General features: G+C 42.8%; 3 protein-coding genes across 4 annotated transcripts; all 3 read right to left on the reverse strand.

Moving 5' to 3' along the window:
• Window positions 1-25152: 25152 nt before the first annotated feature.
• LOC309707408 (uncharacterized protein) lies at window positions 25153-30086 on the reverse strand (the record flags this gene model as incomplete). Its single annotated transcript, XM_082534714.1, has 4 exons — window positions 25153-25358; window positions 27429-29217; window positions 29464-29715; window positions 29820-30086. The coding sequence occupies 4 exons, from the start codon at window positions 30084-30086 to the stop codon at window positions 25153-25155; spliced, it is 2514 nt and encodes an 837-aa protein (XP_082390840.1).
• A 4040-nt stretch (window positions 30087-34126) lies between these two features.
• LOC309707537 (uncharacterized protein) lies at window positions 34127-36200 on the reverse strand. Its single transcript, XM_082534907.1, has 5 exons — window positions 36006-36200; window positions 35823-35913; window positions 35291-35711; window positions 34823-34991; window positions 34127-34727 (listed from the first exon to the last, which is right to left on the reverse strand). The coding sequence occupies exons 1-5, from the start codon at window positions 36134-36136 to the stop codon at window positions 34466-34468; spliced, it is 1074 nt and encodes a 357-aa protein (XP_082391033.1). The 5' UTR covers window positions 36137-36200; the 3' UTR covers window positions 34127-34465.
• A 12025-nt stretch (window positions 36201-48225) lies between these two features.
• Window positions 48226-51805, reverse strand: LOC309707592 (uncharacterized protein). Of its 2 annotated transcripts, none has more exons than XM_082535013.1 (2): window positions 51545-51805; window positions 48226-51429 (listed from the first exon to the last, which is right to left on the reverse strand). In XM_082535013.1, the coding sequence occupies exon 2, from the start codon at window positions 50921-50923 to the stop codon at window positions 49652-49654; it is 1272 nt and encodes a 423-aa protein (XP_082391139.1). In that variant the 5' UTR covers window positions 50924-51429; window positions 51545-51805; the 3' UTR covers window positions 48226-49651. The 2 variants fall into 2 exon arrangements, with proteins under 2 accessions (XP_082391139.1, XP_082391138.1); XM_082535012.1 differs by having other exon boundaries at window positions 48226-51709; window positions 51761-51793.
• Window positions 51806-60948: the final 9143 nt, after the last annotated feature.

Raw genomic sequence — 60948 nt, forward strand, 5'->3', positions numbered from 1 at the left:
TAACCTCAATCTCACAGTGGACATTTTCCAAGTGCTTGTCCAGTCTTATACGGTTTTTAGCTTTACATACTGGACAGTCCAGCCTGCCCCTGTAACTGCATATCACATCCAGTTTGACAAATGTAACTACAACTACCACTTTAAATTGTTGCAATGTTTTGTCATATACTGTATGACAGTGACTTACATTGTAGAGCAGTAATTTAGCAGTAAATGTAATTCTTCTTTGTTTACAACATGGTGGTATTTTTTTAAATGCTGCCCAACTGCAACATATGGAATCAAGCATATTGGGCATTCTGTCATCTGACGTGGCATTTTTCCTGTAGAGAAGAATACACATCAGAACAGGTGAGTTATTTGTTGAATTGTTTATAATTTTTTGTCTGCAAATCTTCAAATTGAGGTGTACACTTTTCAGTACTTGACCAAATATTAAAGGAATTAAAAGAAAACCTTGACATAATAAAAAGTCTACCACTTTTAATAGGGGGATTAAAATAATTTGAAAGTCTTTTGTAAGTGTTTTTAAAGTTTTGATCAGGTATTATGTTTCTAAAGTTAGTATTTCCGCTAAAACAGTATTTCTGCAAAATCCTAGTATTTCTGCTATATTATAGGAATTGTACGCAATTATGGTATTTGTGCCAAAGCATACTGTTTCTGCCCAAACAGAGTATTTCTGCTATATTCTAGTATTTGTGCTAAATCTTAGTTTTTCTGCTATTTTATAGTATTTCTGCCAAATCATAGTATTTGTGTCAAAGCATAGTAATGTAACATAGCAGAAATACTATGCTTTGGAACAAATACTATGAGTTTGCAGAAATACTATGAAGTAGCAGAAATAGTATATGTATTCTTATCATGATATGTATACTAGTATGTATGTATGTATACTTATAAATTCATGATATAATTACAAAATAATTAAAAAAAATGTTTTACTGGGGAAATGTGTTGTTTAAAATTTTGGTGTTATGTATTTAATTCTTGGAACAGTTCTTGCTTTGGATACAAGACTGTGAAGAATTAGGGAATCATATTTAAGGACTGGAAGAATTGGAGATTTGGATGGATGAATAATTGATTTAAATTTGACTTATTTTGAAACAAATTTCCAAAAATGGATTCAGTTGGATTAATCACTGGAGAGCCCTTCAGCAAGACGAACTGTTGAAAAAAAGATGTTAGTGTTGTTAAAGATTTTAAAGAGTTGATGTCTCTATGCGCTGATTTCTGTATGTGTACTTATTTACTGTAGGGCGTTTGTTCCTTTTAAATTTGACAAAAATAATCTGCCTGGCAGGCAGCCAAAGCCTAAAAAACATTTTTCAATCAAAATGATATGCAGATAGTACGATTAAAATAAATTCAATAAATGCTCACAGACAATTACATAGATCTTAATGTGTGGTGCTACAAGGTATAAAAGTATGAACAAACATAGTATGTAGTATATACTATATAAAGTATAAAATTATAGTATAGTATAGTAAATGTTACAAAAGACATTAGGAATTGGGATCTTACAGTTGGAAGGAGTTAGTGAATTTTATCGCACCTTACCTCTATGTAATTCCACAGACTTCAACTGACAGCACTAACAGCTCTGCACATAACCTATGGGGAGCTTAGCCTTCAGACTGTCAAACCTATCATGCCATCTGCTTTTATCATGTGATTTCTTACCAATAGCGTATATCTGAACTTGGAATGGAGGATGATTCGTTTGGAATTTTAAATGTAATTAATGTAATTGACATGACAAACATCATTTGCATATCCTTCTTTGGGAATGTTCTTAGTGCGAAGTATCCCACATTTGGATTAATAAGTTATATGATAAAACAAGGTTCAACTTCAAACCTAGAATTTCTTTTTACCATTTATCGCTTTTGTAAATTGGCAAAGAATAAATAAATAAAATTCCTCTTCCACCCGTATCAATCACATATATATATATATATATATATATATATATATCACAGGGCAGTACCCTCCATGGAGAAGGAGGCTAGAGGGCAAGATCAAAGTAGCACGGAGGGAGGTTAGCCAACTAACGGAGTTGCAGAAAGGTGCGACAAATAAGGTGCCTAAGAAATACAGCAAGCTGTCTATACCTGAGGCCTTGGAAACTGCCAAGCAAAGACTCACAGCCTTGGCCAGCCGCTTGAGGAGGTACACCAGAGAGATAGAAGGCAGGAGAATAAACCAGCTGTTCTCCACAGAACCAGCAAAGGTGTACTCTCAGTGGCAAGGGAACAATAAGAGAACAGCACCACCAAGGCTGGAGACGGAGCAATACTGGAAGAGCATATGGGAGAAGGATGCAACCCATAACGGCAATGCTCAGTGGCTAGAGGATCTGAGGGCTGACCACAGCGACCTCCCTGAACAGGGTCCAGTAACCATCACAGTGGCAGATATCCAAGAAAGGGTCTCCAGTATGAAGAGTTGGACAGCACCAGGGCCCGACATGGTTCACGCCTACTGGCTGAAGAAGCTGACTGCACTCCACGAGCGTCTGGCAGCACAAATGAACCAGCTGCTAGTTAACGAGAGACACCCGGAATGGCTAACTGAAGGCCGGACGGTCCTGATCCCCAAGGACCCCAAGAAGGGACCGGTCCCCTCCAACTACCGACCAATAACCTGCCTCAGTACTACATGGAAGCTCCTGTCAGGCATCATATCAGCTAAGATGAACAGGCACATGGGTCAATACATGAGCGGGACACAGAAAGGAATTGGCAAGAATACCAGAGGCGCAAAACACCAGCTACTGGTAGACAGAACAATCAGCCGAGACTGCAAGACCAGACTGACCAACCTGTGCACTGCCTGGATTGATTACAAGAAGGCCTATGACTCAATGCCCCACAGCTGGATACTGGAATGCCTAGAATTGTACAAGATCAATGGGACCCTAAGAGCCTTCATCAGGAACTCAATGGGGATGTGGCGTACAACACTAGAGGCCAACTCCAAGCCCATAGCACAAGTCACCATCAAGTGCGGGATCTACCAAGGAGATGCTCTGTCCCCACTGCTGTTCTGCATAGGCCTGAACCCCCTCAGTGAGATCATTAACAAGACTGGCTACGGATACCGACTACAGAACGGAGCAGTTGTCAGCCACCTCCTGTACATGGATGACATCAAGCTGTATGCCAAGAGTGAACGAGACATCGATTCACTGATCCACACTACCAGGCTATACAGCAATGACATTGGAATGTCGTTCGGACTGGAGAAGTGTAGTCGGATGGTAACAAAGAGAGGGAAGGTAGTCAGAACTGAGGGGATTGAACTACCAGAAGGCAACATTGCAGACATAGAGGACAGTTACAAGTACTTGGGGATCCCACAGGCGAATGGGAACCATGAAGAGGCCGCTAGAAAAGCTGCAACCACCAAGTACCTGCAGAGGGTCAGGCAAGTCCTGAGGAGTCAGCTGAATGGTAAGAACAAGATCCGGGCCATCAACACGTACGCCCTGCCCGTGATCAGGTACCCTGCTGGGGTAATAGGCTGGCCAAAGGAGGAGATAGAAGCCACTGACATAAAGACAAGAAAGCTCCTTACCATGCATGGAGGGTTTCACCCCAAATCCAGCACCCTGAGGCTGTACGCTAAGCGGAAGGAAGGGGGCCGGGGACTGGTGAGTGTCAGCACCACAGTCCAGGATGAGACAACGAACATCCAAGAATACATTAGGAAGATGGCCCCAACTGACCGAGTGCTCAGTGAATACCTCAGGCAGCAGAAACCCAAGAAAGAGGAGGGAGACGAGGAACCATCATGGAAGGACAGGCCCCTGCACGGTATGTACCACCGGCAGATAGAGGAGGTGGCTGATATCCAGAAATCCTACCAGTGGCTGGACAAAGCTGGACTGAAAGACAGCACAGAGGCACTAATCATGGCAGCACAAGAACAAGCTCTGAGCACAAGATCCATAGAGGCTGGGGTCTATCACACCAGGCAAGACCCCAGGTGCAGGCTGTGTAAAGATGCCCCAGAGACAATCCAGCACATAACAGCAGGGTGCAAGATGCTAGCAGGCAAGGCATACATGGAACGCCATAACCATGTGCTAGCATCTTGCACCCTGCTGTTATGTGCTGGATTGTCTCAGGGGCATCTTTACACAGCCTGCACCTGGGGTCTTGCATGTTGTGATAGACCCCAGCCTCTATGGATCTTGTACTCAGATCTTGTTCTTGTGCTGCCATATTTACAGTGCTCCACCCCTCGGGTAGAAACAGGGATCTCAAGTTTCCTGGTCTTCAGTCAATTTTTTGGTCTTTGTCACACTGAACGGCAGAATCATCTGCCGTTCAGTGTGACAAAAGAGTGCACCACAGCCCGGCACGCCATCTCGTCATGCTCAATAATGCATTCAACCATCTTCTGAAGATGTCAGGTCTTAGTGCAGTGGCTGAAGTTTGAGGTGTAGAGAGTGAAGAGGAAAGGGGAGAGGACGGTCTCTTGTGATGCCCCTGTGTTACCCATCACCTTGTCAGACACCTTGTATTGAAGATGCATTCATTGTGGTCACTCTGTCAGGTAATCAACAATCCAGGACCATCAGTGGATCGACTAGGTCAAGCTGATTTAGGCAAATAATGGCTTGTGTTGTGGCTAAGACTAAATAAATTATATAAAATTATATACAGAGTCTTTGTAGTCCTACTATTCAGTGGTTTATGTAATTTTGTGAAAGAAATGTAGGTTACCTTGTAATGGATTCAGTTTGTATAATGATTACAGAGCTCTTCAGCAAAGAACAACTGTTTGAAAAATATTCTGTTGGTTGTTAAGGCAGTTATAGGGTTAATGTCTCTGTGTGTTGATATTTGTATGTGTATATACACGTTTAGGACTAAGTCCCTATTTAGTTTGACACTAATAATCATGGTGGCACGGTAGTTAGCACTGTTGCTGCACAGCAAGAATGTCCTGAGTTCAATTCCACCATCAGGCTGGGGTCTTTCTGTGTAGAGTTTGCATGTTTTCCCCGTGTTTGCATGGGTTCTCTCTCTGGTTACTCCGGCTTCCTCCCGCAATCCAAAAACATGCAGTTAGTGGGGATAGGTTAATTGGTCAATCTAAATTGCCCATAGGTGTGAATCTGTGAGTGAATGTGAGTGTGAATGGTTGTCTGTGTCTCTATGTGTTAGCCCTGCGACAGACTGGCGACCTGTCCAGAGTGTACCCTGCCTCTCCCCCTATAACAGCTGGGATAGGCTCCAGCACCCCCCGCGACCCTGGAAAGGATAAGTGGAAGCGAATGGATGGTCTAATAATCTGTCTGGCACCCTGACAAAGCCTAAAGAACATTTTTCACTCAAAATGAACTGAAGAAAGTACGATTAAATTAAAACTGCAAGCAGCGTTATGAGGGCCGTCGCACCCCATCGCGTCGAGCCACGCCCAACACCTAAAAACAGCATGTCCGATCTGATGTCACATTGATGGAATTCATGCATTTAACCACCTGCTAACATTTCATCTCATTCAATCATGATTATAGTCGTCCCACCAGGTGGCGCTCTAACCATTACTAACAAATGGCATAACAAACATTTCCGAGCTTGAGTCTCATCATACCTGCGACCTTTGGGAGAGATTGGACATTGTGTTTTGGAGTGACAGCAGATTACTGCTTTTTGGCGAGTGATTGAAACTCCACGTGCCGCTATGAACACCCCGTTTCCCTGAACGTAAAAAGCTTCGCAATTTGACATCACAAAGGTCTTTAGATTCCACAAACAGGAAATCGCGTCAATCTGATGAAATCCCTTGGAGGAGTTCGTCAAAGAACGGTGCCTGAAAAGAGGGGAAAATGTCACCAAAATTACACATTAATTTTAAAATTGCTGACTTCCTGTTGGATTTGGGATGTTGCTCCAGGAGACTTTTTTCATCTCCTATAAGCTTCCCAGGTTTCAGACTCATACATAAAACACAGAGCAGGGGCTGATGTTTTGAAATTTTGTAGGGGGTGCTGTAGAGCCATTTTGCGCTATTCAAGGAAAGTGACCACATAACAACAAAACCTTCATCACATTGAAGCTGTGGGCCAAATTTCAAGACTTTTTAAACTTTTCAAGGCCCTAAAAAGCCACTTCATTGTTCATGGTGAACCGCGTTGCCACCAGGGTGCGCCGTTCAGTTTAAACTCGCAATTTTCGCACTGAAGCATCATGATGGTAATATTCACTGCTTTTGAGGTGGCCACGATGAACCTGTGAAAATCAGTACAACAAAATTAAACCCATGACATTTCCTGTTGCCACTAGGTGGCGCTCTGCGTATTCCTGACAATGGGCACATCAATCTGTTCAGGGCGGGTCTGACATCATGCCTGTAAAGTCTGGTACTGATCAGACTGGATTTCATAGAGTTATACTATATTGTTTCTTCATGGCGAGACATAGAAATTCGCCATGCTGCTGGGGTCACACCCTTTCGCAAAAAGTCACAGTTTTCACTGTAACCCAAGGCCAACTCCTTAAGGCTTTCCTGGAGAAATTTGAGGTTTCAGATGTCACCCATCACAATACTGTACCCCAAAGTGTAAAACATGACATTTCCTGTTCCCACTAGGTGGCGCTGTCCCTGATTTCAAATTTGGCAGGTGAAATAAGTTCAGGGTAGGAGCCTTATCATATGTGTGCTCTTTCGTCCAGAGCAGACAATGTATGACAGAATGAGAGGCAATAAGATTTCATGGCGAAATTCGCCGTGGCGCCACGGGCTCACCGTATCATGAAAACTCAAAAGCTCCGCAATTTAACATAGCCCAGGTGTGTAGTTGACACTGACCAAAGATGAAGCTTATATAACCAAATCCCAAGGAGGAGTTTGAAAAAGTTCGAGGCATGGAAATGGCAAAATTAGAGCCAAAATGTCACCTTCACTTCTAAATTGCGGACTTCCTGTTGGGTTTGTGTCAATGGGCCCAATGACTTTTTTGTTTGTCTCGGCATGATACACATGTGTGCCAGATTTCATAAATGTAGCTCAAACGATGTGGTCATAGGGCTGCATTTAACAAGGCATAGGTGGCGCTCATATGTAAAACCATTAAAATACAAAATTTTTCACCAGACCTGGCACGCGTGCAAAATTTCATGAGTTTTTGAGCATGTTTAGGCCCTCAAAAAGGCCCTTGTTTTGCCTGAATAATAATAATAATAATAATAATAATAATAATAATAATAATAATAATAATAATAATAATAATAATAATAATAATCAGAAGCAGAAGAAGAAGAAGAAACGGAGCAGATACAATAGGGCCTTCGCACTCTCAGTGCTTGGGCCCTAATAAATTAACCCTTGTGTGGTGTTCATATTTTTGTTACTCAGCCAGTGTTCATGGGTCTGGTGGACCCGCTAGAGTTTTGGCTTTCCAAATTAACACTATCAAACAATTTTATGTTAAATTACTCAACAGATGTTTACTTCATCCCAATTACAAGCCATATGAACAGTAAACATGGTTAATTTTTTCCCTTTACCTTTGTTAGATCACATTTATGAATTAATATGTGTCTCATTTTTTTTGATTTTTTTTTATAAAACGTTATAAAAAAATAAATCAGTTATAATCAAGTGGAGTGAGTGGAAAGACAACACATTTACACGTGAAGCAATATGTTTCACAACTAAATGGGATCAGCTGTTCATCAATGGTGACATTAGGCCCAGGTTTGTAAAACAGGGGGAGGTGGCGCACACACTTATCCCACACTGTCCTGATGGCAGCTAGCTTGTCTCTCTGCCGTCGAGCTGGTCTGTCGTCTCGGTTATCAAAACGGATAATCCTGGAAATTTTGTGGAAGTTTTCCAGAGACATTGATGCACGGAAAGGTTCGTGCCGGTTTCTGCATCCCACAGGATTCTGTGGATTCCCCTTTGGACCTGAAAACTCCTGCAAGGATAAGAACCCCAAAGTAGGCCTGCAGATCAATTTGGTCCATCTCCTTCCACCTCTCTCCAAAAACACACCTTCCTTCTAGATTACTGCAATCCAGAATAATTTTCTGGATGGAATCTGGGATGAAAAGCTAAAATGAAGACTTGATGTCCTGCACATGAGTAACTGTCAGCCGTGTTGGCCCTGGCTTATCACAGTAACAGCTCTGCAGGGTGGCTCATTTCTTGGGCAAGAAGACAAATTCAATTTCACCAGTTATTGACATCCATATTTCTTCACTTGCTGTCTGGTGGGCTTGTTCTGGTCCTGGAGCTGGCAGCAGATGGGGTACTCGTCTTCGTTTTGTTACTAAATGGTGCTCAACCTCATCCTCTTCTTCAAAGTCACTGTCAGACTCTGAATTTTCAGAAATGTGAAATATTCTGAAACCTCTTTGTCAACATCATCCTCCGAAGCCCCTCTCTCTTCCAAAATCAATTGGATGGCCCTCGCAGCAGATAATCTTTTGCCATCTTGATCAGCTGTGATAAAGAACCACACTGGTAAAGTCTTTTTTATAGTATTATGCCCCTAATTTGCAGGTGGGACAGGGTATGAGAAAATAAAATTTGGATCCCTCAAGAAAGAGGGTAAAATGTGCGGGAATGTAAGAGCAGACGTGTTGATAGTTGAATTTTCAACAATGTTGCAACTTTGTGCGGGAACGGAAGAAAACACTATCAGCAGCACCAGAAAGGAGGAAGACAGAGTGTGGGAACACAGGACCTGCACTTTCAACACTTTTATTAGACCTGGGTCCAGTGGACCCGAACACCTTGTATGTAATGTAAATGTGTGGGGGGAGGTACAGTATGAGGTCATTGAAAATTAGTTCGGATTTATGTTCTTCACAGAAAATAAGCCAAAGCCAATGAATTTCAGGTTGAAAAAATAATTAATTGTTTAATTTTTCTTTTGAGAAAAACTGAAAACGGGTCTCACAGACCCGAACACCATACAAGGGTTAAATAAGTGCTCACAGAGAATTATATAGGTTTTAATATGTGGTGCTAACAAGATATAATTCTATATATAGATATAATAATTTCAGAGACTTGTCATGGCACACATGAAGAGCAACCTCCCCTGCTCACTTGACCTGCTGCAGTTTGCATACTGGCCAAACAGGTCGACCGAGGTTGCTATTTCCACTGCTTTCCACCTGTCCATTTCCCACCTGGACAAGAAAAACGCTTATGTCAGAATGTTCTTTAGTAGACTTTAGCTCAGCATTTAACGCAATATCCCCCTGAAAACTGTTTGACAAACTCAGCAAGTTGGGACTGAAAACCTCGCTTCAGAACTGGATATTAGACTTCCTGCCAGAGAGCCCTCAGTCCATCCGAATCAGCGACAACATCTCCAGCACCATCAGGCACAGGAGCTCCTCAGGGCTGCGTTCTTAGCCCTCTTTTGTTCACCCGTCTGACACATGACTCCACCGCCCTACATAGCTCTAACCACATCATCAAGTTCACTGACGACACAACCGTGGTTGGACTCATTAGCAGTGATGAGTCAGTGTACAGAGATGAGGTTCAGCAGTTGACGTTCTGGTGCAGGGAACCCAGGAGATGATCGTTGTCTTCAGGAAGACTCGCTCCACTCACACACCACTCAGCATCCACGGTTCCATAGTAGAGGAAGACTCCAAACACGCTCTGCTCGTTCGCTCCTTTCACATTTGTCTTCAGCACTCTCGCCCACTGCACTCCACGACACTGCCAGGGAAACTGATCCAGGAATAAGGACAGGTCCAGGAGTCTATGCACAGGAGAACTCCGGTTGGAAAAAACTAAGAAATCACACAAAAAACTGAGATTATCAGAGCTGTATTAACGAGGATAACTCAACGATCCAGCAAAGACGTCTTCTGAGCACTCAGCTAAAATAGCAGCCCAGGAGTACAGGTAATCAGGCAGATCCACAGCGGCCCTTTGGTGGCCCAGAGGTGCCAGAGGTTGTGTGTGTGTTTGTGTGTGTGTGTGTGTGTGTGTGTTTTATTTGTAATTATATGCATTTCTTGAAATGGAGCAGGAGCAAGACCACAACAAAGACTAAAGTGATTGCAGCAGCAGTGATGAGAATCATACACCAGGTCCATTTTATATATTATGGAAAAAATGGTGGATTAAGAAGAGAAAACACTGTATCCTGTAGAATACTCATCTTGTGTGCTCTGAAGCTGACCAAAGATTGCTTCATTTTGAGCAACACTCTGCCGCCGTATTTCTACTGCATGAAGAACAAATGACATCTTAGTTCAGACCACTGAATCTGAGATATCAAACTGATGTTGATCAGACACACTTGCACATACCTGACATTCTCAAAGTAGGAATAGGAACAAAGAAACCAATTTCCAAAGGAAGATGCATACAGATGAAATTATCATTAGTTTCTTTGAAGGATTAGTAATTTCTAAACTACAAGTGGAAGATCTAGGACTTAGAGTGAAAAAAATGGAAGAATTATTGATTTGGTTTCTAAAATTTGAAGCTGTAGGGATTAGGATTTCTTTTAAAAGCCAGGAGAATTAGTCATCTGGATAGAAGGAATGGCCATTATATTAATCAGTTACCCAGTCACACTTCTATGTCCTCTGCTGACATCACCCTCTAACACCATTGTCTATTAGCAAATCAGACAATCCATATTGGAGGCATCAGTGATTTAGAATGTATAATTGGAATGTCTAGGGACTGGAATAAAAATGATCAAAGGATTATCTGTCTGTGTTCTATAATTGGAAGGACGAGGGATTTTGATGCGATCGAAGCTCGAGTTGGTAGTTTGTCTTGTAATTGGAAGGTTGCTGGTTCGAGCCCCAGCTTATACAGTCTTGGTCATTGCGTCCTTGGGCAAGACACTTCACCTACCGCCTACTGGTGTTGGCCAGAAGGGTCGATGGCGCGATATTGGCAGCCTCGCTTCTGTCAGTCTGCCCCAGGGCAGCTGTGGCTACAACTGTAGCTGCTTCCACCAGTGTGTGAATGTGAGAGTGTCACGATCTGAGGGGACAGACCGTGCGGTGGTGTGTGTGGTGGACCAACTCCCTGTCGGCATTGTCAACACAATAGTTCATGGTAGGATTACACATAAGTCCATAGCTGAATTCAGAGTCACATAAAGAGGCAGACATGCTCATGGCTGGCCTAACAGTCTGCAACTGAGAAGCAGTATCATCAGAGCTCACATTCCTGTACATTTGGTCTTGATCACTGTCTGCAATTCCAACATCAGGGAATACAGTATTAGACTCCACTACAATCTGCACACGGGGGCAACACTCTGTCTCGGCTGTACGAGCTGGCTGCGGTAGAAAACAGTCTGAGGCGGAGAGAAAGCTCACGCGGCCCTTGGCCATCTTTGATGTTTCACAATCATTCCCAGGAGGCTCAAAAGCAGACTTTACAGTCGACGTGTGAACCCCTTTCACTGTCTCCTGAACCTTGGCTTCATGTGGTGCGGCTATGGGAGCAACACTAGAAAAAGTCCTGAATTCTACAGAGCCAAGAACATGGTCTGTGATTTCATTGTGCGCTTCTTCAAAACAGTTACACACAGTCCTTTCATTATCACAACACGACTCTGACTGGCCCTCAGTCTTAACCAGAGTTAGGTCGGCCACAGCATGGATGTCTATTAAATCATGATTAATGGTAGAGCAGTCTTTGGCACCAGTTTCTTCGTAGCTGGGCCCACAAAAGGGCACTCCACTATATCAGGCTCATGAGATGAAAAAGCACAGTCACTCACCTCCGTTATAAGAGGAGTCTGGGACAAAACTAGGACGGGTGCTGACTAGACAGCTGCTGCCCCCACCTGGGAATCAGATGCGGGTATAAGGTCGAGCAGTGTCACAGCCGCCTTGGAAGTGCACCCAGAGTCCTGAACATGCAATTCAAGGGGTGCTAGCAGAGGGGCAACAACAAAATTAGATCTTAACTCTTCAGAGACTTCAGCACAGTTCAAACAGTCTTTAGTTGCTCCTTGAGGAAAGCTAGACAGTCTCTCTTCAGACTTAGAAAATGGTTTAAGCAAAGTTTCAAACCTGGCATGAGGTGGCTTGGTAAGTGTTAAATTGTCTGAGGTAACAGGATTTAATTCTTGATCTCACACACACACACACACACACACACCTAGGACTGCTCGCTGATGATTTCAACACATTAAATTGAAATTCATATGATACAGAATACTTTGAGTCTAAACCTTTACTCCCAGCATCTTTCATTATTTCAGAAAAACCCACCGACTGCAGGTTCACTGTGTGAGACTTAACGTCCTCATCACTAGTTAACTCAGAAAAACCCTTTGATTTGGTAGGAAGACACAGTACAGAAGTACAACGGTTGGTGGCTGCAAATAATGGTGGGTTAGTTATCACAGTGTTGCACTTTACAGACAATCCGTCCTGTACTGCGCTAAAAACCCCTGAAGAGCTGGGTGCTAGGTTAGTGTCGGCGGATACAGACACATTTTCATCAACGGCAACATTAGAACTGTTGATCGTAGTACCAGATTCAGACATTGTCGGCTCAAAGCTTGCTGTACCAGGGTTAAACAACTCTAGAACAAGACACTTATTGTTTGCATCAGTACTACATTCAGGTTCAGAAGTCATGACGCCGAGGACACAGTCATCTTTATTGCTGTTATGATTGTTAACCAGTTCATGGATGCTGTAACCTGCCGAATCAGCCAGGTCACAGTCAGACAAGAAATTTTTATTCACAGCAGCCCCTGAAACACTCTCCTTTGACTTGAGGTCTTTGGCTATGGGGCTAGATACAACGTCAGAAACTGAGTCAGTGGTACTCACCACTGGATGGCTGATGGAAGTTAAAGCCTCAGATGGCATTAACTGAGGGACCTCCTTAGGCTGAGGCTCAGAGTGCCGGCGGCGAGAGTACTGCTTCTTTCTATCCATGGAAGCGGGCGGGGTGAGGGCAGGGCTGGACTGGGACAAAAAATCGGCCCGGGCATTTTGACTAGAGACCGGCCCACCAGGATAAAGATTGAAAATGTGACGTCATTCGGGGTAAACCGCAAAGGATTCTGGGAACTTGTGGCAAGAGGTACTAGCGCACGCAGGCTTTCAATTGAACTCAGTTACACAGCGATAAAAAGAAACCCAAAAAAATGGCAAGAAGCTGCTGTATTATTAACTGCAATAGCCGGTCGCATGACAGCCACGGAAGCCGACGGGTAAAGAGATCTTTTTTTTTTTTATCGGATTACGTCGTTGAAGAGAAATTTTTTAAGCCATGTTTCCGAAGTAAGAGCCGACGGATGGTCTGGATATACCAAATATAACGTCTCAGAACACTCCAGCTCACATGTTAGTCTGCTCCAAGCATTCCCACAAAGGTCAGAGTTTTGTAGTCGTTAATAGGTCATTTTTCATAACATAATTGGTGATATAGGTTACAAGCAAGTCTGGCGCTGAACAGAAATTGTCGCGCTATGCTCCTTTGTTTATTGTGCATAAATAGTGAATTGTCCTGACACAATATTGCGTTTCGCTTCTGTTATTACCATGGTACATTGACAAAAACATATACTTTTATTCACAGGAGAAAACAGTTGTTTTGTATCACTAATTGTCCAGTACGATTACAGCATACAATATTATTGTCACTGCTACATTTCTGTGATGCTACCAGAAATTATTTCCACTACTAATTAATTGCCGTTGAGCTCAAAGGTTATATTAATAAACAGTTAACGAATGTGTATTTATGAAGACGATTTGTGAGACTGGTAAACTTACCTTTGTTCGTACGATGGTCTTTCGTTCTACACGGTGCATTTCAAGGTCCTCTACCCATCCGTCGGTAAACTGTACCTGGGCTTGTTGCAGTGACCCGAAGTTACTAAACTTCACGAGTGTATGCACTCACTCCAAGAACCGTGTAATTATAAATCTGAGCGTGGTGAAAGTGAGCAGCACGCTGACGTCTTTTGTCCACTCTGTGTGCTCGTAAGGATCTAACCCTTTCACTCCTTTGATTTTTTTCCTCATATCTTTTCTTTGTCTTTTCGTCAAGTCTGTACGGACCGGCATTGTTCTCCTTTTGTTTTGTACATTCCAAAGAAAAAACAAGAAGGTATTGGAACCGGAGAATGAATGTTTTGCGGTGCTGCAAATGCTTGCATTTGATGCGGTACTTGGATTGTTTTGCCACTAGTTCCCGGCATGCAATGCGCGAAAATCACTTGATTGATAAACAAGGGGGAGGGTGCATCCGGCCTCCTCGGCTGTAATTGGTCCAGCCCAGAGTCGATCATGACCAATTGGCCAATCCGACACCTTTCATTATATATACCCTTCCTAAAAAAAAAAAGAAAATCCATCGGCCCATAAAAACAAAAAATCGCCAGCGGCCCACCGGGCATATGCTCGGTATGCCCGATGGCCATTCCAGCTATGGGTGAGGGGTAGAAGTCCCTGGCAGCTCCGGGGACCCCGAGAGCTCCTCGAGATCGACATCCAGGACCCCCACAGCATCCTCGTGATGCTCCGTGGAGGGCGAGACAGGACGTAGCAGTGCGCGACGGCGGCGTGAACGCCGCTTCCTCTTTGAAGCGGCTGTGGACAAAACTTGACTTTCCATGGCGACCGGCTCCTCGTCCTCCAACCACATCCGTGCTAGAAAGGCAGCAGGAGACGAGTAGTCCGATTGAGGCAGCGAGGGTGGGCGGCAGGTGCGAGGCGGGCCGGTTGGCGAGAGCTCCTCCTCGGGGATGAGCCAGGGCTTCCAACGGAGCTCGTCCTCGCAATACGCCCGTAATACCTGCTGCCGCTCCTCCTCACCGAAGTCAATAGCAGCTGGGATCTCCTTGAGCTGCGTAGTGCAGTCAGGCGGTGGCGAGGATGCGGAAGACAATGGAGCGTGAGCCGAGGGTGTGTCGGCGGTGAGCCTCACCGTACCGACTCTGACTGCTTCTGGCTCACGAGGCAGCGGGGAAATGGAGCTACAGCATGGCTCTGGCGAGGGCTCACGCACACAGGACAGCTGCTGTTGCAGGCGGAATTGGAGAGTGGAGACGAGAAAGTCAATGATGAGGGGATGCAGCTCCTCCCATAACCAGGGGAATACGGACACGCATACCCCTACTTGGCGGACTAACTCTTCCCGTTCCTCCTCTCTGGAACACTGCAGCCACTTGCCGCATAGCGACTACACTGTTCGAATGATCTCCTGCTCTTGTGTCGCTGGGTCCGGCATGGTTGCGTCGTACTGTCACGATCTGAGGGGACAGACCGTGCGGTGGTGTGTGTGGTGGACCCAGGTGCGAACACAACAGAGTAGACCGGAGTAAACCTAAACTGAAAGCGAGCCTTTATTGTGGCTGATGACAGGTCTCAACACAAAGCAGAAACACCGTGACTAAACTGAACCTAAACTAATCTGGGAAACAGATACTGATAAACTAAGGAGACTCAGAAAACCATGACGATGGTTTTCTGAGCCAGACTGGCCGGCCGTGAGGACATGGAGGGTGGGAACACAGACGACACAACACAGACTGTATGAAACACAGAGACTAAATACACATGAGGGATGATCAGGGGAAGTGGCCACACATGGGAGCACAGCTGACACACATGAACCTAACGACAGGACAGGAGAAGTGAAACTGAATACACTGACATTGAATACAGACTTTCAAAGTAAAACAGGAAACATGGAGACATGACATGAACTAAACATAACCACGCAGACATGACGCATGAACCAGGGAGACTTAGTACAGGGGGAGATGACATAAACAACTAAGGAACAAAGGACTAAACAGCAATCTCAAAATAAACTAGATGAGCTAAACTAGGGCACAAAAGAATACAAAAGATACATAAAACTCAAACACTGGTATGGGCAGAAATCTGTGCCATCAGAAACTGAATTTGAATAAGTTCAATTTGAATTTGAATTGCTCAGATTGAATCTGAATTGTAACTTGAATAAATGCTTTTGAAAACTGAATTTGAATTAGTCTAATTTGAAATTGAATTTATGGTTTGAAAATGAATTGATTTGCTTTGAAACTGCATTTTATCCTTTAAAAATTCAGCTCTCGAATAATTTCAGTTTCACTTCTCACCATTCAATTTCAGTTCCAAAATTCAGTTTTTTGAAACTTACATCCGGTTCCGGTTCAAGCGCAGATTAATAGAACTACGTTTTACTAGCGGACCGAAAGTGTTACTGACGGGAATCTACAGCATCTTGAGCTGAATTAAGACTTCAGAAGGCCCCTGGGCCTGCGGCTCGGTTCACTCTGGCACAGCTGGCTGCCGGCAGAGCCGGCGGGCACGCCGGTGCAGCCCCCTCTAGCTTCTGCTCGGTGGCTACTGGGTGACGCATCGTCTGGGGATCCCCAGCCCTTCCCATGAAGGTGGCACGGATGCCCCTCTGGTGGTCCTCCTTGGGCTCTCGCACTCTGGGGCCTCTGGTTGTCTGGGGCCTGGATCTCCTCCATGCCTGCTTCATGCCCTGGGGGACGGGGCTATGGCTCGCTACATCTTGCAGACCATTACATGTGGAAACCATTTGAATACAAGCGTGCTGATCCACACAGGTATGCACACGGGTGTTCACTGCTTGTAGACTTAAATTACACCTTTCTTGGCTGCTACTTCGAAGCACATTGTGCGCTGTCTGTCCTGCGTGCTGCACAACAACATTGAATATTTAGTATTTACTGCTGTTTACACTTAGCTAGATTAATGCAATGGTGTTGTGTTTAGTATGTTGCTCTGTTTTTTTGGGGTTTTTTGCTTGTTTTCTATTCTTCTCTCAGCAGGTGATCCAGGAGATTTTTATTTTTTTTCTCCCCCCCTTTCTCACTGTCCCTCTCCCCTTCTGTTTTTCCTTTCCTTCTTCTTTCTTTCTCCCTTTCCTAACCCTCACTCATGTCTGTCCCGTCTGTAACATCTGAAAATAAAATATAATAAATAATAAAAACAAAGATTGATCAAATGGACCAATACGGCAATGCCACGATGATCCATTTGGCAAAGTAAATCCATTGGGTATCCTTGTTGGTCTTCAGACAACAATTCTGACGGCTAAAGAACCAAATGGGACAGGCCACAAAAAAAAAAAAAAAAGACTTCAGAAGTCATTCGTCATGTCGAATGACCAGCGGATAAACTCTCAGGTTGGTAATAAATGTATTACATGTATAAGAACAAGCGTCATGTTAACAAATGATAGCCGTACGGTAACTGTTATGCTTATTGTAGCTGTTAGCTAAAAATGCAAATTTAGCGTAGTTTGCCTTGAATTCAGCTTTGACAAACAAATATGATCGACTGTTTCTAGTAGAATTCCAAAGTTGTCATCTTGGACCCTCTCAGAGTACCCCCTCTGTATGCTTGCAGAGACCCCTACAGTAGGGAAACATGCAAAACGGTGCCCAAACCTTTGTATTTTAGCTTTATTTATGTCTTACACAGCATCCCAACTCTTTAGATAACGTAATAACTTTAGCTAAAGTGAATAGTTAGTCTAATTCATCAAATCAAATCAAATCAAATCACTTTTTATTGTCACATCACATGTGCAGGCACACTGGCACAGCACATGCGAGTGAAATTCTTGTGTGCGAGCCCCACAAGCAACAGAGATGTGCAAACACAACAACACAAACGAGCAAAATACAAGAATGGCCAACCTGAAACTAATAAATATATGTACAATATATAATAGTGTATGCATTTCTGGATGTGTATACTAAATATTTTCCTACGTGTGTGTGTGTGTGTGTGTGTGTGTGTGTGTGTATACACATTTTTACAAATTAAATAGTAAAAAAAAAAAAAATAATAACAATAATAATAATAAAATATATAAAATATACAGAGTTGAATATGTGCAAAACAAGTGGCATTTATATACAGTGTGGAGTGCATAATGTTGAAGTTCCAGTAGTGAAGCTGAGGTGTCTATGACGTGTTCAGCAGTCTGATGGCCTGATGGAAAAAGCTGTCTCTCAGTCTGCTGGTACAGGACCGGATGCTGCAGAACCTCCTTCCTGATGGAAGCAGTCTGAACAGTTTATGGCTGGGGTGACTGGAGTCCTTGATGATTCTCCCCGCTTTCCTCAGGCAGCGCTTCCTGTAGATGTCTTGGAGGGAGGGAAGCTCACCTCCAATTATCCGTTCAGAGCACCGCACTACTCGCTGGAGAGCTTTGCAGTTGTAGGCGGTGCTGTTGCCATACCAGGTGGTGATGCATCCAGTGAGGATGCTCTCAATGGCACAGTGATAGAAGGTCCTGAGGATGCGGGGGCTCATGCCGAATCTTTTCAGTCTCCTGAGAAAGAAGAGGCGCTGCTGCGCCTTCTTCACTGTTTTGTTTGTGTGTACTGACCACGTAAGATCCTCAGCCAGATGTACTCCAAGGAACCGGAAGCTGCTCACTCTCTCCACAGCAGCGCCGTTGATGGTGATGGGGGTGTGTACTTCTCTGCACCTCCGGAAGTCCACTATCAACTCCTTTGTCTTTGCGACGTTGAGGGTGAGATGGTTGTCTTGACACCAGTGGGTCAGGGCGCTGACCTCTTCCCTGTAAGCCATCTCATCACCGTTGGTGATAAGACCCACCACTGTAGTGTCGTCCGCAAACTTCACAATGATGTTGGAGCTGTTAGTGGCTGTGCAGTCGTAGGTGTAGAGTGAGTACAGGAGAGGGCTCAGTACACACCCCTGTGGAGCACCAGTGTTCAGTGTGATGGGGGATGAGGTGATGCTGCCCAGTCTGACCACCTGGCGTCTGTCAGACAGGAAGCTAAGGATCCAGCTGCAGAGGGAGCTGCTCAGTCCTAGATCCTGCAGTTTCCTGTCCAGCTTCGAGGGAACGATGGTATTGAATGCTGAGCTGTAATCTACAAACAGCATTCTCACATACGTGTCTCTCTTCTCCAGGTGTGACAGGGCAGTGTGTAGTGTCAGGGCTATGGCATCATCAGTGGACCTGTTGTGGCGGTATGCAAACTGTAGAGGGTCCAGTGAGTCGGGTAGTGCAGAGCAGATGAAGTCCCTGACCAGCTTCTCGAAGCATTTGCTTACGATGGGGGTCAGGGCTACAGGTCGCCAGTCGTTCAATGAGGAGATGGTGGAGGATTTGGGTACAGGGACGATGGTGGCCATTTTGAAGCAGGCTGGGACTACAGACAGAGAGAGGGAAAGGTTGAAGATGTGCGTGAACACTCCAGCCAGCTGAGCCGCGCATGACTTGAGGACGCGGCCGGGAATCCCGTCCGGACCAGTAGCTTTGCGCGCGTTCACCTTCCTGAAGCACTTCCGCACATCCTCCTCAGACACCACGGTGCGCACACTGTCCGGTCTCATGGTGTTCGCTGCGTCGAATCTAGCGTAGAATACGTTTAGATCCTCACACAGAGAGGCCGTGGTCTGCGGTGTGCTGGTTTTCCCTCTAAAGTCTGTGATCGTGTTTAGTGTTTAGTCCCTGCCACATACTCCGAGGGTTGTCAAACTGTTGCTCCACCCTGTCCCTGTACTCACGTTTGGCTGCTTTGATCGTCTTCCGGAGTTGGTAATGTGCGTGTTTGTAGTCCGATGTGTTCGCGGAGGCAAAGGCGGTGTTCTGTGCCGCCAGTTCCGCGCGAACATCTCCGTTAATCCAGGGTTTTTGATTTGGGAAGGATTTAACTGTTCTGGATGGGACGACATCTTCCACGCATTTCCTGATAAATCCACAGACTGAGTCTGTGTATTCATCAATGTCTCTGGCGGCCACGTGAAACATTTCCCAGTCCGCGTGATCAAAACAGTCCCGCAGCGCAGACTCCGATTGGTCCGTCCAACAGTGCACCGCCCTCCGGGTTGGAGCTTCCTGTTTCAGCTTCTGCCTGTAGGCGGGCAGGAGCAGGATGGAGCAGTGATCTGATTGGCCGAATGGGGCGCGGGGGAGGGCTTTGTACGCATCCCGGAAAGAGGTGTAACAGTGGTCGAGTAGCCGGTTTCCACGTGTGTTAAAAAGGATGTGTTGATGGAGTTTTGGTGAGACTTTCTTCAGGTTTCCCTTATTAAAGTCTCCGGCTGTGATAAACGCTGCCTCTGGGTGTGCGGTTTCCTCGCTGCTGATCGCGCTGTACAGTTCCCTGAGTGCACGGTCAGTGTCGGCTTGTGGGGGAATGTAAACAGCCGTAATAATCACTGCTGTAAATTCCCTCGGTAGCCAGAATGGCCGGCACTTAATCATCAGGTACTCCAGGTCCGGTGAGCAGAAGGATTTGACCGGGTGCACGTTCGCATAATCACACCAGCTGTTGTTGATCATGAAACACACACCACCGCCTCTGCTTTTCCCAGTAAGATCCTGTGACCTGTCCGCGCGGTGCACAGAGAACCCCGGCAGTATTGTATTGCGGAGTCCGGTACTTTGTCCGATAGCCAGGTTTCTGTGAGGCAGATCACGCAGCAGTCCCGCATCTCTTGCTGGAATGAGATCCGTGCCCGAAGCTCGCACAGCTTGTTCTCCAGAGACTGCACATTAGCCAGTAATAAACTGGGTAACGGTGGTCTGTAAGTGCGCCGTCTCAGTCGAACCAGAACACCATATCTTCTGCCTCTGCGTCGGCGTTCGCGGCCTCCAGGGCCAGAGAACAAAGGCGTCTTAGGTGAGATGAATGGGGGGTCTGCAAACGGAGCGTCCGTGTTGCAAAACTTGAACTCCGGAAAGTTATAAGAAAGACCGTCTTTTATGTCCAGTAAGGTTTGTCGGTCGTACACAAGGAGACAAGTGCTGCTCGTGAAAAAATAAAGGAAAAGTAAAATTAAACACAGAAGAAAGCCGTTGCTTGGGGGAGCTCGCGACGAGGCTGCCATACTCGGCGCCATCTTGAAACTCAAGTGCAGCTTCATTAGTGCAGCATTAGTGCAGAAACTTCATTAGTGCAGCATTACTGGATCGCCTCTGTTTTAATCTGTTTTGTGAATCTTACTAGTTTAGTATAATTTTAATTCAGAATTACACCTTGTCAAAGAAATTAATAAACTTGTTTTAAATAAGGATTTTAATTTACAGTTAAAATGGGATTTTTAATTTCTTAGACTTAGAGAGTGTTTATGGTCATTGTGCCGTTACTTTCACAGCAAAATTGGGTACCTGGACCACAAGGTACAAAATGAAAGAAGGGAAAACAATATACAATGAATGAATGAATGAATGCTTTATGCTTTATTGGCCATATGCAGGTTGCCCCGCAGAGGAATAGGACCCCCCCCCCCCCCCCCCCCCCCCCGACTTACACACACAACAAAGGCATCACATGGGAATACAGTCGGAGATCGGCAGCGTTACAGAGAAAACACTGAAAAAGTACACAACAATGGGAAAAGTACAAGAGGAAAAAAAAGAGACCTCTTCTCACGCTGGGCACCTATGGGAGGACAGCATCAGTGTAAGTGTATGTGTGTGCATGTCCAGAGTCCAGCTGAGACAGTGTCCTTCGCCCTATCAGGCTAAGTAAACAGTCTGCCAGCCAACCCAGGTGGCCTTGCATGGGATGGGAAGAATAGTCATCACACAGTCGTTATCCAGGAGTTGTTTTGGTCGGCTCCAGCCTTGGGCCTGAGCAGCTGGCGCCGTGGTGTCCATATGTTGAATATTGTTGATTTCTCCTTTCTCCTAAATGTGGTTCATGTAATGTAGGTCTGTATTGAAAGATCAAGGGATTGGGATGAAAAAATGAAAGCATCAATCATTTGTATTGTATAACTGGAAGATTTAGGGAATATGATGAATAAAATGAAAGAGTTATTCATTTGGATTGATGGAATTCTGATTGAACCAGCATTCAAATAAACCCCTCTTCTCCATCTTCTCCAACTTCTGCTAAAAGGTAACAACAAGGACTCCTAATTCAAGCCTGTTTCCACCGCCACTCCTCCAAAGTTGGCTGTTGTGCTCAATGATTGTTCAGGCATTTAGACAAATGAATTCTGCTGTCTTTTATAGGATGATGGATCTTGGAAAATAGGAATAGCCATTAGGAATTTTATGTGTAACTAATACAATAAGATTTGCACAGCTACCATTAGGAATCTTTTAATTTGAAATTATACCTTGTAAATGAAATCAATAAACTTTGATTCTGTGCTATTAAATAAAGTGCTGTACAAATGTCCACATAAACAAAGGTGTTATCTATTACTATTATTATTATTAGCGGTAATAATAAAATATAATATTAATCAGGATCAGAGAATTTTACTACTGACTGAACCACCTATAAAAATGAATCCAATTGAGCCCCGTGTTGAAATTATTTTTAAAAACACATAAAATATAATCAAATACATAAAATATAAACAAATACATTAAATTAAGTTCAGATGTTTGGTGCACATAGAGTGGCATGTTTCTTAGTCATACCGGGTACATAAGCACAATGTTCAAAGCATTAGTCATTTATATTATAATACTGGAGTGTCTAGGGACAAAGATGAAAATTATGGAAGTTTAGCTATTTTTATTACATAATTGGGAGGACGAGGGATTGGGGTGATAAAAAATGAAAAAATAGGGATTTGTATAGACTTACCTTAAAACAAATCGTTGCCAGTTTGCTGTACTCTCATCACACTCTGACATCATTGCTCCTCCCACCCTAGTTAATGACGAGACAGGTCTTTCAGCCAATCAGACGATCTAGTTTGCAATCATTGTCTAGGGTAACAGTTCTTGGAATGTATTATTAAATTAAATAATAACAACAGAATCCAGTCTTTAAGGCTGGACCCAAACTATGCTGCAGGTCCCAAAGTCAAACGATTACTGTGGAATCACAAAAATTGTCTAAATTCTTTAATAAAATGATCAGCGTTGCTGCTCTACCAGGTGTAATAATTACGTTTAACATCCAGGCATCCATCTTTTTTTCCACTCGATAAAAGTTAACATGACAGTTCCCGGTGGTAAGGAACAAATGCAATCGCATGGCAGGATGCTGTAAATGGACCAAACTTCAGTCAGGAGAACAACTGAGAAAATCCATCCACAATATGAGGTTAGTCATTAATTAAGAACTTAATTTATCTCAAGGAAAATTCGTTTGTCAGACACATGCTCAATCATCAACCACTTAGATGTCTTTTTCTGTCTTCCATGATTGCTGTTAGGGGTGGATTTTGATTATCGATTTATCGATTAAAATAGATTCTAGCTTAGATAATGTTGTATTGATTTATTAAAATCCTGAATCGATTTTGAATCTAATTCACAGCTAAAACAGTGACTTAGAGCAGGTACGTGGATTCTGCACACATGCACCCGACAGATCAGAATCAGTGAGATGTCGCCTTTCTCACCTGACAACACGGACGCGCTCGGGGCTGAAAGCCGACAGTTCACTGATTCTGATGTTTCAGTGGGTCAGCGCTTTATGTTTACGCCCTTTTTGCGATAGATTCTGAAGCTGCAGGTTGTATCTCTCTAAACAATATTGACTGAACCAGCAGCAAAAGAAGATCCAAAATAAGCTTCACATTTCCCTTCACATAAACATCATCATAAATTTCATCTTACTTTTGGTGCTTTGCTTTCACCACAATAAAAATCACACTTCATGCAGAGCTATCTCTCTCTCTCTCTCTCTCTCTCTGTGTGTACTTCAAAAACAGTTTCTTGTCTAGAAATCTCAGTTTTCTGCATTATTTACTTGCTTATTACGCACAAGTCTACCATTGTTTACAACGCTGTCAGACGCTGGTTTTTTTTCGCTTTACTTACTTCCGAAAAGAGAGCCTAATTTTTGCTGTTCAATCAGCTACTGAACAAATGTAAACTTTTTAAAAATTGTGCAAAATTGCATAATGCTTGGTTTTGTCTCTAATAACACCTCAGTAACTTTGCTCTATTTCACTTCAGCAGCATCATGTTTATATGTTGATTAATTGTTTTCTTTCGTTTTTGATCTACTGCAGAATATATTTAAGGTCATCTGCTTTAAAATCCCTGGCCAGGAAAATGATCGTGATCAGAATTTTAATATTTCTGACTGTCTGAGGCAAAAAATTTAACTGAATCGAATCAATCGATTTGGGACATTGTGAATCGGAATCGAATTGATTCTAGAAATCCGTGATGATACCCAGCCCTAGTTTTTGTCCCACTTATCAGCTTTATCCCCTAGTCAAGTCCATGTCTGTTATGTTTCCTTTTTTACTTTGAAAGTCTGTGTCCTATGTCAATGTATCAAGTTTTGCTTCCCCGTTTATTAGGATCAGCTATGCCTCCCTCCCGTTTGCTATCCCTCGTACTGCACATTCTCCACAACATTCGCCTTCACCCCCTTCACTGCTCACCTGCTCTGCTTGGTGGAGGATGTGCAGCCCGGCCCGGCCTGAAGCTCTGTTAGCTGCCTGGCCAGCAGTTTGGTCATCAACTCTGCCACCAGCTCCATTTTCACCTCAACAATTACTTCAGTCATTAGCTCAGTCTCCTGTTCAGTCACCCTCAGTTCAGTCACGCTCAGCTCAGTCGCCCTTAGTTCAGTCTCCTATCCAAATTTCCTGTATTGCCACTATCCAAGTCTCCTGTGTTGCCGCTAGCTCAGCCATTAGCAGGGCCTGCACCTCAGCCATTAGTTCAACTTCCTGTTCAGTCCATCGCTCAGTCGCCCCTAGCTCAGTTATGTGCTCAGTTGCCTTTAGCTCAGCCATCAGTCCACTCATTGGTTCAGCCATCATCTTCAACTACTCATCTTAAGCAGGGAACACACTTCATAGAAACATTTAATGGTTCTCAAAAAGCTGGCCATGTTAGAGACAGTAACTCCCTCCAGGGCCTCCCAGAGGCTGAGTGCCAGCCACCAGCCGACTCAAGACCCTTGGAGGTTAAGACACCAGCGCCAACAACTACTTCACCTTCCGCCTCCGTCCTCTGCTGGGTTTGTTGGTGAACATTTTCAGCTCCCTGAGGACTGCATCCCGCTGTTGCTACCTGAGCCAAACCAATTTGCTGCTCAACTCCAGCCAGTGTAAGGAATACCAGAGGTCTCTGAGCCTACCGGTTCTGTTTTGTGCTTGCCAGAGGTCCCTGCATCAGCTGGTTTTGCTCTGTATCTGTCAGAGGTCCCTGCAACTGCTGGTTCCTCTCTTTGTCTGCCTGAGGTCCCTGTACTTACTGGGTCCATGTCTGTCTCCGCTGGAGGGTCGGAGGGTCCCATCCAGTCATCTGCCTCCACTGGAGAGTCCGAGGGATCACCTCAGCTGTCTTCTGCATCCGCTGGAAGGTCCCAGGAACCTTCTGTACAGCCGGCCTCCGGACCAGCTTTTCACACAGTGGGCCTCCTGAGCTGAACCTTTTTGGACTATTGTGCTCATGGCCTACGGGTCAACCCTTGAACCATCAGTGAACTGTTCCGTGAGCTCCTGCGTTTCTCGTGGACTTTCTGTTTTCACCTTTTGGGTCCTCAGTTATTCCTCTACACAGCTCACTCCGCTAGCCGTGAGAAGTTGTTGAAATACAGCAGGAGCAAAATAATCACATAGAGTGCAATGATCACAAAAAACAGCAATGAGGATTATCTACATGAACAATTTGTCCAAACATCCACGTCTGCACCTGAAAGTTATCAGTTTCTACGAATAAAATGTAAACATGATTGGATTTATTATAATGTATAAAATATCAGTGTATTAAGAAGAGAAACTGCTCTTACCTACAAAGTTCTTATACAGGATGTTCAGCTTGTTGGCTCTGGAGTTGACCAAAGGGTGCTTCATTGTGAGCTTTCTAGGGAGCTTGGAAGGAAAAATGCCTGGATTTCCTTATGTTGCTTGCCGATGTTTCACTTCTCTACCAAGAAGCTTCTTCAGTTCTAAGGTCAAACATATTGCTTACTGCACTGTAGAGGCTGGTGAGAGACAGTATTTCGTTTCAGGCTGGGTAACACCATACGAAATGACAATAAACCTCTTGAGTCTTGAAATGGTGGAGAATCCCAGATTTAATCCCTAAAGGAGTGACCCCCAGGGGGTCTACGATGACCTAAACTAGGATGACCTGAATTACTGAGAACCTTCACAGATTTATTTTGAACAACACTTCACATTTGCATTTCCACTAATTGGAGCACAAATAATTTTTAATATCTACAGCATCAGTTAAAACCAATAAATCTGAGAAGTCAAACGCATAAAGAATAAACAGTAAAACACACCTGCTATGATTGATGTTTTTATTCTGGTTTTTTTTTTTTTTTTTTTTTTTGGGGGGGGGGGGGGGGGGGTCGATTTCCAAAGACACACTGCATACAGAGAAAAGTAAAAAAAAAATCCCTTAATATCTTTGAATAATTGATTAAGATTTATTTTCTATGGTTTGCATTAGGAAATGGGATGGGAAAAAAATGAAACATTAGACATTTCTTTGCCAAAATTGGATTGAAAAAAACTGAATAATTAGTTATTTAGATAGAAGAAATTGTAATTGGGCTTACCATTAAACACATCACAATGTTGTTATTTGGAATCAGGTATAATTTGTGAGGACTTTTATTTGTGTTAATTCAGCTAATGTTATTAATAACATCTACATAGCATGCCTGTATAAAATATGAGTTATTTGGAATCACAGCTTGGAAATGAAATCCATGACTAATGATTGTAGAACAAAGACACGTCATTTTCAAATTGAACAGAATTTTTTTTATTGATTTTATTTTTCTCCATTTGGCATTGGTTATAAACAACATATGCATATCAAATTTTGTCTTTTTTTAAACAACTATTATTTTAGAAGTAAAAAAATAAAAACAATACTTAAACTTAACTAAAAAACTTGCATGATCAAAGTGAGTAAAATGTAAAGAAAAAAAACCCAGAGCAACTGTGTAAAATCAGTAACAAAAAAACTCACATGATCACAAAGGTCTTGAAAATTTAGTATAATTAAAAATTGCAACCAAAGAACTCTGAGATCAACAGGATCTAACATTCACATTCTCACTCTGGACATGACCTTGTCCTTGTGTTGTCATTGTGGTCTCATTCCTTCCTCTGTTGTTCCTTCTGATTTCAAATAATTTTTTTCTTCAGCTATGGTCTCCATCTGTGGTCCCTGTTCCTTTATGTCTGTGTCCTCTGTGCTGAGTGCTTTGTCTTTTTCTGTAGTCTCTGTCTGTGTTCTCATTCCTTCCTCTGTTGTTCCTTCTGATCTCAAATTATGTTTTTCTTCAGCTGTGGTCTCCATCTGTGGTCTCTGTTCCTTTATGTCTGTGTCCTCTGTGCTCAGTGCTTTGTCTTTGTCTGTAGTCTCTGTCTGTGGTCTCATTCCTTCCTCTGTTGTTCCTTCTGATCTCAAATAATTTTTTTCTTCAGCTGTGGTCTCCATCTGTGGTCCCTGTTCCTTTATGTCTGTGTCCTCTGTGCTGAGTGCTATGTCTTTTTCTGTACTCTCTGTATGTTGCCCATTTTTATCTTCAGCTATGTCAATTGTGCTCAATCCTTTGTTCTTTTCCTTATTTTTTCTTGTAATTTCTCTGACTCTTTGTATGACTTTTTGTCTTTTGCTGGTATCTTTAGGTGCCTCTTTAGTCTTGTGACTTCTGAGCATCTTTGGACTTAACAGCTGTTTTGCAGTCAGGCTCTTTGGTCTTTTTCTTTCTCGCTTGTTGCCCTTTTGCCTTGTTTCTTTGCTTTCATCACACTTCGCCAAAGAGCTTTTCTTCATTAGAGAACTTTTCCTCTTTTTTGGGTGTGCCACCAGAGACTCATAGCTAGTCCCAGGGCCATCTTCTTTTACTCTAACTGTGTCTTTGTTTTCAGTTGTTCCTTCTGTTCTCAAATTGTTTTTTTCTTTAACCCTGGTCTCCATCTGTGGTCCCTGTTCCTTTATGTCTTTGTCCTCTGTTCTCAGTGCTTTGTCTTTGTCTGTGGTCTCTGTTTGTGGTCTCATTCCTTCCTCTGTTGTTCCTTCTGATCTCAAATCATTTTTTTCTTCAGCTGTGGTCTCCATCTGTGGTCTCTGTTCCTTTATCCCTGTGTCCTCTGTGCTGAGTGCTTTGTCTTTATCTGTAGTTACTGTGTGTTGCCCATTGTCATTTGTGCTCAATCCTTTCTCTTTTTCTGTAGTCTCTCTCTGTGTTGTCATTCCTTCCTCTGTTGTAACTCCTGCTCTCAAAATGTTTTTTTCTTTGACCGCGGTCTCCATCTGTGGTCTCTGCTCCTTTATCCCTGTGTCCTCTGTGCTGAGTGCTTTGTCTTTTTCTGTAGTCTCTGTCTGTGTTCTCATTCCTTCCTCTGTTGTTCCTTCTGATCTCAAATTGCATTTTTCCTCGGTTGTTGTCTTTTTCTGTGGTCCATGTTTATCTCTGCCTATGTCCTCTGTGCTCATTCCTTTTATTTTTTCTGTAGTTTTTCTCACTACTCCACTGGAAACTTCTTGGTCTATGTCTGTTGTGTTCAACAAGGGACCATTTTCATCTTCAGCTTTGTCTTCTTCGTTATCTGTAGTCACTGTTTCCATACTGTTTTCATTTTCACTCAAACTTTCTGGCCTCAAGGCTTCATTGTCTTCATCTATTGTCTCTGTTTGTGTTTGGTTCACACCCTCAGTTGTTTCCTTTGGTCTAACAACTTTTTGTATTTGTGTTTGGATTGCATTTCTTTCTAAGATAATTTTAGGATATTCCCAACATTTGAACTTGTTTTTAAGAAACTGAGTATGACTATACAAGTCTCCTCTGTCCTTTGTGGCTTTTCCCTTTTCTTTAGCATTATCTTTACCTTTGGTGGATCCCAATGTACCTGCTGCTGTAAGGTCAATGTGTTCACGGTTATCATCATAATCTTCACTTTCACTACTCTCTGTAGTCACTTTTGCTCTTCCCCTGCCACTCTGTTTATGTCGGTGTTTTCCAGATGTGTCTGTGTCAATGGTGTTTGCGTGCTGTTTGGTCTTCTTTTTCACAATTTCTCCTCTTGTGGCATTTTGACTAGACTTTCTTTTCTTTGGTCCAGCATATCTTCTCTGCAACACATCTTCATTGTCTTCTGAGGTTGTAGATTCCTCAGAGTCTCTGGTTCTATTGTTCACAGCAAGTGCCTTTGCAGCATTGTTGCGGCACTTGAAGGCTTCGTCAAAGTTTAAATCTGCCTCATAAGGTCTCTCTGCAGTTGCGTCAGAATAGCACATCATCCGGTGGACTTGTACCTTGCTTTGGGTTCCCAAGGATCTCCCACTCTACAAATGTAAACATTAAATAATGTTATTAATTGCACTAACATTTGACATTTTCAAGGAGATTTGCAGAGCTAAGGACAGAACCACAAAAAGAAGTACAACAGAAGACAATATAAAGAAAAAGAAATGTCCTTTCAACATTATAACACTGGGAGTAAAACCAGGAAGGGTGACTGTTTTATATCATCACTCTAAAAAGATAGGAAGGTAAAAACACTGAATCACCATAAAGTGGAAACTACTCACAAAAGTGCTGATGCTGCTCCTAATCATAGAGAAGTTTGGTTTTCCTGGGATACCAAACTTCCTCCATGCATCTTGGAACGATGTCAGCATCTTAGCATAAGGCCCTCCATTGGTGTTGGCAAAAATCAATTGTGATGATACACCAGGGTATCTGTGGCGGTGGTACACAAAGCGGTGAAACCATATGTATTCGTCTTTCGTTAGGGGAACAAGTGCATGGCCAAATGTTTCCTTGGTCTTGTGCTCTTTTACCTGTAAAAGAATCAGCAACTAAATTACATTGCACACAGTCATTGATGTCGCTGGTAAGAAAATATCTTTAATCAGGGAGAGAAATAATTGCTTAATGATTTTACTCTGATTATCCGCCGGCCATCACCATCCGCTTCAGCAGTGCCAACTTCCTCAACTGTCATATTTGATATGACGCCTCTTCTGTGCCCAGTTGTGCAGATGACAAATCCAGCCAGAAGACCATAGAACCAGTCTAGGTTCTCAGTTGTGGGATTTTTCTCAAGCTCGACTATTGAGTAACATAGAGGTTGCACAGTAAGACACAAGGGATAGGGAAGCATATCCATTATATTCAGTGTTGGGGAGTAACGGAATACATGTACCGCCATTACGTATTTAGAATACAAAATATGAGTAACTGTATTCCGTTACAGTTACCGTTTAAAAAGGTGGTATTCAGAATACAGTTACTTTGTTGAAATAAATGGATTACACTGCAGTACTTTCCTGTTTCATTTTGTCGCGGGTCAGGACTGTTTGGGTTTTGTTTGACAGCTACGTTCTGTTGTTCCAGGCGGCAGCGTTACGGTTGCCATGGTTACAGGGCGACGCTCTCTCTCTCTCTCTGCGACTGTGTGTTTCCTGGGTGAGAGAGCGCCTTTTTGTTGTTGTTGTTGTGCTAAGCTAACAGGCAGAATGCTACAAGCATAGCTCTAAAGAATGTAGCATCATGGGCAGTGTAGTCCGTGTTGCAGGGAGAATGGACTGCCATACACGTTATGGGTCTGTGAGCGCGAGGAGGGAGAAAAAGGGGAGTGGAAAGGTACGTGTTGTCGTCGAGGAAAAACAGGAGCTGGAAGCATGTAAATATAATAATAACCACTTCAGCCAAGAAGAGTGCCTGACGAGCCCAGTTGTAAGTAAGCTAATAAGACTCGACTGTACACCGTGTTCGTGTTTTCCTCCGAAAACAATAAGTTCCGTTGGAGCAGCCTTTCAACGCCTCTCTCTGTCTCTCGCAAGAAAAGTTGACCCACACAACAAAGTAAAGCTATTTTTCGGCTACGAGCCGACAGGGACCCCGCCGTATTAGTCAGAGGTCCCTTTACTACAGTTCGGAGTCGCGGACCTTCAGTAATAGTAATAAATCACACAGCAATAGTACATTCACGTTGTTGTAAAAAGCATGATAATATATTAAGTAATCCAAAGTATTCAGAATACGTTACTGTCATTGAGTAACGTAACGGAATACGTTACAGAATACATTTTGGGGCATGTATTCTGTATTCTGTAACGGAATACATTTGAAAAGTAACCTTCCCAACACTGATTATATTGCTATATACTCCCCCTAATATAATCCTATATAAACATCACAAATGCTACTGTTTGTATATGTATTATATATTTGAAGAAAAATCAAAAAGTCCAACAAGTGATTATAAATGAGCAGTCTGTTATAATTGAAAGCAAAAAGTTCTGTCATATATTTCTGTAAATCTGAGATTCTGAACTATATATACATACAGATTACAGCTGGTAAGTAAATATTATATAATTTCTCATTAGCAGAGATATTATTGGGGTTATTAGAGTTGTCCTTATGGAGAAATGAACTACACACTTACCAAGTGCTTCAGGGATGTGTGTGGTGGCCTTCTTGAGAAAATCAGTGATGTGGACAGGATCTACAAGCATTTCTAAAAGACACAGAATGTTTTTATGTTCCTGCAGCTCCAGTCATGCTCATTCATGCTGCACGCAATGATGTAAATATAAAACAGGTTGTATTTCAGACCTAATACAGATTTTATGATATATTGAATTGAAATTGCTAATTCAAGCAACCAATGATTTATGAAGAAACATCCTGAAAAACAACAGGGGTGCACAAAAACAACAGGTTGTAGTTTAGACCTAATTTTTTTCAAAAAATTATTTTGTAAGGAAGAAGAACTGGCGACCAGAGCTCACAGTATATGAAAATGAATTGGATTGCCATTTTGAACTTAAATCTTACTTTCCAATCCAGAATACTAACCCTTTCAATTTATTTATCCTACTTCCTAAACTTTCCAAGTTTACCAAGCTTAGTACTGAATATAACACATTCATGTGAAAAATTAATTCTTCGATCTTAAATATGATCAACCTATCTCTAATAATCGGCTATGTACCACAGGCCTTCAAGCTGGCTGTAGTTAAACCTTTACTCAAAAAGCCATCTCTAGACCCAGCAGTATTAGCTAATTATAGGCCAATCTCCAACCTTCCTTTCATATCAAAAATCCTTGAAAAAGTAGTTGTCAAACAGCTAACAGATCATCTGCAGAGGAATGGTTTATTTGAAGAGTTTCAGTCAGGTTTCAGAGCTCAGCACAGCACAGAAACAGCTTTAGTGAAGGTTACAAATGATCTTCTTATGGCCTCTGACAGTGGACTCATCTCTGTGCTTGTCCTGCTAGACCTCAGTGCAGCGTTCGATACTGTCGACCATAATATCCTATTAGAGCGATTAGAACATGCTGTAGGTATTACAGGTACTGCGCTGCAGTGGTTTGTATCATATCTATCTAATAGACTCCAATTTGGGCATGTAAATGGAGAGTCCTCTTCACACACTGAGGTTAATTATGGAGTTCCACAGGGTTCAGTGCTAGGACCAATTCTGTTTACATTATACATGCTTCCCTTGGGCAGTATCATTAGAAGACATAGCATACATTTTCACTGCTATGCTGATGGCACCCAGCTATATCTGTCCATGAAGCCAGATGACACACACCAATTAGTTAAACTGCAGGAATGTCTTAAAGACATAAAGACCTGGATGGCCGCTAACTTTCTGCTTCTTAATTCAGATCAAACTGAGGTTATTGTACTCGGCCCTGAAAATCTTAGAAATATGGTATCTAACCAGATTCTTACTCTGGATGGCATTACCTTGGCCTCCAGTAACGCTGTGAGGAACCTTGGAGTAATTTTTGACCAGGACATGTCCTTCAACGCATATATTAAACAAATATGTAAGACTGCTTTCTTCCATTTGCGCAACATCTCTAAAATTAGAAATATCCTGTCTCAAAGTGACGCTGAAAAACTAGTTCATGCATTTATTACTTCCAGGCTGGACTACTGTAATTCATTATTATCAGAATGTCCAAAAAACTCGCTGAAAAGCCTTCAACTAATCCAAAATGCTGCAGCAAGAGTCCTGACAGGGACTAGAAAGAGAGAGCATATTTCTCCTGTTTTGGCTTCCCTTCATTGGCTTCCTGTTAAATCCAGAATTGAATTCAAAATCCTGCTCCTCACATACAAGGTCTTAAATAATCAGGCCCCATCTTATCTTAATGACCTTGTAGTACCATATCACCCTATTAGAGCGCTTCGCTCTCGCTCTGCAGGCCTACTTGTTGTTCCTAGAGTATTTAAAAGTAGAATGGGAGGCAGAGCCTTCAGTTTTCAGGCCCCTCTTCTGTGGAACCAGCTTCCAATTTGGATTCGGGAGACAGACACTATCTCTACTTTTAAGATTAGGCTTAAAACTTTCCTTTTTGCTAAAGCATATAGTTAGGGCTGGACCAGGTGACCCTGAATCCTCCCTTAGTTATGCTGCAATAGATGTAGGGTGCCGGGGGATTCCCATGATGCATTGAGTTTTTCCTTTCCAGTCACCTTTCTCACTCACTATGTATTAATAGACCTCTCTGCATTGAATCATATCTGTTATTAACCTCTGTCTCTCTTCCACAGCATGTCTTTATCCTGTCTTCCTTCTCTCACCCCAACCAGTCGCAGCAGATGGCCGCCCCTCCCTGAGCCTGGTTCTGCCGGAGGTTTCTTCCTGTTAAAAGGGAGTTTTTCCTTCCCACTGTCGCCAAAGTGCTTGATCATAGGGGGTCATATGATTGTTCGGTTTTTCTCTGTATCTATGAAGCGCCTTGAGGCGACTTTTGTTGTGATTTGGCGCTATATAAATAAAATTGAATTGAATTGAATTGAAAAAAGGAAATATCAATATCCTAAATTTTGATAGTCTCATTTCCGTGACCATTTTTGTCTTTGTGTTTTTTGACAGTATAGTTCATTTTATCAGTAGGTATCTTTAATTTGATTACTAGTTTGCTTATTGTTTAGATATTTTATGTTTTTTCTTTCTGCATTTGTATGTTTAGTTATGTGTTGCCACTGGTTAGTTACTGGTCACGTTTCCTGTTTTTGGTGCCAATTTTATGTTGTTTAGTTTAATTCATTTACCCCCTGATCAATTTTGTTTTCTAGATCTGTGGTAGATTCTCTCTGCTTTATTTTTGTCCTCCTGAACTTTGTATATGAATTAGTATCCATGGTGTGCCTCTGTTTCCTTGTGGTGACATACTGTTTTCCCATGTAGAAAGTAGATAAAAAGAAAGTAAACAGAAACTAGAAAATGAAGCCTAACAGCTCTGCATTTCCTAGTTTCTGTTTACTTTCTGTTTTGTACATTGTATACAGTGGTACTTCTGAAATATCATTGTGTTTGTCCGCTATATGATATGTTGAACTGAAATTGCTAATCCAAGCAACCAATGATTAATAAAGAAAAACCATGAAAGTTATCAGGGTTCCACAAACTTTTGCATGCCACTGTGTAAATACAGCACAGAAAATATATACTTGTATACAATTTATACTTTAGATTATAACATTTTGAGTCCTCCTTCCTCACTACATCACAGTAATGACATTGTGACATTTATAAATAATGTATTTGTTACACATGCTAGGTAACGACAGTGATGAATAAGTAGTAAAGTTGGATCTTACGTGATTTTTTGATCCTGATGGCTTGCCTGTGGGTGTGTAACTCCCTTCTGCTCTTCTTCATTTCCAACTGAAGTGCAAATAAAGTCCCCTTTAAAGCCTTACGGGAGGCTCTGACCTCTGGCAGTTGTGCATCAATTAGAAATTTCAAGAACGCCCTCACATTTCCAATCCGAATCCTTTTGGTTGTCACGGCATGTTTATTCAGATAAGTTGTCCATCTAAAAAAGGCCCACAAACAAACACAAATCAGTAATCACTTTAGTATTATTGAGATTACTGGACTAATATATCACAGATATTTGTAAAAATGTACTCAGTCAGTCTTTCTCTGTTGTCCATAAATGCAAACGTCATTGCAGGGACTTGATTGTGAGACATGAAATATGCCCAGGCACGGACATGATGGACCCGTTGTTTGGCGTTGTCGACATCCTTTTTACTTGTTCCACAAATGTGCTGAAACCAAGCATTCAGGACTTTCTCTGTTTAAAATAAAGTGTAGTAACAACATAGCAATTAGGAGTGTCATGACAAATTGATGAAGTACAGAAAACATTCTTCTAATTGAATTGGTTGACAATGATATTTGGAAGATATTGCTAATTAGCAGGATTTAACTTCCTTGATAGAATTCAATTAAATTCCATTCAAGTCACAACAACATTTGCCTCAAGGCACTTTATACTTTAAGATAGAGCCTACAATAATAAATAGAACAACCAGTTATCCAAATTCACATTACACTACACAACAAAAAACACTTTTGTTAAATAATTCATACCAAATTTAGGAAGCCGGGCTGTTGGGTCAGGTTTATGTCTTTCAAATTTCTGGCGCTTTGGGGGGTTGAGGGGTTTGAGGCCAGGTTTATCCTTAGAGGATTTCAGTCTTTTCAGTTTACTTTTCAGTTGTTGTAGTTTCAAATGCAGTTCTTTGCAATTTTTGCAAGTCTGATGTTGGACTTGAGCATCATCTGACTGATTGACAGGGGAATGGACTGAGCTGTCTTCTCTAATCTCTGCAGATTCTTCACTGGTATCACTGCTATCACTTTGCTCCTCTTGATCACTGCTTTCAGTCAGCTGCTCTATGTCCAGTGAGGTCACCATTGGAGGCTGTGGATTTGAACGTCTGAGAGCTTTGAGGGCTTTCAGATTAGCCAATCGTTTCGCTGTCCTCATTACTTTCTTCTGATCTGATTTCTGAAAGGGTATAAACAATAGAACAGCAATGTTTGAGAAAGTTAGTGAAACATGTCACATAAGAATGCATTCTAATTTAACAACAAAATGTAAGCTATACAAAACACTAACCTCAATCTCACAGTGGACATTTTCCAAGTGCTTGTCCAGTCTTATACGGTTTTTAACTTTACATACTGGACAGTCCAGCCTGCCCCTGTAACTGCATATCACATCCAGTTTGACAAATGTAACTACAACTACCACTTTAAATTGTTGCAATGTTTTTTCATATACTGTATGACAGTGACTTACACTGTAGAGCAGTAATTTAGCAGTAAATGTAATTCTTCTTTGTTTACAACATGGTGGTATTTTTTTAAATGCTGCCCAACTGCAACATATGGAATCAAGCATATTGGGCATTCTGTCATCTGACGTGGCATTTTTCCTGTAGAGAAGAATACACATCAGAACAGGTGAATAATTTTTTGCCAACAAGTCTTCAAATTGAGGAGCATATGTCCCAATACTTGAAAAATAAGAAGAGAAATATAAGAAAACCTTGATATATATATAAAAAGCCTACCACTTTGAATTGGAATCAGGACTTTGGTGGCATTTTAATGGCAGTTTGAAGGAAGAACTCCTTTTTAACATGGACGGTTATTTAAGATTTGGAAGCATCGCAAATTTGTGTTGTTAAAGAATTTCAAGGGTCAATGTCTCTATGCGCTGATTTCTGTATGTGTACTTATTTACTGTAGGGCTATGTTCCTTTTTGATTTGACACATAATCTGTCTAGCAGGCAGATGAAGCCTAAAAACATTTTTCACTCGAAATAATACGCAGATAGTACGATTAAAATAAATTCAATGGGCGCTCACAGACAATTACATAGGTCTTAATGTGTGGTGCTACAAGGTATAAAAGTATGAACAAAATAAAAACATTTTGTTACTCACTTGTTTCTTGACTGTGACAATATGTCACCATTCACGTAGGAATTAAGAAAGGAAACCTAAAAAAATGAAAAAACGAAATAAGAATAATGGGAAACAGGGAAATTAAAATCTTTTAAACATTAGTGATTTATATTTAATAGTTGGAATTTTACTATTTAAATGTTACAAAAGAGATTAGGGATTGGGATCTTACAGTTGGAAGGATTTAGTGAATTTTATCCCAACTTACCTCTATGTAATTCCACAATCTTCAACTGAAACATTAACAGCTCTGCATATAACCTACGGGGATCTTAGCATTCAGATCTTCCAACCCATCATGCCCTCTGCTTTTATCATGTGATCTCTTACCAATAGTGTATATCAGAACTTGGAATGGAGGATTACTCGTTTGGAACTTTAAATGTAACTTAACTAACATAATTTGCATATCTTCCTTTGGAGATGTTGTTAGTGCGAAGTATCACTCATTTGAATTTATTACTTATGTTATAAAACAAGTTTACATTTTGAACCTAGAATGTCTTTTTAGCATAAATCACATTTGAAATTGGCAAAAAAACAAAAAACAAAACAAAACACAATTCCCCTCTCGCCCATAAGGGCGTTTGGTCTTACTTATAATATAAGTATTATATTATAAAATGAGGTTTAAACTTGAACCTAGAATTCCTTTTTAGCATATATTGCATTTGTAATTTGGCAAAAAAAACCACCCAAAAAACAACAATTCCCCTCTCACTCAGGGCACTCTGTCCATCAAGCTCAGGTCTGCTACAAGAAGCCTGGGAGCTTGAGGGCCCTGTGCAGTATTCAATTCATTTTAGGTCAATTTTATTTATGTCGTGCCAAATCACGACAACGGTCACCTCAAGGTGCTTTATATTGTAAGATAGACCCTACAATAATACATACAAAAGATGATTGAGATACAAAAGTATCTTAGTTGTTCCTAGGACTGTGCCCTCTGTATTTCTCAAGCTTCTTGTGTTCCTTCTTCCTGATGTTGCTGTCATTCGGAAATGCTACGTCTAACACTACAGCCATCTTCTTCTGTGATTTCCACAGAAGAAAGAAAACAGTAGAAGTCCAGTTGGTTATCCATCAACATTTTTTCTGTCTGCATCTAGAAGTCCCACAAGATTTTAGTTCGGTCATTCTCCACGACCCTAGTGGGCGTCTCCCATTTTGACTTCCAGGCCATATTGGCACAGATGTTCCTGTGTACTATTCCAGCCACTTGGTTATGATGTTCCATGTATGCTCTACTTGCTAGCATCTTGCACCCTGCTGTTATGTGCTGGATTGTCTCAGGGGCATCTTTACACAGACTTCACATGGGGTTTTGTCTGGTGTGATAGACCCCAGCCTCTATGGACCCTGTTCTCAGAGCTTGTGCCTGTGCTGCCATGATTAGGGTTTTGTTAGCAGCTGGATAGCGTATGTATGTATATGATTAATTTGTAGTTGACAATACTTTGGGTGTCAGTAGGACTACCAAGACACTGTATAAGTAAGTATATCATTTTATCTACTTTATTTAGACTTACCCACAACACTGGTCGTAATTGTTGTATTGTTCATAATGTTTGCACTCCGTGCTGATTGTCCCTTGGTTGAGAGCATGCCTGGATCTAAACCTAGTCAAGCTGGTCATGTCAGTACAGACCACAAGTGTCATGGAGGAGTTTGCTGATATGTTCAAGGGCATATTCCCAGGAGAATGCGACTTACACATTGACCCAGACGCCATGCCCGTCGTGTGTCTCAATCCAGAGAAATGTGTCATAGGTGCCACAGAAGTGAGTTACTTTGGACACAAACTCACCCGGGAGGGCATCCAGCCAGACCCAAAGAAACTACAGGCCATCAAAGACATGCCGCCTCCTGAGAATAAGAATGAGCTAGAGACAATGCTTGGAATACTCTCTTTGCAAGCTCCTTTGACTTGGAATGGCGAACTACCTGTCCAGATTCGCACTGCGACTATCAGAAGTGAACGCACCGCTGCGTCAGCTGCTCAAGCAAGACTTGGAGTTCGTCTGGGATCAGAATCACGACAGAGTCTTCCAGCAAATGAAGCATCTCATAACCAGAGAACCAGGCCCCATACTGGCATACTACGACACGACCAAGGAGCTACACCTACAGGTAGATGCATCCAAGTATGGTTTGGGAGCTGTGTTGATGCAGGACGGACACCCAACCGCATATGCTTCAAAGACACTGACCCCAACAGTGGTTAACTATGCACAGATCGAAAAAGAAGCGTTTTCACACCTACATATTGAATTGAATTGAAGTGAATTGGAAGAATTAGAGATTTGGATGGATGAATAATTGATTTATATTTCACTTATTTTTAAACAAGTTTCTAAAAATGGATTGAGCCCTTCAGCAAAGAAGAACTGTTGAAAAAGATGTTAGTGTTAAAGAATTTCAAGGGTCAATGTCTCTATGCGCTGATTTCTGTATGTGTACTTATTTACTGTAGGGCTATGTTCCTTTTTGATTTGACACATAATCTGTCTAGCAGGCAGATGAAGCCTAAAAACATTTTTCACTCGAAATGATACGCAGATAGTACGATTAAAATAAATTCAATGGGCGCTCACAGACAATTACATAGGTCTTAATGTGTGGTGCTACAAGGTATAAAAGTATGAACAAAATAAAAACATTTTGTTACTCACTTGTTTCTTGACTGTGACAATATGTCACCATTCACGTAGGAATTAAGAAAGGAAACCTAAAAAAATGAAAAAACGAAATAAGAATAATGGGAAACAGGGAAATTAAAATCTTTTAAACATTAGTGATTTATATTTAATAGTTGGAATTTTACTATTTAAATGTTACAAAAGAGATTAGGGATTGGGATCTTACAGTTGGAAGGATTTAGTGAATTTTATCCCAACTTACCTCTATGTAATTCCACAATCTTCAACTGAAACACTAACAGCTCTGCATATAACCTACGGGGATCTTAGCATTCAGATCTTCCAACCCATCATGCCCTCTGCTTTTATCATGTGATCTCTTACCAATAGTGTATATCAGAACTTGGAATGGAGGATTACTCGTTTGGAACTTTAAATGTAACTTAACTAACATAATTTGCATATCTTCCTTTGGAGATGTTGTTAGTGCGAAGTATCACTCATTTGAATTTATTACTTATGTTATAAAACAAGTTTACATTTTGAACCTAGAATGTCTTTTTAGCATAAATCACATTTGAAATTGGCAAAAAAACAAAAAACAAAAACAAAACACAATTCCCCTCTCGCCCATAAGGGCGTTTGGTCTTACTTATAATATAAGTATTATATTATAAAATGAGGTTTAAACTTGAACCTAGAATTCCTTTTTAGCATATATTGCATTTGTAATTTGGCAAAAAAAAACACCCAAAAAACAACAATTCCCCTCTCACTCAGGGCGCTCTGTCCATCAAGCTCAGGTCTGCTACAAGAAGCCTGGGAGCTTGAGGGCCCTGTGCAGTATTCAATTCATTTTAGGTCAATTTTATTTATGTCGTGCCAAATCACGACAACGGTCACCTCAAGGTGCTTTATATTGTAAGATAGACCCTACAATAATACATACAAAAGATGATTGAGATACAAAAGTATCTTAGTTGTTCCTAGGACTGTGCCCTCTGTATTTCTCAAGCTTCTTGTGTTCCTTCTTCCTGATGTTGCTGTCATTCGGAAATGCTACGTCTAACACTACAGCCATCTTCTTCTGTGATTTCCACAGAAGAAAGAAAACAGTAGAAGTCCAGTTGGTTATCCATCAACATTTTTTCTGTCTGCATCTAGAAGTCCCACAAGATTTTAGTTCGGTCATTCTCCACGACCCTAGTGGGCGTCTCCCATTTTGACTTCCAGGCCATATTGGCACAGATGTTCCTGTGTACTATTCCAGCCACTTGGTTATGATGTTCCATGTATGCTCTACTTGCTAGCATCTTGCACCCTGCTGTTATGTGCTGGATTGTCTCAGGGGCATCTTTACACAGACTTCACATGGGGTTTTGTCTGGTGTGATAGACCCCAGCCTCTATGGACCCTGTTCTCAGAGCTTGTGCCTGTGCTGCCATGATTAGGGTTTTGTTAGCAGCTGGATAGCGTATGTATGTATATGATTAATTTGTAGTTGACAATACTTTGGGTGTCAGTAGGACTACCAAGACACTGTATAAGTAAGTATATAATTTTATCTACTTTATTTAGACTTACCCACAACACTGGTCGTAATTGTTGTATTGTTCATAATGTTTGCACTCCGTGCTGATTGTCCCTTGGTTGAGAGCATGCCTGGATCTAAACCTAGTCAAGCTGGTCATGTCAGTACAGACCACAAGTGTCATGGAGGAGTTTGCTGATATGTTCAAGGGCATATTCCCAGGAGAATGCGACTTACACATTGACCCAGACGCCATGCCCGTCGTGTGTCTCAATCCAGAGAAATGTGTCATAGGTGCCACAGAAGTGAGTTACTTTGGACACAAACTCACCCGGGAGGGCATCCAGCCAGACCCAAAGAAACTACAGGCCATCAAAGACATGCCGGCTCCTGAGAATAAGAATGAGCTAGAGACAATGCTTGGAATACTCTCTTTGCAAGCTCCTTTGACTTGGAATGGCGAACTACCTGTCCAGATTCGCACTGCGACTATCAGAAGTGAACGCACCGCTGCGTCAGCTGCTCAAGCAAGACTTGGAGTTCGTCTGGGATCAGAATCACGACAGAGTCTTCCAGCAAATGAAGCATCTCATAACCAGAGAACCAGGCCCCATACTGGCATACTACGACACGACCAAGGAGCTACACCTACAGGTAGATGCATCCAAGTATGGTTTGGGAGCTGTGTTGATGCAGGACGGACACCCAACCGCATATGCTTCAAAGACACTGACCCCAACAGTGGTTAACTATGCACAGATCGAAAAAGAAGCGTTTTCACACCTACATATTGAATTGAATTGAAGTGAATTGGAAGAATTAGAGATTTGGATGGATGAATAATTGATTTATATTTCACTTATTTTTAAACAAGTTTCTAAAAATGGATTGAGCCCTTCAGCAAAGAAGAACTGTTGAAAAAGATGTTAGTGTTAAAGAATTTCAAGGGTCAATGTCTCTATGCGCTGATTTCTGTATGTGTACTTATTTACTGTAGGGCTATGTTCCTTTTTGATTTGACACATAATCTGTCTAGCAGGCAGATGAAGCCTAAAAACATTTTTCACTCGAAATGATACGCAGATAGTACGATTAAAATAAATTCAATGGGCGCTCACAGACAATTACATAGGTCTTAATGTGTGGTGCTACAAGGTATAAAAGTATGAACAAAATAAAAACATTTTGTTACTCACTTGTTTCTTGACTGTGACAATATGTCACCATTCACGTAGGAATTAAGAAAGGAAACCTAAAAAAATGAAAAAACGAAATAAGAATAATGGGAAACAGGGAAATTAAAATCTTTTAAACATTAGTGATTTATATTTAATAGTTGGAATTTTACTATTTAAATGTTACAAAAGAGATTAGGGATTGGGATCTTACAGTTGGAAGGATTTAGTGAATTTTATCCCAACTTACCTCTATGTAATTCCACAATCTTCAACTGAAACACTAACAGCTCTGCATATAACCTACGGGGATCTTAGCATTCAGATCTTCCAACCCATCATGCCCTCTGCTTTTATCATGTGATCTCTTACCAATAGTGTATATCTGAACTTGGAATGGAGGATTACTCGTTTGGAACTTTAAATGTAACTTAACTAACATAATTTGCATATCTTCCTTTGGAGATGTTGTTAGTGCGAAGTATCACTCATTTGAATTTATTACTTATGTTATAAAACAAGTTTAAATTTTGAACCTAGAATGTCTTTTTAGCATAAATCACATTTGAAATTGGCAAAAAAACAAAAAACAAAACACAATTCCCCTCTCGCCCATAAGGGCGCTCTATCCTACAAGCTCAAATCTGCTACCAGAGGCCTGGGAGCTTGAGGGCCATGCGCAGTATCTTGGCTGTTCCTAGGATGGTGCACTTCTGTACAGAGATCATAGATGATGTTCCTGGGATCTGCTGGAGCCACTCGCCTAGCTTGAGAGTCAGCACACCTAGTGCTCCGATTACCAATAGGACCACTGTTACCTTCACCCACCATTCTTCTCGATCTCTTCTCTGAGACTTCTGTATTTCTCAAGTTTCTTTCTTCCTGATTTTGCTGTCATTTGGAAATGCTATGTCTGTCACCACAGCTGTCTTCTTCTTTTATTCCATCACCACTATGTCTGGTTGGTAAGCCATCACCATTTTGTCCGTCTACATCTGGAAGTCCCACAAGATTTTAGTTCGGTCATTCTCCACGACCCCAGTCGGCGTCTCCCAATTTGACTTCCAGGCCGTATTCAGCACAGATGTTTCTGTATAGTTTCCCAGCCAATTGTTTATGGCGTTCCAAGTATGCCCTGCCTGCTAGTAGGAGTGGGTTTTGATTATTGATTTATTGATTAAAATCAATTAAAATTAAAATGTTTGTATGTGTGCGTGTGTGTGTGTGTGTGTGTGTGTATATATATATATATATATATATATATATATATATATATATATATATATGTGCGTGTGTGTGTGTGTGTGTGTGTGTGTGTGTGTGTGTGTGTGAACCGTTCGATACAGTGCTTTCGGTTCGGTACGCATATGTATCAAACAATACAACATTTTTTATTTATTTTATCAACCTTTCATCTGACGATGCTGTCTGTGTTGAGCGCTCAGTGGATCTGCGTTCGACTACTCCGCCTAGGCTGCACTGTTGAGTGCAGATCCACTGAGCGCAGCGCAAGCTAGCAAGACAGAAGCTAAACTCATTGCAACATGGCAACTGCCTCAACGCTACCCGAAATTGAACCTCCGCCATCCTCATTCAGATCTGGTGTTTGGAACTATCTTGGTTTTCATGTGAAGTATGACCCTGATGGTAAGCGCATCATGGAAAAAAGTAAAACAGTATGTCGGATGTGCCACGCAATGCTCAATTTGTGGGAACTAGTGCGTTAGCGCAGTTAGCTCGTTAACGTCCAGCCCCAAGCACGGGCAATCTTGTTAACAGAGATTTGCCACGTTATGGCGTTAATGTCATTTTAACGTGATTAAGACTCGACTGTACACAGTGTTTGTGTTTTCCTCCAAAAACAATAAGTTCCGTTGGAGCAGTCTTTCAACGCCTCTCTCTGTGTCTCGCAAACAAAGTTGACCCACACAACAAAGTAAAGCTATTTTTTAGCTACGAGCCGACACAGAACCCACCGTATTAGTCAGAGGTCCCTTTACTATGGTTCGGAGCCGCGGACCTTCAGTAACAGTAATAAATCACACAGCAATAGTACATTCACGTTGTTGTAAACAGCATGATAATATATTAAGTAATCCAAAGTATTCAGAATACGTTACTCTCATTGAGTAACGTAACGGAATACGTTACAGAATACATTTTGGGGCATGTATTCTGTATTCTGTAATGGAATACATTTTAAAAGTAACCTTCCCAACACTGGTTTTGTGTTAATTCTGATTTTGGTATTAGTTCTTAGGGTTTGGTTCTTGTGGTTAGTGTTTGAGTGTTTTTATCAGCCCTACCTGTGTCGGTCCTCTATGTTCATTCACTATGTTCCTCTGCGTCTCTCTGTCCAGCCTTCCTCATCTCCCATCTCTGAGTTTCTCCCACTGACCTTATGTTCCAGGTTTGTTTGTCCTCCCTGTTTTTTTCATGTGTGTAATTGCCCTTAGCTGTATCTCCCAGCTGTTCCTTGTTCTCCTTGTGTATTTATTGTTTGTTTTACCTCCGTTTCTTGTTGCGTCAACCCCTCACAGTGTGTGTTTTCTCCCCCCTCCTAGTTCCCTGTGTTCCCAGTGTAGCTCCCTCGTGTCCTTGGTTTTTGATTTGAGTTTCTTGTTTATGGCTCCTTGTTTTAGTTCAGTACGTGTGTTTTTTCAGGCAATAAAGCTGAGTTCATCCCTCCTCGTGTATGAGTCCTGTGTTTGGGTTCTATTTCCTGTCAGCCACACAGTGAAACATTACAAATTTGGTGCAGTATCAACAGTTGTGATATTCAAACATTATGTAATGGAAAGAATTGCACCAAAATGAGTCAAAATGTGATGGGCCAAAATTATAATGTACTCACATGTATATATAGTGTAATTGCAGACTTACTAATCATTTTAGGTCTTTTAGACAGCAAGTCACATTTTAATCACACAGAACACGGAACTTTATTCAAAACAAATTATGTTTTTTCTTTCACAATGTGGATTTCCAAATGAGTCACATTTCACACTAATGTGATTCCTAAAGGATGATATGCAAATTAGTAGATTTGATTACACAGTTACTTTAATGACACATACAATTCCTCAGAAGTCATCCTCAATTCCAAGTCACAGTGTCTTATAACAGACAGCGGAAATCGATCATCTGATTTGCTAGTAGATAGTGATGTCAGCCAAAGTCTGGAGAAGTATAATTTGTTAAGTGGTGAGTCCAGTCAGCATTCTATTTATTATAATTACTAATTCTTGTGTTTTTTGTTTCATTTTTTTAATCCCAATCAGTAGGGCTTCCAGTTTAGACATATAAATCAACAATTCTTCCAATTTTTTGACTGAAATCTTTAGAGCTTCCACTTATAGAATAAAATTCACTACTTCTTCCAAGATAGTAATAATTATTTCCTCTGCATGCAGCTTATCTTTGGAACTGGTCTCTGTCACAAGCAGAACAATAAGGACGAACAATGTCAGGTATGTACAAGTGTTGGTTCTACATATGTTTGATTTCCTCAGATTCAGTGGTCCCAAATGATATTCCAACGTTTTTATTTAAAAATTCATTGTGCTTCATGCAGTGGAAATACATTTTCAAAATGCTGACAATGAAGCACGCATTGGTCTGAGCCTACAAGATGAGAATCCTATAGGAGAACTTTGCAGGCAAGAGCAGTTTGTATTTGTTATACAGAGATACTTACCACAATAAAAGAATGCATCAACTAACACGTACATCTTATCCTCATAAACGCTTTAGGTGTTCGTGTGGGCAAAGAATGGATCCATTGACCTGTTGGATACACTTACGTCTGCTGCTGCGATCACTTTATTCTCTGCAGTGGTCTTGCTCCTGTTCCACTTCAACAAATACATCCAATTAAACAAATGCACATTAAAAGGAAGTTCAATAAAGTTTATTTCACTTTAAAAACGTTTGTATTCATTCTTGCACTGGGTTAATGGGGGATAGCAAAGTCCAGTTTGTGTAACATTAAGATTTACGTCATTTTTTTTGTAGCTTTTTACTCATATTTAGCTGTTGGAGTACTTAATGCCAGACTGGCGACCTGTCCATGACAGCTGGGATAGGCTCCAGCGCCCCCCGTGACCCTGAAAAGGATAAGCGAAAGCGAATGGATGGATGGACTACTTAATGCTGACAGGGGTCATTCAGATTCATATTTATGATTAATAATCTTTATCGGTTGTGTGAGTAAGGAGAAAAAAAATGCCCTATTCAATTATTCAATTATCTGTTCCTAATTTATATATATTACTACTACCACTATTACTAATAACAGCAACTTAGATAATAAGCTTTTGTTTATGTGGACATTCATACAACACTTTGTTCAATACTACAGAGTCAAAGTTAGATTTTCTTTTATTTTTTTACAACGTATACTTTCAAATTTAAAAAAAAAATAAATCCTAATGGTAGTTGTGCAAATCTTGTTAATTAAGTTAGTTGTATTAGTTATACATAATATGTCTAGTAGGGTCTCCCATAGCAAATTTGTCCTGGGTGAGGGACCAGACAAAGAGCAATTCAGAAGAAACTTATTAGAATATCACTGAGGGAACAGTTTCCCCTTCCCAGGAGAGGGTTATTGGGGTCCCGGCCTGGAGCCAGGCTCGGGAAGGTGCCCAAAGGTGAGCGTCTGGTGGCCGGCTGTTAGTCCATGGGGCCCGGCTGAGCATAGCCTGAAAAGATGATATGGGCCCCTCCTCTCGCAGGCCCACCACCCGCAGGAGGCATCATAGGAGTCGCGTGCATGTGTACCGTGTACCAAGCGGCAGCCAAGAGTGGAAGCCCTGGCAGACTGATCCCAAGACTGTCAATTGGGACATGGAATGTCACCTCTCTGGCAGGGAAGGAGCCTCATTTAGTGCGTGAGGTTGAGAGGTATCGGCTAAATATAGTTGGGCTCACCTCAATGCAGGGCTTGGGCTCTGGAAACAGTCTCCTGAAGAGGGCCTGGACTCTGTCTCAGTCCAGAGTTGCCTCTGTAAGAAACGGCGGGCTGGGGTGGGTTTTCTAATGTCCCCTCGGCTTGCTGTCTGTACATACCCGACAATGTCACCTTGGACATCACACTGCCAACATTTACACAATATGCGGCCTGTCCCACCAGGGAGGAGAGAATCTTAGATCTGCTCTACACTAATGCCAAGGATGCATACAGCTTCTCTTCTCTCTCCACACTGGTGGTAGGGCTGGGCCATATCATACCATTCATGGTAATACCGGTATAATGTTGGGCAACGATAAGAAAATGAAATATAAAATAGAATATGGGTGAAACACGGATGCGCAGTGCCTTTGTTTTCATATGCACATGACGGAAAAAGCATGGCGGAGACGGAGAATGAGAAGGGGGAAAGCGGATCGTTGAATGAAACGGATGAACCAGAACTGGTTTGTAAAAATGCTGCAACTTCAGTGGTGTGGAACTGGTTTAGCTTTTGTCCGTCAGATACACAAAAAAAGCACTATTTTTGGTAGTCATGCTAGCGGGCTGTCGTTATTACCGTGTTGTTTGGAAAATACGACGCACTTAGAATGAATCCTTTAAGTTTTTTTGAAAATTGACAGAGCCCCTTATAATCCCGTGTGCCTTATGTATGAATTCTGGTTGTGTTTACTGAACTCGAAATGAATTTATGTACACGGTGCTCAAAAATCTGTCAAATGTTCAGTACGACTTTGCTAAGCTACAAACCCGCACCGCTTGGTGGACTGTCGAAGCATTACGGAGCCTCACGGAGTGATACGTACTGTGCTTCAACATAATATTACCATATTGTGTGTGTATAACCTCTTTTTAAGTATTGTGGATGTTATACATGGTAATGCTGAGGATATGTCGGCCAATTTCCACTGGAAATGCCTTTTGGCATCAGTTGCTTGTTTAAGTGAAAATACATGTTTTCATACATTTTTAAAATATAAAACATCAATATATGTTTTTTCTAATAAAGTTGTTGAGTTATAAAGTATTTTGTCTATTGTCATTATATCATCAGTTATATCGTTAGGGTGAGAAGGGTCAGCTGAGATCCGAGCTGCATGCATCAGTGTCCTGGAGGTGTACAGGTCCTGCAGAGATGGGAGTCTGCAGCCAATCACCTTGTCAGCAGAGCGCACAACATGCTGCAGTCTCTGTTTGTCCCTGATAGTGGCTCCAGCGTACCACACAGTGATGGAGGAGGTGAGGATGGACTCGATGATTGCAGTGTAGAATTGCATCATCGTCCGTGTTGGCAGGTTGAATTTCTTCAGCTGCCTCAGGAAGTACATCCTCTGCTGGGCTTTCTTAATGACGGAAGTGATGGTGGGCTCCCACTTCAGTTCCTGGGTGATGGTGGTACCCAGGAAGCGGAATGAGTCCACAGAGGTGATGGGGGTGTCAGACAGGATGATGGGGAGGAGTGGAGCTGTGTGCTTCCTGAAGTCCACAATAATCTCCACTGTCTTCTGGGCATTCAGCACCAGGTTGTTGTGGCTGCACCAGGACACCAGACGTTCAACCTCCCTCCTGTAGGCAGACTCATCCCCGTCCGAGATGAGTCCAATAACGGTGGTGTCATCTGCAAACTTGATTAGCTTGACAGACTGGTGGGTGGAGGTGCAGCAGTTGGTGTACAGGGAGAAGAGCAGAGGAGAAAAAACACAGCCCTGAGGGGAGCCGGTGCTGATGGTCCGGGAGTCCGAGACATTCTTTCCCAGCCTCACATGCTGCTTCCTGTCCGTCAGGAAGTCAGTGATCCACCGGCAGATGGGATCAGGCACATTCATCTGGGAAAGCTTGCCTCGGAGATGGTCTGGAAGGATGGTGTTGAAGGCAGAGCTTTAGTCCACAAACAGGATCCTGGCGTAGGTTCCTGGGGAGTCCAGATGCTGCAGGATAAAGTGTAGGGCCATGTTGATTGCGTCATCTACAGACCTGTTGGCTCTGTATGCAAACTGCAGGGGATCCAGGAGGGGGGCCGTGAGGGTCTTGAGATAGGAGAGAACCAGGCGCTCAAATGACTTCATGACCACAGATGTCAGAGCCACGGGTCTGTAGTCATTTAGTCCAGTGATCCTAGGTTTCTTGGGGACAGGGATTATGGTAGAGGACTTGAAGCAGGCCGGCACATGATATGCCTGCAGTGAGGAGTTGAAAATGCCAGAAAACACTGGGGCCAGCTTGTTTGCACAGTGTCTGAGGGTGGCAGGAGACACACCGTCTGGGCCGGGAGCTTTTCGAGCATTCAGACTCATAAACTGCTTCCTCACATCTGCTTCATGAATATGAAGAGTTGTGGTGGGAGGAGGTGGTGTGAAATCCTCTTTTGTGTGGGGTGAGGAGGGGGGTGTTGTAGGTGAAGTGTTGGCTCTGTGGAGGGGGGAGAGGTGGGGGAATGAGTGTCCAAAGTGTCTCTATTGTTGGGGCCGTTGGAGGTGTGAAGGCTGCCTGATGGCTCGTCAAAACGGCAGTAAAAGTCGTTAAGGGTGTTGGCCAAGAGTAAGTCGTCAGTGGAGTGGGGGGTTTTAGGCTTGTAGTTTGTGATATTCCTAAAACCTTTCCACACAGAGGCCGAGTCATTCTCTGAGATCTGCTGCTGCATCTTCTCAGAGTGCTGGTGTTTAGTCCACTTCTTTAGTGAACCTGTACTTGGCCTCTCTGTAGCAGTCCCTGTCTCCGCTTCTGAACGCCTTTCTCTTTTCCAGCCACAGCTTTTTGAGTTTAGGAGTAAACCAGGGTTTGTCATTGTTATAACTCACCCTGGTGCGTGATGGCACAATGCTGTCCTCACAGAAGTGGATATAGGAGGTGACAGTGTCCGTAAACTCGTCCAAGCTGTTAGAAGCAGCCTTCATTGTGTCCCAGTCTGTATACTCCAAACACGTGCGAAGCTCCTCCACAGCCTCGTTGCTCCACAGTTTTTTGGTCCTCACGACAGGTTTGGAGAGCTTCAGCCTCTGTCTGTACGCGGGGATCAGGTGGATCATAATGTCGTCAGAAAGTCCGAGTGAAGCGCGGGGCACCGCACGATAGGCCCCGCTGATCGTGCTGTAACAGTGGTCTAATGTCCTCTCCTCTCTGGTCGGGCATTTAATATACTGCTTGTATTTGGGAAGCTCATGGCTCAGATTGGCTTTGTTAAAGTCCCCAAGAGCAATGATGAGAGAGTCCGGGAATGTCCGCTCCATGTGCAGTATCTGCTCCGCGAGTGCGCACTGAGATGCCTGCGCATCCACATCTGGCGGGATGTAAACAGCGGCCAGGATGAATGAAGCAAACTCCCGTGGAGAATAAAACGGTTTGCAGTGAATAAAAAGGTATTCCAGAGAGGAAGAGCAGTGCTGAGCAATCACTGTTACGTCTGTGCACCAGCCACTATTAATGTAGAAGCAGACACCTCCACCTTTGGTCTTACCAGAGAGAGAGGCCTGCCGGTCCGTGCGCAGCAGATGAAAGCTCTCCAGCTTTAGCGCGCAGTCCGGGATGTCCTCACAAAGCCACGTCTCCGTAAAACATAAGACACAGGAGGAGGCAAAGTCTCTGTTCATGCTTCTCATCAGGGCCAGTTCGTCTAACTTATTCCTGAGTGAGCGTACATTGGAAAGGAAGATCCCAGGAAGAGCAGTTCGCAGTCCACGTCTCCTCAGACGCACAAGTGCGCCGGCTCGCTTACCTCTCTTTCGGCGTCTCACTTTCCTGATCAGAGTCTGCAGTAAATCTGCCGCAGATGCGACAAATATTGGAAGTAAATCCACAGGTGTTGTAGTCCTGTGGTTAAGAAGCTCTTCTCTGGTGTAAGAATATCCAGAGGAGTGCCCACACACAGAAGTTATGCACAAAAACAAGACAGAAGTAACGCACCGAAGCACCAGGGCATCCATACGCGGCGCCATCTTGGATCTTACATGGAGTAACAACAACAGGCGATGTGGCCGTCACACACGTTTGAGCCGGTGGCGGTGCTGCAGGCGACAGCATGGGAGCTGCAGATGGTGGCTGAAAGGACTCACCAGAGTTATCAGCGGACACAAGGTGCTGAAGCAGTTCCTCAGATCCTTCAGCAGGGACTGAAGATGTATGGAGCATCTCCTCAGGTCCCCCAGAAGAGGCAGAAGATAGCTGAACATAGGACCCTCCAGCAGAGGCAGATGGCTGAACGGGCCCCTGGGACCCTCTAACAGGTACAGAAGATGGCTGAATGGGCCCTTTGGACCATCCAGCGGGAACAGGAGACAGTTGAACAGGCCCCTCAGATCATTCAGCAGAGGCAGATGGCTAAATGGGCCCCTCAGACCCTCTAGCAGGTACAGAAGATGGCTAAACGGGCCCTTTGGACCATCCAGCGGGAACAGAAGATGGCTGAATGGGCCCCTCAGACCCTTCAGTGGAGCCAGAAGACCTTTTGTACCAGTAGACAAAAGGAAGTGTTAGCCATGCTCTCCAGAGCCCCCAACAGACAGAAGGAAGTGCTTGCCAGGCTCTCCTGGGAGCCACGGAGTGCTGGATTAGCTCACCTGAGTCACCAGCAGGAGCAGATGCAGGGCCAGTAGGTGTGGGGACCCCTGGCTGTATAGCTAGCTGAATTGATGGTTGAGTGGATGACTGAACTGATGACTGTACTGACTGTTGAGTTAATACCTAAACTAATGATTGAACCATAAGCTGCTTTAATGATTGAACTGCACACTGGGGATGTAGCTGAACCACAGACAACAGAGTAGGTAACTGACCTGCAGGCTGCGCTAAAGTGCTAAGAGCAGGAGACTGGGCTGGCACTGGAACACGAGCCCAAGCTGGTGACTGAACTGCAGACAGCTGAGCAGCAGGTGAGTGAGCTGAAGACTGAACCGACGGCAACACTGGAGACTGAACCGATGAAAATACAGACAGCAGGGCTGCACACTGGGGAGATGATGGAGGCTGAAGTAGGAGCTGAGTAGGATCACACATTGACAAATGACCAGGCTCAACGAAAAAAGGTTTTAGTGAAATCAGCTCACTGTTCAGAGTGAGCAGATGCAGGTGGACAGCAGTCCCTTAAATCTTTAAAGCCAGAGCTGACAGTCTCAGGTATGGTTTCAGAAAAGGGAGTCTCTGTGATCATAGGTAAAAATCAGGGAGCCACCGTTATTACCATTAGGCATACGAAAAACAGCCCCAGAATAAACAGTCCGAATTTCTGAAAAAACAGAAAAAGTATCTCTTTCACTCACCACATCTTGCTGCTCTGAAGTCCCAAAACCCTGCTGTGGAGAGACGTGCTGGCAGCGCGGCTCTGCTTTCTTCTCGGAGGTGGCTCCGACGGGCCAGGCATCTCCACGTCCAGCTGGTCCGTACTTCCACAGCTGCGGCGACAGAGGTGTGGAGTTGTTATAGAGGACCCAAAATGCAGGCACGGCTTAGATACAAGGGAGTTTTATTCAGGTTAGGTGCAAACAGAGGTGGAGAGGGCATAAACAGAAACTAAGGATAACATACTGAGAAAATTAATAAAACTGAAAACCTGAAAACTTAAAACGTATGGCAGAAACACAAGAAGACTCGGGGAGACAACACAGACAGTGCCACGAGGAGCATGAGGGAGACACGGCTGAACCTAATTGACATGACGAGACGGGGAGAACTGAATGCACTGACATAAGACACAGACCTTCACAATAAAACAGGTAATATACACTGACAGAACTAAGAGACATGACATGCAGAAGGGACACACAGATAGGGATGACTTTAGTATTTTAGTATTTATTTATTTATTGTCATTGTCAAGAACAATGAAATTGCATTTGGGGCTTCCATACAACCCAAAAAAAAAAAAAAAGAAGAAAATAATAAATACCCCTTAAAACCCAAGTGTACATATTTAACCCAGTGTGACTCCAATGCAATAAGACAATCCTTAGCAATAATGACTTAACACTAAACTGAGAAAAATCATAACCCAAAACCAAAGAACTAGAAAACCACAACCAGAATATATAGCATTAATAATAACAGACACAAAATGCTGGGTCAGATGAACCAGGACCATGACAGGTGATTGATTACACAAAGTCAGAGGTAAACTCAATTCAGTGCCAAGTGACACAAACATTTGCTTTGAGCTGCCTAATAATTTAAGGTAAAGACCCTTAAAATAATACAAAGAAAACTGAGTATGAGCAAAGGGTTTGATGACAGCTGCAAGGAAAACCTCCCTTTTAACAGGAGAAACCTCCAGCAGTACCATGCCCAGGAAGGGTCTGCCATCTACTGTGACCAACTGCAAGACAGGATGAAGCCTCACTGTGAAAGACAGCCAGAAATTAATAATGACTAATATTCAAAATGCAAAGAGGTGTATATACACATAGCAATTGAAAAAAGAAGATAGAAAAAGAAACACTCTACGCTTCTCTTGAGCCTAACTTAAAAGCCTTTCTATGATTGAGGGTTTAGAAGATCATTTCCAAACTATTTAAGCTGTATAAGATATAAACTGTTCCATTAGGTCATTAATATTGGCTTTTTCAAATGAAAGAAACTATTTTCACAGGATTGCCTTAATTTCCTTTGAAAGTCATTTGACTACTAGGATGTAATTTCATTATCAGAATTCACCTGCCTGACATCCTACTCTGATCCACAGCCCTCTCAACCTCCTAACCTCAAAGAATTTTTATAAATTTCTATAAGTTACATTGACTTGCACTGAGAGCCATTCCATAATCAGAATCAGAATGACAGAAACCAGCGTTTAATTTCCTAATCAGAAGAATCAGGACTCTGTCGAGGCCCAAATCAGTCTTGGACAGTTAATATAGGTATGAATGATCTTCATTTAGCTTTCTGGGGCTCTTCTTCATGAATACTCCTCCATGATGTCCCCATCTCCATTGTGTTCTCTTATCAGCTGAGTTTATCATACCTTTGAAGCAGAAGCTCCTGTGAAAAAACACTCTACAGGGCTCTAGACTAACTTTTTGCCATGGGCGTACCGGTACGCCTAACTTTAAAGAGTTAGGCGCACACAAATTGTCACGGTCTGGCTAGGGCAGACCGTATGTTGCAGGGAAGGACTCAAGCGCAGACCGAAATGAGATGTGAATAACAAAACAAGCTGTTTATTAAGGCAAGAAACGAGGGTACAAAATAATAGGGAATCGATGAAAACTAAACAATGACCTAAACTGGGTGAACTAAAACGAAACATACAAAACTCTAAACATAACGAACTGACAGGGATACCTGGAGCAGAGACATAGGAACAACGGAGCAGTACAACGGGTGAATACAACGGACGACCTGACAAAGAATGACTGAGAACACACAGACTAAATGGACACAGGATGATAATGAGGGAAGTGGCAACACCTGGGGAAACAGCTGGCACACATGAACATAATGACGTCACAGTGGGAGAGTAAAACTGAACACGATGAACACAGAAACGCCAGACCTCTTCACAATAAAACAGGAAACAGAGTGAGACATAGACATGACAACCTGAACTTGACAACATAAGCCACAGACATGAAATACATGAAAAGCAGGGGAGACTTAACATGGTGGAAACACGAGGGGAAAATAACTAGAAACACCTAGGCATGAAAACGATGAACTTAGGAAACCTGAAGGCTACATAAACTAAACACAAAACGCTGGGTCAGCAGACCCAGGATCATGACAGAGCCCCCCCTTCAAGGGCGGATTCCAGACGCCCAAAACCCCAAAAAGACAAAACCAAGGCAACCCACCAAGGGCGGGCGGCGGGGGCCCAGGACGGAGGGCCAGAAACAAGGCCACAAAACAAAACGTCCAACAAGAGCACAGGAAACAGTTCGCAACTCCTCAGGGGGCCGACCCGGAGGGTGACGGTCCAGAAGTCCATAGTTGACTCGAGCAGGGGGCCGGCCCGGCGGCAGACGGCACAGGAGAACACAGTCAAATAGTTCCGGGGGCCGACCATGCGGAAGGCAGCGGCGGCGACGAAGGAGACCACGGAGCAGTTCAGGGGGCCGGCCGCGCGGAAGGCAGCGGCGGCTCCCAAGTGTCAGGCGTACCGGCCGAGGCTTGGAGGGCACAGGACCAGGCGACGCTGAAGCAGAGGCAGAGGCTGGACCAGGCGTAGCAGAAGCAGAGGCAGAGGCCGGACCAGGCGTAGCAGAAGCAGAGGCTGGACCAGACGAGGACGAAGACTCGGATGAAGCCGGACCAGACGAGGATGAAGACTCGGATGAAGCCGGACCAGACGAGGACGAAGACTCGGATGCAGCTGGACCAGGCGAGGACAAAGAGTCGGATGAAGCCGTACCAGGCGAAGCACAGGCTGAAGCCGGACCAGGCGAAGCACAGGCTGAAGCTGGACCAGGCGAGGATGAAGACTCAGATGAAGCCGGACCAGGCGAAGCACAGGCTGAAGCTGGACCAGGCGAAGCACAGGCTGAAGCTGGACCAGGCGAGGATGAAGACTCAGATGAAGCCGGACCAGGCGAAGCACAGGCTGAAGCTGGACCAGGCGAGGATGAAGACTCTTTTAATCTGAATGATAAAGTAAGCGCTCAGAATAAAATAAAAAGGTTGTAAAAATAAAGAAATAAAATTGTTACAGACTTGTTACAGACAGCTTTGTGCACTGGTAACCCACTGCTACTGCAGGTTATTTCCCCAACTTTATCAGCATCTGGAACTCAAGGACATCTAGTGTCATTTTGTGTCTGATATAAACCCATACATAAATAAAACAAACTTAGCAGTGCAAAAATAACTGTAGTGGCTTCTCCTGCTAAGATACAGAGCCAAGATTAAACAGTTAACAAGGTACATTTCCCTCTTACCCACAGAGATAGTATAATACAAGTGTGAACTCAAATACATACAGTGCATTAATTCAGCAGAAAACGGAATATAGATCCCTCTGAGATGAATGGCGAAGTTGGTTGCAGCCACTCCTGGTGCCTTAACCGTTGCACACTTTGCATTCAAAACAGATCTCACAGCGAAAAAAGGCATTGCACACCCACATAACACCAATGCAAGCTAGCACTCCCGTGAATGTCTCTGTAGATCCCCATGATCCCTTGCGCTCTCAGGGGTACCCCAAAAGAAACAGCGCCATCCAGTGGCATGTCCCATAATATCGAACTTCCACCTGGCTAAACCAAGAAGTCAATCTCTAATACCATAAAGGTTATCTCAATTCCAGGAACACAATCCCAGGTTTCAAGAGCTTCATCTCAATTCCAAGAAGTCAATCTCTAATACCATGAAGGTTATCTCAATTCCAAGGACACAATCCCAGGTTTCAAGAGCTTCATCTCAATTCCAAGAAGTCAATCTCTGTTATGGCATGCATAGGGTCTTTCTCTTCAACACCCTCTGCTGGTCATAATGGGAATTCTCACCTGCTTTTATTTTGCTGGGGTTTTTCTGTGTTCCTGTGGGTAGAGGAAACAGGAAGCTGGTCGCTTGTCAGCCTGCAGGATATGTTGTTGCTCTTTAAAACGTTTCTGTCTTGGAGAGTTATTGCTTGTGAGTATTAATGTACAACATGTTTACAAGTTTATTTGGTGCATTTCTATTACATAGATTTGTTTTGAAACCAGTTATTTCATCTGCTATGTTTATCTTTGAGGAAGCTAAACTCGCTAAGTTGTATTGTGATCAATACTGAGTCGCTGTTGATTAGACATACTATATAACAGTATAGTTCATATCCTAGAAATGTGTGTCAAGAGGAAAAGACATCTTGTGACATTTACTTTGTGTTTGTTTTTAGTTTTACGGGAAGAAAAGGATGTCAATCATTGAACTATTGACGAAGTAAAAAGCCTTAAACTTACTTCCGCCTCCAATGTTCATTGAAACCGTTAGCTGTCTGTCAAGTTGGGCAAAGGGACGCACAATACGGACAGAACAATCTCTAATACCATAAATGTTATCTCAATTCCAAGAACGCAATCCCAGGTTTCAAGAGCTTCATCTCAATTCCAAGAAGTCGATCTCTAATACCATAAAGGTTATCTCAATTCCAAGAACGCAATCCCAGGTTTCAAGAGCTTCATCTCAATTCCAATGTAGCCTGGCTAAATTAACCAGCCCAGAACACAGATTATCTTTGGGGTTCTTTTAATCTGAATGATAAAGTAAGCGCTCAGAATAAAATAAAAAGGTTGTAAAAATAAAGAAATAAAATTGTTACAGACTTGTTACAGACAGCTTTGTGCACTGGTAACCCACTGCTACTGCAGGTTATTTCCCCAACTTTATCAGCATCTGGATCTCAAGGACATCTAGTGTCATTTTGTGTCTGATATAAACCCATACATAAATAAAACAAACTTAGCAGTGCAAAAATAACTGTAGTGGCTTCTCCTGCTAAGATACAGAGCCAAGATTAAACAGTTAACAAGGTACATTTCCCTCTTACCCACAGAGATAGTATAATACAAGTGTGAACTCAAATATATACAGTGCATTAATTCAGCAGAAAACGGAATATAGATCCCTCTGAGATGAATGGCGAAGTTGGTTGCAGCCACTCCTGGTGCCTTAAACGTTGCACACTTTGCATTCAAAACAGATCACGCAGCGAAAAAAGGCATTGCACACCCACATAACACCAATGCAAGCTAGCACTCCCGTGAATGTCTCTGTAGATCCCCATGATCCCTTGCGCTCTCAGGGGTACCCCAAAAGAAACAGCGCCATCCAGTGGCATGTCCCATAATATCGAACTTCCACCTGGCTACATTCTCCCCTGCTTAAGAGTCAACGTCCCCGGTGACTCAATTGGTATATCTCAACTCATGCACTGCTTCTTTAAAGAGGGCAGTACCCATATTAGTCAATAACTGAGACAGCACCTCAGGGCTCAAGGTGATGGCATGACATGCTGATACAGGGACATGGTAAGGGTTTGAATGCACTCCAGCATTAGCTCTTTTACTCCGACGGGGCACTGGTGTTGGTGTAATGACCCCAATATCCCTGTTGGTTTCAGTAGCAACTGTCTCTGGTGTGGACACCTGCTCAGAGGCAGACGGTGCAGTAACACGAGCATCATCAGTGTTTACAGACTCTGAAACGCCACTGCTTTGAACTGCTTCCGTCTTCACCAGACCCTTGCTCTGCAATTGGGTATGAGGTTTCTCCGAACAACACATACTCAGGATCTGAATCTGAACAGCCTGTTTTCTCTTCTGTCATAGGACCCACTACCACAGGGGATTCATTATTTTTCTTTTTCCTGGGTGCAGGAATTGGGCCAATACAAGGTTAAGGTTAGCTCTGTGAACCCGTTTTACTGGCCCACCCTCCACAGGCTCCACTGCATGTGTGCTGCCCTGGACTTCGACAACCCTATAAACCACAGGGCTCCAGGCGTCTTGAATTTTGTTCCTGCCTTGGGGCCAGTGTCGCAGATAAACTAACTGACCTACTTCAACAGGGGGGCAATAGACCCGGGTTTTGTCCAGCTCAAGCCTTTCTGCTGCTTTCTGCTCCGTGTACTGCCTTGCTCTGTTATGTGCTTCATTTAAGCGCTGCTGATGCACAACCAGCCAGTCATGTCTCTTATCAAGCACCTGCTCCTGCCCCAGTAAAGCATCTACAGGAAGGTGGGGGTGCACTCCAAGCATGAGGTAATACGGCGAGTGACCTGTGGTGGCATGGGGAGTCACATTTTATGCATACAAAGCTGAGGTGGAGGCCCAGGCAGCTGAGATGGAGGCCCAGGCAGGCCTAGGCTAACTAGGCTAATTAGTTGTAGCCAGTCCAAATCACTGATGTTTGAATTAGGTCCAGGATTTAGTTCTAAATCACCAGCCAAAAGTAGCATCAGAACAAGTTTCAGAATCTCCAGCAACAGTTGTGGTATATTTGATTGTTCATGTTTACCTGGGGGTGGTCTAGCATGACCAAAATCCAAGAATCTTGTGAACAAAAGATGTTGACTCCATTTGGCTGGGAAAGTGGTATAATTATCCAGCTTTCTTGGACGTGTCAAACTCCACAGAAGATAAAAATGTATAAAAACAAAAAGACAAGTTGATGTCAAGATCCAGGGGTTTTTAGATGGTTTTTTAGGTGGGTTTTTTGGCAGGACCTGCCAAGCTGTGTGTCTGCACCCTAGCAGCCATCTTGAGAGTTCAACTGGTTCTTGTTATGGATAAAGTGTCTTCTTTTTGTTTCAAAACAGTGGATAACGATTCGCTGATAGCTGCCAACATCTGCAAACAAATATAATTCTATAAAGTTGTTCTACATAGTGTGTAACTCAACCTATAGAGCGTTATTAAATGTATTGCTAATGCAATATATGCAGTATGGCACATTGACTTCCAAGGAAATTTTAGACGTCACTCATCATCAGAAAGGTTGCCGGCCCTTGACAAAGACATTAATCTCAGTTCCAAGAAAGCAATCTCTAATTCCAAAACCATTCTCAGTTCCAGGAATACAATCCCAGATACCAAAAACTGTATCTGAGTTCTAAGAAGTAAATCTCGAATACCATAAAGGTTATCTCAATTCCAAGAACGCAATCCCAGGTTTCAAGAGCTTCATCTCAATTCCAAGAAGTCAATCTCTAATACCATAAAGGTTATCTCAATTCCAAGAACGCAATCCCAGGTTTCAAGAGCTTCATCTCAATTCCAAGAAGTCAATCTCTAATACCATATATGTTATCTCAATTCCAAGAACGCAATCCCAGGTTTCAAGAGCTTCATCTCAATTCCAAGAAGTCGATCTCTAATACCATAAAGGTTATCTCAATTCCAAGAACGCAATCCCAGGTTTCAAGAGCTTCATCTCAATTCCAATGTAGCCTGGCTAAATTAACCAGCCCAGAACACAGATTATCTTTGGGGTTCTTTTAATCTGAATGATAAAGTAAGCGCTCAGAATAAAATAAAAAGGTTGTAAAAATAAAGAAATAAAATTGTTACAGACTTGTTACAGACAGCTTTGTGCACTGGTAACCCACTGCTACTGCAGGTTATTTCCCCAACTTTATCAGCATCTGGATCTCAAGGACATCTAGTGTCATTTTGTGTCTGATATAAACCCATACATAAATAAAACAAACTTAGCAGTGCAAAAATAACTGTAGTGGCTTCTCCTGCTAAGATACAGAGCCAAGATTAAACAGTTAACAAGGTACATTTCCCTCTTACCCACAGAGATAGTATAATACAAGTGTGAACTCAAATATATACAGTGCATTAATTCAGCAGAAAACGGAATATAGATCCCTCTGAGATGAATGGCGAAGTTGGTTGCAGCCACTCCTGGTGCCTTAAACGTTGCACACTTTGCATTCAAAACAGATCACGCAGCGAAAAAAGGCATTGCACACCCACATAACACCAATGCAAGCTAGCACTCCCGTGAATGTCTCTGTAGATCCCCATGATCCCTTGCGCTCTCAGGGGTACCCCAAAAGAAACAGCGCCATCCAGTGGCATGTCCCATAATATCGAACTTCCACCTGGCTACATTCTCCCCTGCTTAAGAGTCAACGTCCCCGGTGACTCAATTGGTATATCTCAACTCATGCACTGCTTCTTTAAAGAGGGCAGTACCCATATTAGTCAATAACTGAGACAGCACCTCAGGGCTCAAGGTGATGGCATGACATGCTGATACAGGGACATGGTAAGGGTTTGAATGCACTCCAGCATTAGCTCTTTTACTCCGACGGGGCACTGGTGTTGGTGTAATGACCCCAATATCCCTGTTGGTTTCAGTAGCAACTGTCTCTGGTGTGGACACCTGCTCAGAGGCAGACGGTGCAGTAACACGAGCATCATCAGTGTTTACAGACTCTGAAACGCCACTGCTTTGAACTGCTTCCGTCTTCACCAGACCCTTGCTCTGCAATTGGGTATGAGGTTTCTCCGAACAACACATACTCAGGATCTGAATCTGAACAGCC

Source organism: Aulonocara stuartgranti (genome assembly GCF_965226115.1).
Source record: "Aulonocara stuartgranti genome assembly, chromosome: 5".
Lineage (NCBI taxonomy): Eukaryota > Metazoa > Chordata > Actinopteri > Cichliformes > Cichlidae > Aulonocara > Aulonocara stuartgranti.

What these genes read in the sequence shown, in the direction of transcription:
- LOC309707537 (XM_082534907.1), bottom strand. Translation starts at nt 36,136, where the DNA reads ATGCCACGTCAGATGACAGAATGCCCAATATGCTTGATTCCATATGTT. An exon ending in ATGTCCACTGTGAGATTGAG is followed by an intron (nt 35,712 to 35,822) that starts GTTAGTGTTTTG and finishes ATACCCTTTCAG; the next exon opens with AAATCAGATCAGAAGAAAGT. An exon ending in AGCCCGGCTTCCTAAATTTG is followed by an intron (nt 34,992 to 35,290) that starts GTATGAATTATT and finishes TATTTTAAACAG; the next exon opens with AGAAAGTCCTGAATGCTTGG.
- LOC309707592 (XM_082535013.1), bottom strand. Translation starts at nt 50,923, where the DNA reads ATGGCGCCGCGTATGGATGCCCTGGTGCTTCGGTGCGTTACTTCTGTC.